Source organism: Propithecus coquereli, unplaced genomic scaffold (genome assembly GCF_000956105.1).
Source record: "Propithecus coquereli isolate 6110/MARCELLA unplaced genomic scaffold, Pcoq_1.0 Scaffold12, whole genome shotgun sequence".
In the NCBI taxonomy this organism is placed as follows: Eukaryota; Metazoa; Chordata; class Mammalia; order Primates; family Indriidae; genus Propithecus; species Propithecus coquereli.
The window spans coordinates 15702922-15764393 of record NW_012136080.1 but is presented as its reverse complement, the minus strand read 5'-3'; the positions used below and the strand labels follow the sequence as shown (position 1 = coordinate 15764393).

Sequence of the window (61472 nt, the reverse complement as noted above, 5' to 3'; positions counted from 1 at the left end):
GCTAAATAAATATTTCATAAAATAATGTCTGACTAAGCACCTGAGTAGTACTGAGAAGCCCGTGATAAACAACCCTGTTTAACTTTGTGTAAACCAGTGTTTTTGAAGCATGTTTGCACACTGAATCCCTTTTTATACACACACTTAATAATATGTGGAACACAGTACTCGGAGGAGCAGTTTAGGAAGTTCTTATCTAAATTTTTTTCCTAGCCTTTTGCTGCCACAAACAATGCCGCAATAGACACCCTTCTGCATAAACCCTTACGAGCCAGCGCTTTTGTAGGATGAATTCCCGGGAGTGGTGTTGATGGGTCAAATGGTGTGTGTACTTTTTATTCTAAAAGATGTTACCAGATTGTAGACACTAGATTTTTTTTAAGTTGAATTTTTTTCAAAAAGCAGAATCACATAGAGCTGCTAAAATTCTCATTTCCTTATTCTTTTTCAGAGAATCACCTTCATTATCTTTGGTACGAGCCAAAGCAAAATCCATTTCTTCATTTCAGTAGAAAATCTGTGATGAAGAATTTCAGGAACTCATTTGCCATGGAGAAACATACCAATTCATGGGCAAAAGCATGGTGCTTTCTGGGTGCCTTAGTCAAGGATTATTTTTTCTTTTTGGCAAAAAGGAACACTTAAACTAGCCTAAATAATGGAGGTGGGAGCATCAGATGTCACAAGAATGTCAGGAATGAGAAGGAACCAAGGACAGGACATGTGTATATGTTGCAGGAGAAACTGGAAAAAAAGAAGAAATTGATGTTTCCTCTTCTCTCCCTTCTTTCTCACTCCTCTTCCTCTTCTTCCTCTCTCTCTCCTTCTTCTCTCTCCCTCCTCTCTCTCTCTCCCTTCTCTCTCTCTCTCTGTTTCTTTCTCTCTCTCTCTTTCTCTCTCCCCTCCTTCTCTCTCCCTTTTTCTCTCTCCCTCCTCCTCCTCTCTCTCCTCTGTCTCCCTCTAGACTGGCTTCTCTGCTCCTCAACTCACTACCCAGCAGCCTTAGCACCTGTGCCCAGGTGAACGTCCCCCCATCTCAGTGTCACAATTCCAGATTCCCAGAGACACACACTGGCCCCGAGTGGACTTGTCCATGTGGCCATGGGCGGCAGGTCAAGGTCACATGTTTCTTGTTCAAACTATGGCAGTGATGTTTTTGTAAGGGGGAGGGATGGGCGGGAAGGAAGGAAATGACAGACATTTCCGACACTTGAGTAAGTGCCCATAAAATCACAAAGTAGCCCAAGTAACCTGGCATTTTGTGTATACGCCCCCTTGCTCCCGCTTCCTTGGAGGTGGTGCCCTAGGAGAGATATGGTGGCCAAAGCACACCCCTGAAGGGAGAAAGGGAAGCTTGGAGGTGATGGCATCGGGTGTCAGTCACTCCTCTCCTCCATGTGGGCAGCAGGGACCCAGGCCAGGGCAGGTGGGCAGAAGCTGGAGGGAGCGCCCCTCGGCCCCAGGCACTGTAGCGTGTGCTTGAGTGAATGTGGGCCTTTGGGAGCCTGACCTACATGGGGAGGGCAGAGTAAAGGGACTGCAGCTGGCTGGTGAGCCATCACCTTCAGCCCTGTTCTGCAGAGAAGCCAGGTCTTCCTGCCCAAGAGGTGTGTTGAGCACAGGGCTTGGAGCACTGAGCCAGGTGCAGGGTCTCCATGCTCTGCAGCAGCCCCAAAGCCTTATCTTGTCCCTCACAACCTTGCTGGAGCCCTGATTTGCCCAAAACTCAACTGGCTTCTTGGCAGAAAGACGGCAAATTTGTACAAATGGATGTTTGTGAGGTGGGGATTTCCCTCTTGTCTCACCATGCCCATGTCATCTTATCCAGAGACCTGGCTTCCCTGACACTGCCCCGCCTCCCTCCCACCAAAGCTGGAGGAGAGCCCTCCTCTGTGTTCCTGCAGCCCTACATGTCTCCTGTCTCAGCCCAGTCACCCTGGTGCCCTGTTTCCGTGGCTATCTCCCTGTGGTGACTGTGTACCCGGTGAGGGCAGGGGCTGCGTTGGAATCGGCTCGGCGTCTCACGGTGTCCAGACCAAGCGCCCCATGGAGTGGGCTTCCGGAGAGTCTGGTGCGGGGCTGGCATCCACTTCCCCTCCTGACAGCATCCTGACTTCCTTTTAAGGGCTTCTCTTCCTCATCTGGTGGTGTGTTTCCAGATGCTCACTCCCAGAGTTGAAATCTGGAACACGGCAACAGACAAAAAGACGGAGTTGTCCTGGTGGCTGTGTCCTAACCAGTTTCTAATATGAGGTCATACTTGTTTTTCCTATTTCTGTCCCCAAAACTCTGTTGAGTCCTTGATAATCTTTCCAGTAAAATTTCTTATTTCTTCAGTTCTCCAGAATCTGTTTCCGTTGTTTGCAACTTAAATAGGAGGGAGGAGGGGAGGGAAATTAACCGGAACCCTCGGTGAGTGAATGAATGAAACAAGACCACAATCTAGCTAGCAGGCCACCGTCGGCAGGGCAGAAGTGGACAATGGTGAGTGACCATGCCCATGATGGGCAATACCGTCTTTCTGGAATAGCCAGGCCAAGCCCAGATGTGACATCTATGTTAATGCTGGGCCAGCCATGGAAATAATCTCAGAAAACTCTCCTGGCTCTCACAAGTGTCATCAGGCCTATGGTGTCCTCTGCCATGGGAGTAACGACTAATGGACACCTACCGAGCTCCTGCTTTAGAGAGGGGAAGGCCACGGCCCCAGCCCTCGGATTGCTCCCAGGCTGTTGGGAAAGCTCTCTAGATGGAGTGTACACCCAGCAATTCTCTAGTGCCAGGGTCAGAGTGTAAGGAAGGAGCCAGGGCAACGGAGCTGTACAGATGTCAGGGCTCAGGCCCCCAAATGCAGGGAGCGTAAGAATCATCCGGAGAGGTTGGTAAAGATGACACTTGCTGGGCCCATCTAGGCTGTGATTCTGTGAGCTGGAGTAGCCCTGGAATCTGAGTTGTAACAACTCCCCAGGACTCTGAAGCCAGTGGTCTCTCTTTGGGAGACACTGAGAGTTGAGAGAAGGAAGAAGAATACAGGTGGGAGTGTCCTGGAGCAGCAGGAAGCTTGGCCTCTGAATGACCCTCTGCAGAGCTCTTAGAGGAGGGAGCACATCTGCCCTTTACCCCCTCCCAGGATAATTCCTCCTGAAATGTCTTCATCTGGTGCTGCTGTCACTCTGGTGTCCAAACATTCAATAGCTTCCCATCATGTCGAGAAAAAGGCCTGGCTTCTCAGTCAACATTTGAGCCTCTGAGCCTTGTCACCCCTTTCTGCTCCTGTCTGTTCTCCAGTTGTTTATCCATGAACTGTCTCCCCGGAGCAGCATGAGAGCTTCTCTGTTGCTGTGACGAACGAAGGGTTTCCCACCTTCCAACCTTTGCCTATACCCTTTCTCTGACCCAGAATGTCCTCCCCTCTCCTCTTAGCCTCTCTTAATACAGCCCTGTCCTTGGGACCTCTCGGGTTCCACGTCTTCCATAAAGCTCCCCTCCCCACTGTGGTTCCCCTCCTCTGACCTCACAGCTCACGGTGCTGTCACTTTGTCTGAGATGACTGAGGCTGACATGGTGTTCTCTGTCCCTGAATCTGGGAATGTCAGAGAGTTGATGAGGAGAAATCCTTTCAAAATGCCTGACTGTATCGGACTTGGGAGTGGAGGTGGAGGTAGGGTGGGCAGATTTCCAGACACTTTTTTTTCCTTTTAGAGATTTGCTATATTGCCTAGGCTAGTCTCAAACTCCTGGGCTCAAGCGATCCTCCCACCTCAGCCCCCCAGGTAGCTGGGACTACAGGCTGGACTCACTCTGCTGATTTCCAGAACAACTCTGAGTAGACTCTCAAGGTCTCTGGCCCACCGCATCAATTCTCAGCAGCTCACGGGGCATCTTGACCCAACCCTAAGTCCAAAGTTGACCAATTGTATTTTCGTTTGACAACCCCGGTCCCCCCTGAACACCTTTCTTTGCTCCTGTCTTCTCTCTGCTGCAGGCTGCGTTGTGCCCACCTGCCCTACACCCAGTGTGGCCGCCAGGCAGCCAGAGCCCCAAACAAAAAGGTTTCCTCGGTTCCTCAGGTGGACCCCACACTGATGGAAATAAAACTGAAAGCCATGAATTCAACAAAGATCACGCCTTATCCCATACCTCCAAGGAGGCAACCCAAATAAATGACTCTGCATTATAGCAACAACAGAAAAGGGCGTGGATTCAGAACCACATAGAACTGAGTGAGAATCATGTTTTTACTTAAAGCTATCTGTGTGGCATTGAGCCAATGACTTACTCTCTTCAAATTTTATTGTTTATATCTGTAAAGGAATGATAAGAATACCTACCCCATGGTATGTTCAAGGATTAAATTAGCTAATAGATGCAACATGTTTGACCACCCCAAAAGTGACTGGGATCATCCTCATCATCATCTTCATCAGGCTTTATGGATGGACAATTTTTGAGCTGTTCTTTGATGGTACAATTCTTTGTATCTCAAGGAGGTTGTTTATATGGATGGTGGATTATGGGTGGGTGGGCAGATGACGTTCACACCCTGCTCTCTTCCCTATAGCCCAGGAGCAGGTAGCACAGGAACAAGACCCTGTGCTTGCCGTTGTCCAGACCTGGCCATCTCTGGGCAAGCAGAACATTCCCCTCCCTGCCCGCTGCACCCCCACGGTGTGCTCTGCTCCTCCCGGGCAGGCTGCCTTGCCACAGCAGCTCACTCACACAGCTCTGTTACCATGACTGCATTTCTCTCCTTTTCTCCTTAAAACTTTTCTGGCTCCCCATTTCCTACGGGATGGAGTGCAAGCAGCTTGTTACCACCTGCAAGGCCCTCCTTGGCCTGGCCCTACTCGTCCCTCCAACACTTGTTCCCAGTGTGTCAGACCAGCCCATCCCTCCTGCCCCCTGCTGCTCCCCACCTCCCAGTAGACATGCTGAGGCAATCTGATTGTTTCACTTTCCCTGAGGAGGCCAGCTTTCCTACAGCCCTGCTTTTGTACGTGCTGTTCCCTCTCGGGGATACCACTCCACCCTCAGTCAGGCAAACTCCTACTCATCCTTCAAACTGTGTTCCTTGCTCCACCACCACCTGGACCTTGAAGCACAGTGTACAGTCCTCTACTTGTTACATCCTGTCTCCCACTGCACTTTGACTTCCTTAGGATGGTGCCTCACTCATGGCACTGCTCTCAGCACCTAGCCCAGCTCCAAGCACCTGGAAGGTGCTCAGTAGGTGTTCCCTGGAAGGATCCACAAGCTTGCAGCTTTAACGCCTCCCCCAGTTCTCTCAATGAATGTCCATTTTGAGTTCATGTTACTGTGTGTGCAGCTCTTGGCCAGGTGCTGTGAAGAATAGAAGGAATTTAAGACACAGTCACTGACCACAAAGCATTGACAGTCTTGTTGAAGAAGCTGAAGCAGGTGCGGACAGGTACACACGTGAGAAATAGCTCTGTCCACCCAAGGCAGAGCAAGCAACGTGACTGGGAGAGCGCAGGGCTCTCAGAATTCAGACAAGAAGTTGTGGTGAAACTGGAACATGAGGACCGATGGGTGGAGAAGAAGGACAGAAGGGAGAGTATTTGGGCCAGGGGATTTGCAGGAGTAAGACTTGGCTATAAGGGCCCAGAAGACAAAGCCACTAGCACGAGATGTTGGCTGAAGGGGAATCCAGTATAGGGCTGGGAAAAGATGTTGGGGCCAGATAGCGGAGGGCCTCTGGTGACAAGGAAGAGAAGGAAACTAGAATTTAGTGAGGACGCATGGTTCACACTCCTCGAATGGCTCACAGACGTTACATGACTTACACAAGATCACACAACCAGGAAATGGTGGGCCTTGACTCAAAACCAGTCTGACTCTAAAACCCAGCCCTGCTCATTCCACTGGACTCTATCACTCCAGAGGCAGTGGGCAGGGTGGAGCAGGAAGGAGGGTCACAGATAAGAGGGGTCTTAATAAATATTGTTATAATGCTGTTTGGAATGTGCTCTCTGTTCCCAAATAAATGAGTTTCTGGCTTATTTCTTATCTTCAGATGCACAGATTCTTTGCAAGCTGTCTAAAAAAGCGTGTTTACCCTCTACTGCTTCTGAGGACAGAGGACATATACTGAGGCCTTGAGGCGAGCCCCAAATGGGTGACCTTGGCCCACCCTCTGAAACCATCCCCCCAGTCTTGGGTCAGCATGACCCCGGATCTGGATTCACTCCCAGGGAAGGCCTTAGAGGATGCAGCCACGTGCTTTCTGGAAATCAATATGTGTTTGACCAGCTGCTTCCCTTTCATCTCTTCATTGTATAATTCTGCCCCCAAAACGCAAAAACATTGCTCTGGCAAGATTTGTTCTTTTTAAATCTGGCCAGAGCCTCACTAAGGTGCATTAATCTTTAACTGTTTATAGATGTTTCTGCTTAGAGTATATGCCCTGTGCTTTCATTTCACGTGGGGATTCAAGTTCTACTTCCATATTGATGATGATTTGGGAGACGTATTTTCTCAGTGGGATTCCTTCTGCAGGCATATTCATCAGATCCAGCAGGCCAGATCCCCCGGACCTTTGCCGCATTCAGGAGACAATAAGTGGTTAAGACCTTGGGCTTTGGGATTGAGTCCCCAGCCCTGCCATGTCACCCATGTGACCTCGAGCAAGGTATAACACCCCTCTAAACCTCATTCTCTTCTGAAAATAAAGACCCATTGAAGTCCTATCTTACCCAGGATTCTATAATCAGCACAAACCCTATATATAGTCATAACAATTACTTTTGCAAAGTTTAACTCTGTGTAAGAACTTCTGTCTCATCCCACCCCGCTATCCCTCACCCTTTCTCTGTCTCCCCTCTTCTTCCCAGGGAAGCTGCCTGCTCTTTCTCCGTCCACCTCACAGGGCTACCTACCATCCTCACCTCCGCCGAGCACCCCTGATTAGCTCAGTAAGAAGGTACAGAGTGAAATACACAGAACCATGATCTTCCTTAAAAAGCAGGGGCTAGGGGCAGGGAGCTCAATATATATAATTCAAATTTTTCAAATTTGTTATGCCCAAAACTACATATCGAGAGTATCATCAAAAGGAAAACACAAAATTTATAAATCTTCTGCTAAGTCTCAAGCCCTCAAGGCCAAGTACACCTGGTGCTAGAGAAAGACTGCTCAAGATAAGAGATCAGAAAAACAAAAAGCAAAAACACATTGGACTCCTCTACCCAGCCTGGCCCAATGGGCCTGTGGAAAACCAAACAAGCAGCCATGTGGGTCAACAACCCGCCTACACCCACCTTCTATCTAAAACTAGTGTGGCAATGGCTGTTCCTGGTGCCCGCTGCTCGGACAGCTTGCCCCGCCTCCCGCTTTAGTCCCTTCATGGGCATGTCCCAGGGGAGAGGGGCTGGCTGGCCACCAGTAGGCAGGTAAATTATATTGACCCTTTTCCCGCCTTTAAGTGACTCTGGTATAACCTCATTGTCACTAACATCTCTTTTAAAAACTTCCTTTAGTAATTGCTTCTGACAAAATAAAAGTTCCCACCGTCATGACACAGTAAGGCATGGAATCACGACATCCTCTAGTCTTCCAGCTCCCAAGTATCTCACAGGTTGAAACGGTCACTTAGAGACTGAAGTAAAACAAACTCAAAGGCTGACTTTCCTGATTTCCTACAAGCTGCGCCACTGTGTGAGATGCTGTCTCTCGGCTGAACAAATACCCTGGGCAACCATCCTGTTAGGCATCCATACCTCCACCAAATCCTCCGATCACTGTCTGGATTGGAGGGCCTCTGAGACTCCACAGGTCTCCGCCCCAGGATGGGGCTGTCAGGACATGAGACACGCCTTCCCTGCACAGCCTTGGAACTCATGTGTGTGGGCTTCCCCCAGCTGATGGATAACCCCAACCCCACACCTGTGCTTGCCCCACAGACCCCACAGGCTTCCCCAGGACCCTTGCTTCATCCTCCAGGAGCCATTTCTCTTGAAAATGGATAGTTGTCTGTGAGGCCATAGGATTGAAGACTTGGGACCCAGGTATCTTTGCAGAAGGATATTGGGCTGACGAGGTAGGCTGGGGGAGGCAAAGTAGAAGGTGTTCTGTCCTTCAAAAAACTGGATCTTCCACTGAACCATGTTGTCATAACTGTGGGCAAGGTCCTAGCCAACCTCCACCTGCTGTACTGCCCTTTCCAAAGTGCTCCTTGTGTGGGAGTCTACCACACAAGCCTGTGGCTGAATAGTAGGAAGGCATGTGAAAAATGACCCTCCATCCCTAAAACTGGGCCCCAGCATTGCTTGGTGGGAAGCCTACCAAGATGGTGGGCAGATATGGCTGCCCATGGGGCCACCTCCTATGAGAGACTACATCCTGAGAGACCTCATTTTCCTCAGAGCCCTGAGCCTACGACATTCAGCGCTTCTGGTAGCATGTCATTCACATGACATAACATCCAGGAATAAAGACAGAGGGAATCAACTGAGGCTTTCTATAATCCTGGCTAAATAAGAAAATGACTACTCACATCTCATTATCAAAACCCTGCCCCAGTGCAAATGCAAACTACCCCAACATACCCTTTTTTCACCAGCAAAAATCCAAGAATTTGACAACATAATCTGCAAAGCTGTGAGGAAACAGATGCTTCACTCATTGCTGTTGGGAAGACAAAATGATACAATCCCATGGAGGGAAATTCAGCAACATCTAGCAAATGTGCACTAAGTATTTGCCCTTTGACACAGCAATCCCACTTCTAGGAATCCATCCCAAAGATACACTGGCAAAAATATAAAAATACTTAACCTGCTCATTGTAGCACTATCCATTACAACAAAGGCAGGAAATAACCCATGTGTCCATCAGTAGGGTACTCGTTCTGTAACCTATAGTACACACAGTGAAGCACTATGCAGCCGTAGATGGAAAGGAGGAAGCTCTCTGTATATTACAGTGGAGTAATCTCTAGGATATTTTTAGTAAACATGTTTCAATAGTTTAAAAAAAACTATATGGTTTGCTACCATTTAGCTAGGAAAGGGGAGGTATGGACGTGCAATATATTTAAATTTATATTTTGTAATGGAAGGATAAACAATAAAATAGAAAATATATATCAACCAGTGGCAATGTATGAAACTTGGTTGGAATCCAATTCAAAAAAACACACTGAAAGAAAGTAAGATAATTAAGCACTTTCTGGATATTTGATGACATAAGGAATTCATATTGTTTTTTAGATGTGATAATGATGCTGTGGTTATGTTTCTTAAAAATGGAATCCTTCTCAGAAGGAGTCATCCAAAGAATTGCATTGTTCATGTGCTATTATGCAACTGCGTGTTCTCAGCAAGCTATCACAGAGGGGCCCACAAAAGAGCTCCAGGAGAAGGAACTATCTTTGAATACCCACCAAGCCAGAGAGCCAGAGCATATTATTAAAGTGGAAGTCAGGTAAGAACTTCCCAATCCAATATCACTACCCTCTCTCCCTGTTTGGTATAGGAGGAATAAAAAATTAAAAATTAAATTTAAAAAGGCCCAGCTTTCTAGGTAACAGAAGAGGACCAAAACATAGAGAAATGATTTCCTGCAGGTTTTCAACCCAAAGTCATAAACTGAGGGAGAAAGAATTTGGGGATCACATTACGGTCTTGCTTATTATCTTGACTGACATATTTTTATTACTGGAATGAGATTTTTCTTGTTCCTTGATGTGGAATAATGACCCTGTGTCCATGTCCTAATCTCAAACCCTATGAATATGTTACCTTTTATGGAAAAGGGGGTTTTGCAGGTATGATTATATTAAAGATCTATAGATGGGGAGATTATCCCGGATTATCTGAGTGGGCCAATGCAATCACATGGGTCCTTATATAATACAAAAGGCAAGAGAGTCAGAGAAGATTTAAGAAGGAAACAATAGGCCAGGCATGGTGGTTCACACCTGTAATCCTACCACTCTGGAAGGCCAAGGCAGGAGGATTGCTTGAGCTCAGGAGTTTGAGACCAGCCTGGGCAAGATAGAGACCCTATCTCTACTAAAAATAGAAAAATTAGCAGGGCATTGTGGCACCCACCTGTAGTCCCAGCTACCTGGGAGGCTGAGGCAGGAGGATCACTTGAGCCAGAAGTTGGAGGTTGCAGTGAGCTACGATCATGCCACTGCACTCTACCTGGGGCAACAGAGTGACACTCTTTGTCTCAAACAAGAAAAGAAGGAAGCAATAGTCAGAATGGTGTGGCCATGAGCCAGGGAATGTGGGTGGCATCTAGAAGCTGGAAAAGGCAAGGAATGAATTTTTCCATAGAGTCTCCAGAGGGAACACAATTCTGCCAACACCTTTACTGTCGTCCATGAGACCCATTATGAGAATTCTGACCTTCAGAATTGTAGATAATAAATTCATGTTGTTTGAAGCTTTAAAAATAAGAGTCCTTATCTTTTATAGATATTTTTCAAAATGTCCCCAAATGAAATAATATGGTATCTGGTATTTGCCTCAAAATAATTTTGGAAATTGTAGGGTAGGCAGAAATATAGATGAAACAAGATTGGCTGTGGGTTAATACTGATAATTGTTGAAGCTGGAGAATGAAGCCATGGTGGTCAATATACTATTCTCTCTAAATTGATACAGGTTTAAAATTTTGCATAATAAAATAATCGAAAGAGAAAGAAGAGGGGGAGAAAGAGAGAAAGTAAAAGAAAGAAACCCTTCCCTTGCAGGGTATGTCAGAATCTGTAGGAATAATTGTCAAGTAATGGATTAGGGAGTCAGATGGAAGGTAGCTGACCACTCTGCAGAACCATTTTCTGCACAGAAATAAATCCCCAGGCCACCCTCCAAAGTGGGCTTAAGATTCTGGGGCTGGTAGACATGGTGTGTCATTTGCATGTTTGAATATTCATGAGCCCATCAAAGAAGAGTGTCCTCAGTAGACCTCAGTGCCCCTCAGCCCCTGTGGCCTCTTGACAAGCCTTCTCACTCCTCAACACAGTAGGGCATTTGGGCCTACATTGTTGGGCCATTCTCACCCTTTCAGACATTAACCTCACAGATGGCATGGCAATAGCTCAAAGACTGGAGTGGGGTTATTCTCCATAGCAGAACTCCAGAGACACAATGGAGTACAGGACAAGAGATCTTACAAGTCTCCAAGATAAAATGAGCCCTTGAGAAGAGAAGCAGGGACACGGTGTCAGAGCTAGTGCAGCAGGATGAGGAAGGTTCTCTTATGAGGCAGAAGCACCAGGCCACCTGTCCCCTACTAGGAGTGAGTGGTGTGGCAGACCTGGTAGAGAGAGCAGGAGGAGGCTGGAAGTCACTCCCTGCCTCAGTGTCTTGAGAGGAGCATCTTCTGGTAAGGGACCAAGCTGCAGGGTCTGTCCTAGGGCTCCCTGCAACAACCCCATTGCCCACAGGAAGCTCTGCTACCCCAGCAACTGGGGGCCCTGGCAAGCTGCTTGATCTGCAGTGACGCAGGCGTAGTGCTGCCCACCTCACAAGCAGGCAATCGAGGAATCATTCATGGACATATGGCCTTGAGCTCTAATTTATTCCTGTGGAGTCCACAGATCAGCTAAAGACTGAAAAGGCACATTTCCTCCCTAACCTCCAAGGAAGCTCCTGGAGTGTCACTGAGCACCCCCTGACCCAAGAGCCCACCCTTGGCTCTGTCCTCTTCTTCCTCCCCTCCCCAACCCAAGATTGCTCATCCTACCTGTCTGACCCACTATGCACACACACACAGAATAGTTCCCCCACTGGCCTGGCAGTTCTTTGTGGTCTTGGTGGCTCTTTGGGCTTCCAAGAATTGGTCATGGATGTCCACTGCCCTTCTTTAAAGCTAGTGAATGGAACAAGGCCCATTAGGGGTGTCCTAGTGTATTTACCTCTCTCCCTCTCAGTCATTAACAAGTCTGCCCCTTCCTTTTGTGTTTCTTTGTTCACCTATCTCCTCCTTCCTCTGCACTATCCCCGCCTCCTCCTTACCTCTGTGATTCCAGCTGTCCTCAAGATCCAGCTACAGCCTCACCCACTCCAGGGAGCCCTCACTGATTGCCAGCCTCACACAGACCCCTCCCTCTTCTTTACATACTGTCCTCGGTTGCTCTTTCTTTGCTTTACACATTCCACATTCCAACTAATATCATCCCACACAGCAAGGAGCTCCAAAAAATACTTACTGATTAATGAATCAAATCGAGCATAACAGAGTGGGCTGAGGAAGGACAGCCATGATATACCCGAGGCTTCCTCAGAGCACTTTCCTTTCCAACTCATCAGATTGGTCTTAAAGCCCCAGAAGGGGCACAGACCAGCGACATTCTCTCCCTTGCCTTTTCTCTCACTTCTAAAGCTCCCCCAGCTCAAACAGCAGTAGATCTGGAGCAGTACTCTGTGCCACATTCCATAGATTCCTTATTTCCTTTGCTTCTCACCACCCTGAAAGGTAGGTAGTGAGACTGTCCCCATGTTACAGATGTGGTAACTGAGGCACAAAAGGCTAAATAACTTTCCCAAGATCACTCAGCTCTTCAGTGACACAGCCGGTGTCAGACCAGGCATTCTGCCTCTACAGCCTACACATGGAACCCACCCCCAGCTGGAAGAAATAGCACAGCCACCAGGGCTGCACCTGGGAGACCCTTCCTGGGTGCAGGCCCAGAAGGGCAGGAGTACACTGACCCATTTGGGGGACTAGACAAAGAGGCAGACAGAAACTCAGCAAAACCAGCTGAATTAAGTGCTATGTACTCAGCCAACCAGCTCAGGAGAGCGAGGTCACGTGAGCAGGAGATGTCCAAAGTGGTCAGAAGAGGGAGGAATGGCCAGATGGAGAGGTGGGAGGAGGGGCAGGCCTCTGCCTGGAGCATAAAGAGCCACTCTGGGCAGGGCAGAGGGCCGGACTGTGCCCTGCTGTGTGCCAGGCACGGTGCTGGGCATTTGGCATAAACTATCTCAGGAGACTCAGCACAAAGGGAGAAGATTGAGGAGGGTAAGAAATCCTGTTGGCTGAGCCGAATGGCACCAGAGAGCAGGGAGAAGAATTTAGACTAGTTAGGGGTGACCAAAGAGTGGCCAGTTCACTGTTTAAGGCTTTGGCTGATGTTCCATTCTGGTGAGTCAGGATAACAAGGAAGCCCAGGCCAGGCCAGGCTCCATCCATCCCTCTGACTGAAACTCAGAGGTGTCTTGTTGCACCTTCAGGTTGGGGAGGACTGATACGGGCTGCACTGGCTGCCCCACCAAGATGAGGCCTGGACTGGCTAGAGAGGGACACAGAGCCAGTGCCTGTGTGAACAACTGACGGCCTGAGCACCCCAGAGCCAGACGAAGGAGCAGAGGGAAATGGGCCTGCTGCCAGGTATGGCCGTCTAGAGCAGAGCCTCTCAAACAGGGGTGATTCCCCTCCCCACCACGTGGGGCATTTCACAATGTCTGGAGACATCTTTGTGGGGTGCCACTGGGATCTAGTGGGTAGAGGCCAGGAATGCCACTAAACATCCTACAATACATTGGACAGCCCCCCCCATAACAAAGAATTATCTAGCGCAAAACATCAATAGCAGCAAGACAAGAAACCCTGGTGAAGATACAAGGGAGTGAGAGAGGCTAAAATCCAAGCCACTTCTTGGGAGGAAGCCGCCTCTACCCTGAGGAAAAGGCATCTTTTCCTAATTCAGCCAAATGCACTGTGAACACTAACCTGAGCCCCAGGGAGGTGGAGAGGGGGAGGGCGTGCTGGGGAAGGTAGCGCTAGAGAGGAAGAACATGTACCTGCTGTCACCTAGGCTGTGATTTGCGCAAAAAGCAATTTAAGAGATAGTCTTTAATAGAGGGTCAAAAAGTCAACCCACGTAATTATGTCATCTCCTTGGTGGCAAAGACAGCCATTTGAAAGCTCTATGACATAACCACACAGGTGGCAAATGAGATGTGATCAGAGATCTTCATGGCAGTACTGTTTCTAATGGTGAAGGATCAGAAACCACACAAACGGCCATCGGTAGGGGACAAGCTGGACAAATAATGGAATACCTTGCAAAAGAATGGGGATACTCTCCATATACAGATGTAGAAAGGTCTGCAGAATACCTTGAGTGAAAAAGCAAAGTGCAGAACACTGCGGAGTACTGTGCTGCCGTTAGGTGAAAGGGGAGGCATAATTAATAAGCAGTATATTAGTAATTGCTCACATTTGCATAAAGCAGTGGGTCTCTAACTCGATTGTGCATCAGAGTCACGCAGAGGGCTTGTTTAGTCATATGCACTTCAAGCCGGAGCTGAGCCCGGCTTTAGACAAAGGCCCATAAGTGGCCTCTTTCCCTAATCACTCCAGCACACCCGAGAAGACTCTTCCCAAGCCTCAAGTGGCCGCGGAGTGTGAGAAGTTCATGGCATTCGAAGGAATTCCTCAGGAACCGAAGAGCTGGGGTCCCACAAAGCAACTCCCTAACTCCCATCATCTCCTCTTCCTTTATAGAGGAAGCGAACTCCAGATCTGACAGAAGGTGGCCGCCGGCCAAGGACAAACCTGGCCTTCTAACATCCCCGCCCCCGCCCCGCCCCTCGCAGGGGGGAGGAGCGACGGCTACAATGGATCCTCCCGCGGGCTTTGTGCGCGCTCGGAATCCAGCTGTCGCCGCCCCGCGGAGCCCCCAGTCCCGGGAGGGCGCGCGTTTTCGGGCCGCCCACCACCCGGATCGCAGCCGCAGCCGCTTCCCCTGCAGAGCCCAGAGCCGCTCCTTCCCGCTCCGTGGCGGACTGGCACGGGTCACTGCCCAAAATGCCCGTCGACTTCACCGGGTACTGGAAGATGCTGGCCAACGAGAATTTCGAGGAGTACCTGCGCGCGCTCGGTAAGCGCTGCCCGCCGCGCCGGGCTCGGGGCTCCGGCTAGGGGCGCCCCTCCCCGGCGCCCGCCCGAGCCGCCTCCTGCCGCGCCTGCTGCGCTCGGGCGCCAAAGGGCGTCCTCGACCACCGCTCCGAGGGTGGCCGGCAGGCTGCGCATTGGGCGATCCGGGGTTTTTTGGGTTAATTAGTGGCCAATATCTGCTAGTTGGCTCTGGACGAGGGTAATTTCATTAGTAAAGCTGGGCTTGCTTTGCTAGTTTTAAGTTTTGAAAAGATTAACATAAGGGCAGAAAACTTTGTTACAAAAAAAATTTTTTTAAAAAAGCACAGGCTGCGCGCAGAGACGGCGCAAAGCCAGCGGAAACCCCAGCAGTGTTGGGCGGAGCGGGCTTCTGGGGCCCCGCTGTCTTGGGAACAGTTCTCTGAGTTTTCCTGTCAACTCTCTGCCCCTCTCTGGCCCCGCACCCCGTGCAGATGTCAATGTGGCCTTGCGCAAGATCGCCAACTTGCTGAAGCCAGACAAAGAGATCTTGCAGGACGGCGACCATATGATCATCCGCACGCTGAGCACGTTTAGGAACTACATCATGGACTTCCAGGTCGGGAAGGAGTTTGAGGAGGATCTGACCGGCATAGATGACCGCAAGTGCATGGTGAGGATTCCCGTGCCCCCGGTGTCTCCTGCCCAGGGGGCGTGACCAAGGGCTGGACTAGTTCCTCTGTGAGGGAGCAAGGGCCCTTGTGTTGGTGGGGAGGGGGTGCCTGGAAAAGTCTCACTCCCGGCCCCCACGGTAGGCAGCACGGACTCATCAAGCACCCTGCTCCGTCCAAACCGGATGGTAATAGTTATGAAGGCTGCGATTGGTTGATTCTCCACTATGCCCAGGCACTCTGCCAGGCACGTCATACACATGACTTCACTTAAGCCTCACACAACCTTTGAGGAAGATATGAGCACGCCCATTTTACAGATGAAGAAACAGTCTCAAAGAGATGAATTAATGTCCAGAGTAGCACAGCTAGGGAGGGGCTGGGCTGGAATTCCAAGCAAGTCTGTAGACTCTACTCTCCTCTGGCTGACTGTGAGCTGGTGGGGGAAAAAGGAAGAAAGAAAGAAACAATGAAGAAACACAGGGAGTCCCATTGAAGTGTAAACCTCCTATATGACCTAGTGTGACCTAGTCACTCTAGGAAGCTGGGAGCCCTTTGGTCTCTGCTGGAAGCACTCTGGCCCGCCCATCCTTGCCCCAAAGCTGGGATTTGGCTCCTGGCCATTCCCTGGCCCACCCTGTCATCCACTCTCCCCTGAGCTTCCTTTGAACCTCACCGCCAACACCCACTCAGTAGGTCAGTGCCCCTGCAGCCCAGGCCAGAGGAAGCAGCAGTGGGGGAGGGAAGCAGCATAAGCCTCCCCTCCCCCAAGGGTGGGAAGCTGGTGACCGGGGACACCCCAATTAGTGCTACCACAGCAGACTCCCGAAGGTCAGCCCCAGGCCTCCATCCACATTCTCGGGTTGCTGGGAGGTCAGGGCACTCCCGTTCTCCTTTCTGTGGACTTGGATCCAGACCTGGCTTATGCTCAGCCCAGAGCAGCCTTGCTTATTGACAGGTCCTTGCCAGCCCGTCCCTTCTTCACCAAGGCTCTTTACACTGATCTGCAGTGTGCCCTGCACTGTGCCGGTCCTTTTACACCGCAGCCCAGTGAGGCAGGGATAAGTAACCCCACATTATGTGGTGACTGAGGCTCAGGGGAAGGAAGAGACTTGCAAGAGATGGAACTTGAACCCGAGGCCTTCTGACATTGAGGCACACACTGCCACTCCCTGCCACACTCCCCTGCTGGTAGCCTTTGTAGAAACCAGTTAGCTGAGGTTTGTCAGAACTGTGGTTGAAGGGGTGCCAGGGTCTGTGAATGAGGAGCCCGGGCCTGGGTGACTCATCCCCCACCTTGTTTATCCATCTGAAGGCAGTCAGGACTGGTATGTGAGTCTGCTGTCTGGAATGATGGGAAGGAGGGGGAGTCAGCAGGGAGTGCCTTAGAGGGACCACTGGTGGGAGAGCATGCTATTGTTGTAGGGAAATGTCAGGTTGGGCCTTTAAAAGTCTCAAGGCCTCTTAATCTGCAGGAGAGGCTCATGATGGGAACAGAGACCTTCAGACAGGGTCTGCCTTTCTCATTACTGCCCAGGACCTGTCCCCCAGCCCACTACAGGGAACACTGCTCCATGAGAACAGCCCTCAGCCCCAGCTCACTCTTGGGGAACTCACAGAACACATCAAACATCTCTTCATTTTGGGTCACTGCGATCCTGGAATGTGCTAGCTTGTACTTGGCTAATTATCTTCACTCTTTCATTCCTTCCCTCATCCATTAACACATGTAACATTTATTGATCACCCAATAATACTAGCGAATACTGTGCTCACCCAGTGCTTACTATGTACCAGGTACTGTTCAAATTTTACATTAACTCAATCTTCACAACACCCTTTCCAACCCCATTTTACAGGTAAGAAAATCGAGGCAAGATTTCTTACTGTGTGACCTTGGGGAGGTTCAGTATGTGGCAGAGGGAGGATTTGAATTAACCAGTGCTCCGCACGCGCTGCGTCCCTCACGCGCTGGTCACCACACCAGGCACAGTACAGTAACGCAAGTCACAGTCCCCGATGTCCAGGAACTCAGTCTTTCTGGCAGAGACAGACACAGGAACAGCAACAACACAGCACAACAAAGGAAAGCACGGGGTGGGGGATGGGGAATTGTGAGCACCCAGAGGAGGGGATCCCAGGATTTCTGGGGGAGATGACTTTTGTACTTAATTGTAAATGAAAAGAGCAAAGAGCAGTGGGGGTATGGGGCAGGGAGCGGGGGAGGTGGAGGAGAGGATTTGGGATACAAAGGAAGGGTCAATGGCCACCTTCTCTTCTCAAGGTCAGCATCGGGTCCATGGTAGGTGAGCAGACAATGCAGCCTAGCAGCTGGACAAACTAGTTGAAACTGGGCCGGGACTCATAGTCACTGTCACTCTCCAGGACTCAGGGAGGCCCCAAGTACACAGCCACTTACTCACCTGTCACGGCCTATTGGGTGGTGGGACGACACCACTGCTCCTCTCCCACCTTCCCCTGGTCCCCTGCAGTGCAGAGAAGCCCTTCTCCGTGCTGCCCACTGGGTGGTGTGCAGCTTTGGACCACCTTGAAGAGCGCGGCTGGATGAGTGCAGGATGATAGAATTATAGCAACTTTGGGGCCTGATGCTATGAATGGAGGGGAGCTTCTGCCCCACACTAGCCGGGAGCAATGGCCCAGAAGGGTTTGTTCCCAGCACATCACAGGGGTCTCATTCTCACTTGGGATCATTCAATCATCTGTTTTGTTCTTTCCTCTCTGGGCATCTCATGGTGCTTACTCTGTCTTTGCAGCCCCTGTGTTAGTCAGACGAATCGCACACGGTTCCTGCCGTCACGGAGTTTGGTGTGGGGAGAGGCAGATCAAAGCAGCCCACAGCACTGTAGTAGACAGTGTGCGGATGGGGGCAGAGAAGCACTCCCTCCCTGGTCTGGGAGGTCAGGGAAGGTTCACCCAGGAAGTGGAGTCTGAGCTGTTGCCTGAAGGAGAGACAGGAAGTAGCCAGGCAAACAGAAAGGGGCCAAGAGGAAGGCCAAGGCCAAGAGAACAGCATTTGGTAAATATTATTTCAGAGCTATCCCACAGCAGGCCCTGGGCTTGGCCCCAGGGTCACAGAGGAAGCAAGGCCTCCTGGATGCCCAAGCCAGAGGAGGAGACAGATGCATGTTCAGGCCATTACAGCCCAGCTCATGATGGGAGCACAGCGGGCTGAGGAGCAGAGCTGGGACTGGGGCAGCAGTGGTCAGGGAAGGTCCTGGAGGGGGTGACAGCTAGGGGAGACCTTGAAGGACAAGTAAAAAGTAGACCAGATGTGAAGAAAGGGATAAAAGCCTTCCAGACAGAGAGAACCACACGCACAAAGGCCCAGAGGTCAGAGAAGCCTGGTTGGGAGGGGGTTTCGGAGGAGAGAGAGGCACAGACCGCAAGGGCGTCTGCATGGCTGGTGTGTAGGGCATGGCTGGGGGAGAGGACAGCCAGGAGGGCCTGACGGGGAGCCTAGATGTGCCCGACAGATCTCTGGGAGCCCTTGCTGGGAGAGGCGTGGCCAGGCTGGCATCGCTCCCCAAAGAGCGAGAGGCTCACTGGCTAGAGGTCTCTGGTCCTGCCTCTTTCCCGTGGAACCTTATCTGTATTCTAGAACAGCAGCCAGAGGATGAAATCCAGCCTACAGATGTATTTTGTTTGGCTTGAACAATGTTTGAAAAACTTCAGAGTCAGTTACCAATGATTGCCAAAGATTGTAAGATTTCATAAAAAATCTATATTTCTGGCTGTTCTTCCTCCCAAAAAAAAAATCAAGAGAGCTGAAAACACTGGACGCCCTTTTATCCCGGCACCGTGTGGGTTTCTGGAATACTGCTTCCTTTAGACGGGACCTTCTCCAGTACCACTCTTCAGGTAACAGTCCTCACCCCACCGTCACCTGAAGTTGAGGATCGAATGGCCATTTGTCACTGCTTGCGCTGTGTGTTCCCTTTAAAGCTGTGGGTCCCAAAGCACAGACAGCACCAGTGTCATGGGGAACCTCTTAGAAATACAAATTTTCTGGCCACACCCTTGGCCTACTGAATCAAAACTCTGGGAGCGGGGCCAGCGCCTGTTTCAGTAAGCCCTCCAGGTGGTTCTGATGCAACCAAAGATTGGGAACCACTGCTTTGGAGTGCAGAAACATCTCTCTGTACCTGTCTGTGTCTCTATGAAAGGTGGAAAAACCATAAAATTAGCTATAGTTTTACTGGCTGGTTTGGCCCCCACGAACGTTGCCCAGAACCACCTGCAATGGCCCTGTGGCCTCTCCCTGGGCTGAGGGTTGGAGGGATTCAGATCAGTGTTGCTGTCTGCCCTTTCACGCAGCTCACATTTCCAGTCTGGTCGATTCAGATTTATATGCCCCCCACACAGTAGGGGCTGTCATTTTGGTGGAAATGCATAGAGGTTGGGCTCGGCTGCACAGACACAGGTTTTTCTCCATCGCTTCCGACATGCCTTTGTCCATTGAAGTGGGGTATCAGGCCCAGCGATAAACCCAAGCTCATTTGCTGACTATAGCACATGTGGGCATCGGCAGGTGGAGTCTTAAGAAAAGAAGGTGCTCTTCAACTTCAAATAGTGTTCACTACCCCTGGGCAAGGGAGTCCCTCGGAACACTTCTGTTCTTTGTCTCCAAGTCGCCCCCAGCATGAGCAGCTTTTGTGGGAGAAGACAGCCTGGACCAGGAATCACAGCCGTGAGCCTGGCTCTGCGTGGTGATGGCAGGAGGGCCATTTGTCACCCCGCCATGGACACCGGGTCAGTGTTCCCTGGAGGAGGCAGCTTTGTTCACTCAGCGGCCTGGCGCCTCCTTGCCTGGCTGAGACCTCGCCTTCATGACCAGCATTGAACTGAGGATGACCCCTCCACAGGGCCCGCCTCCCACTTCCACCCTCCTCCCCACTGTCGCTTTCTTTGTTTTATTTTAAAAAGAAAAAATTCAAATAGCACAAGAGAGTGCGGACTGAAAAGGAAAAGACCCCTTCCCCTACTTGGCTCTATTCCCACTCCCCAGAGGTTGTCTCTGTTACCGTTTTTGGTGAACTGTACAGAAATCTTCCTCAAACATATAAGATATCTATGGATTGTTCAATTGATAGATTATCTGAAGCCGAAAGGAAGGAAGAAACAAAGAGAGGGAGGGAAGGAAAAGAATCCACTTCTCTGCATGTTTTTCACTCAATGATATTTCTTAGGCATCCTTCCGTATCAGCACTTAGAGATTTTCTGAGTTCTTTTTTTAACTATGTTTCCTTCCTTTCTGCCCCTGACTGCCTTACTTACATCCATCTGTCTATCCATCCATCCATTCATCTAATTATATATGGTAATAAATGAAATCCACCAAACCACATTAACACTTTGGTTTAAACTCTTGCCAGCTTTCTGATCCTGTTCTTGACCCATTAAAGAGATTTTTTTAGTTGTTATTTTAAAAACACAATGCCACTGGCAAAGTTAACTCCCGGGGCCGCTGAGCTGAGAATGCAGTTGAACTTGGGAGGCTCTGCGAGCCACCCCTGCCCAGATCAGGCACCCAGCATTCAGCTGGGTCCTTTCCAGGATAGAAACACAGGATCTCTTTCATGTCTTAGCTGAAGTTCTCTGACCTTTGAAATCAGTGTCAGCAGCATGCTTTTGAGGATTACAAAAAGAAGAATTAAAGCAACCCAAATAAAATTCACAAAGTAGCTTTCAAAAATCACACTGGTTTGTTAGATTTGGGTTTTTATTAGACAGGAACAAAGGAAAATAACGTGTACTAAATCTCTACTAAGTGCCATGCCTACACCAAGTGCTTTTAGTACTTTTTCTCCTTTGGTCTCCACAACAATACAGTTCTATAAGTATCACTATACTCATTTCACAGATGAGAATCTGAGGCTGAGAGGGATGAAGTACCTTTTCAGCCCAAGGTCACCCAGCTGGCAGGTGGCAGAGGAAAGATTCTAGCCAGTCTGTTTATAAAGCTCCCTACCACAGGGTCTGCCATGGAGCGTTGCTGTGGGCCAGCACCCCACCCCTTATGGCAGCACAATGTAGAGGTAGGCGGCCACTTCTGACAAGGCCAAGGATGAGTAGAAGGAGCACTGGAGTTAAGGTCAGGACATCTGGTTTTGAATTCTCCTCTGTTGCCTAAGTGACAGAGTAACCTTAAACAATTAGACACAACACTTTTGTTTTCACGTCTGTGAGACGGGCATCATGACTGCTGCTCAGCCTACCATGCAAGGCAAATTCTGAGGACGGTAGAGATACCACAGGGGGCAGGGCCTTGTGAAGCCACAATACCATGTGCAGAACAGGGCCAGGGCCCATGCTACCCCAGAGTGAGGGACAAGGCACAGTCGCTTATGATGGCCAGGAGTTTACTGAGTGAGTTTCAGCTGTTTGTTTTTATGACCAACATCACTCCCTGGCCTCCCACCCAGAGAAGCACCTCCTCTGTATGGTGAGAATTTCCCCTACTCGCCTTGCGGGGCCTGGCAGGGCTGCAAGTCACAGGACGCTGTCTCTTCTGGGACAAGCACCTTCTACCAGGGTGATCACCGAGTCCCATGGCCCGTGATTGTGCACATGACCCAAACTGAGCCAATCACACCCTTTCCTGGGATTTAATTTAGAGACCCCGAGAGAGAGGTGAGTTCTATTCCTTTAAAAGTTGATAAGCTGGTATGATGTAAGCTTGGAGCTCTCTGAGGCCAGTCCCTCTCCCACCCTCTGCGGCTGCATGGAAAAACCTAATAGAAGGAAAATATAAGATAAGATGAGGCAGAGAGAGAGAGAGAGAGAGAATGCAACACTGCAGGGTTACTGGAGTTCCTGACACTAACATCATCCCTAGACTTCCGGTGCACTTGAACCAATACATTCCCCTTCTTTCCCCTTAAGCTATTTGGGCTGGTTTCCTGTCACTTGTGTCAGTAAAAAAATATCTCTCTAACAATGTGCAATGAGTCAGAAAATCATCTTACTCTTTGACTCAGGTATCCCACTTATGGGATTATATTTCAGGAAAATTATTCTATTTGTCCAAGGGTATTTGTCACTCTGATAATAATCCTTAACAATCCGTATAAGTGTAACCACTGTCTGAAGGACTACTAGGCAGCAGGTCCTGCTCTATCACTCTATGTGTATCTATTTAATCCTCCAATAATCCTGGAGAGGAGGTGCTACTCTCCCATTTTACAGACAGGGAACCACAAGTCCTGCCCAGGGTCACACTGCTGGCTAACCATAGAGTTGCGATTTGACTTTGGATGTCTCTGATTCCTGATTTTGTGGAATAGAATGTCTTCTGCTGGCATTCCTAAATATCAAATAACTGTGGGTGGTTAGAAAGACTGTGGCTTTTTAATTCCTTAGACCACTACGTAGCCATGTAAATGATCACTATGAAGATAAATGAAAAGTGTTTATGAATAATCAGCCAACAAGTTCCACAGATTCTACTTTTTAACATCTCTCTTTTCACCATCCCCACTGCTCTGAATATCTCTTGCCTATAATAATAATAACAATTAACATTTCTTGTGCTTACTACGTGCGGGACTCAGCACTTTCCATGGGTTATTTCATTTAATTACTGCAGTATCTTCACATTGATCTCTCTTCTACCATGCTCAACACTTCCACCCATCCTTCACATTCTAACAAGGGAACTTGATCATGCTACTCCCCAGCTCGAAACCCCCAGGGGCTCCCCAGTGCTGGGAGGTAAAGGCCAGAGGGCACTCGGGCTCTTGGGTCATGGCCCCGCCTAAGTCTCCAGCCCATCCCCTCCCTCACCTCTGTGCTTGGCCCCTTCCTTCCATATGTTATGGTGGTTTCACTTGCCATCCTCTTGACAGCCTCTCTTCCTGGTCACTTCCCTGGGGTGTCTCCTTGCCTCTTCCCCTGAGAGGATAATTACCCATTGGTCAAGACCCAGCCCAGGCTTAACGGCTCCACCCCATCCTGATGCCCCATCCCACCACCATTCCCTCCTTTTGCCTTCTGGACCCTCTCGGCAGATGCTGCTCTGAAGGTACCTGTGAGGCCAGTTTGAGATCCTTGATAGCAGGGGCCACACCTCCATATCTGCAGTGCCTAGCACAGTGGGCTCCAACGTGTTCATTAAATGAATAAGTGGAAATAACAGAACCTCAAATGTATAAATGGTAGTCATTGGCTATCACTGCAAGGTCCACTTGCCATTTAATGATAGCTAATGTTTGTTGGGTATTTCCCATGTGCCAGGAATCCCTCTAATCCCTTTCCATGCATTCATTCTTTTAATCCTCACAATAATTCTATGATGAAGATGCCAAAACTCTTCCTATGCTATAGATGAAGAAAATGAAATGCAGAGCAGTGCTACAACTTGTCTGAGCTCAGGTAGCTGGTGGAGCTAGGATTTGAAATAGACAGTGTGACTCCAGACTGTTACCAGGGAGAGATGGACCAGTTGTTATTTTAAGGAATCAGAGCTCTGGATTAGTTTCTCTGTGAGGCTTTTGAAGTCAAAGATGAGTGTCCCCTAATGAAGCAGCGACGTCGCGGGGTGGAGTCTTGGCTGCAGGGGAGGAAGGTCTGGTTTGCATCCTGTTCTCCCTGCAGTTGAGGCCACATTGCTGGCCAAGCACCCCAGCTTCAAGGGCCGGAGGCAGCTGTTCCTGACCCTCCTTTAAGCTCTTGCTGGTCCACAGCCCGACTCCCTGTGATGCAGGAGCCTGGCGGTCTGAGTCGTAGCTGGTTCAGCTCTGAAGCCTGATCAGCCAGAACAGCCGGACCATCATCCTTGGAAACTCCGACCCTTACAAACTGGGTGGCTTTGGGCGGTTACTTCACCCCTCTGTGCCTTTACTTGTCTGTGAAATGGGGATAATTACAAAGTAGGGTATGCCCACTTCATGGGGAGGGTTAGATGAATGGTGTATGGGAAAACCTGAAGGGCAACTGTGCCATCAATATGAGCTGTTATAATGAATCCTCTCATCCCATGAACTGTGACCTCCAGAAGACAAATGCTGGGGGTGGTCACACGTGCGTAGGGACTCCTGGCCACCTGGAGAAGAGCTAGCAGAGTTATGAGAGCGGAGGCTGGCCTGCAAGGGCACGTGCCTCTCCACACCCAGAGAGAACAGACTGGGCAAGGCCAGGAGCAGACAGAAACTACTGTTTGCTGTGTATTATATATGTCCTGCACTGAAATAGGCCCTTGCACCTCCTTGTTTCATTTCATTCTGATGGCTGTGCTCTGCGGCAGAGCTTACTAACCCCATTTTGCAGATGGAGAAATGGAAGCTCAGAGGTGGAGTATATTACTCAGGGTCACCCAGTGAGAAAGAGGTGGGGCTGGGCTGGAGCTCAGGCCTATCCAAGGCTGCCATTGGGTCCCTTCTCAGTGCCCAGCTTGGGCAGGTGAGCCGCTGGGCTATAGCCTGCCAGGTGCTAGTCAATGGCCACAGTACCCGTGGCAGCAGGAGGTTTGTGTGGGAACAGCGTGCAGGCCATGGGCTCAGAGTTGCGCATAAGGGAGTTTAAACCATGTCTCATACTCTTCCTAGCTGTGTGGCTCTGGGTATGGTGCCTAAGCTCTCCGAGCCTCAGAGATTCAGGGCCAGATCACTCCAATGGCTAAACCATTTCTATAAGGCTCATCTATGGAAGAATAAATAGCCACATTGCTTGGAAAAAAAGAAAGAAAGGGGGGCGTTCGTTGCCTGAAAAATTACAAAAGTACCACTAAGAATGTTTTCTGCCATTCATTCATTCAACAAATGGTAATGCATATTTTCTCTGCCATGGATTCCAAGATGAGGGCTGCTACCCTGCAGTGAATAAAAGCACCCCAGAGCCCAGGGAGCTCTCAGTCGAGAGACCCTGACCTTCTCACTCTCCCTTGGTTACCAAACTAGTACCTCTTATCTTCTGGGAGCTGTTTATTTCTATTTGCCTTGAAAGATATTTAAAAAAAAAATAGAGGCCAGAGCCTCCCATGGAAGAGAAGAGGTCTCCAGTGACCCTCTAGCACTCTCTGGCAGGACGTCCCCTCCCTTATTCCTACATTCTCCCCTACTCCCCCTGGACCCCCGCCCCACCAGTGCTGGTGGAACTGATAACAGATTGATTCCTTGCCCTGGCCCCTGGTAGCAGAGCCCGCTCTGCCCAGCAGATAAGCAAGAATCCAGAGCCAGAGCATGAAGACATGATGTGAGGAAGAAGCGAGGCTGTGAGCAGTCAGTTCCTGCCAGGCTTCATGAGGAGGGTCAAACAGGAGAGTCCAGCTGGGCAAAGACCGTTTGGAGCCTCCCTCACGCAACCCTTGCTGCTCCTGACTTTTCTGCAACTGTCCATGATGTTCCCCTTGCCTGGGATTCCCTTGTTACTCTTCCTCTTTCTGCTTTTTAACCGAGCTCCTGGGGTGTTTTCTGGCATCAGTTCCAGCATTACTTGTAGCCTTACCTCCTCCAGAAAGCCTTCCCTGATGGACCTCTCCCCAGCTTGGAAGCTGATAAGGTGCCTTCCCACTTCCAGAACCTCCAGCACCTGTCTGCTAGCACTTAGTGTTCTGCTAGAATTCTCTGTCTTCTTGTCTTCTTCTCTAGCAGTCTGTGAGCCCTTGAAAGCAGGGTCCTTGCCTTACCTCCCGCTCTCCAGCACCCGCAGCCGACGTGCGGGAGCTGCGGAACCCACACCCGGTCGCTGAATGCTGTTCCCTTGCAAAATCCTACTGCTCATTCCAGAGTCAGCTTGGGTCAGGAAACTGCAGAGCACAGTAGCCAAGAGCACAAGCTCTAGAGTCAAATCTCATCTCCCCACTTCATAGCTGGTGACGTTAGGCCTCAGTCTCCACATTTGTGAAATGAGGAGAAATATACTTGCTCCACGAGGTCATAAGGAATCAAACTGATATGACACACACTTTGCTTAATGCCATGCCTGGCACATAATGAGTACTCAGTACATGTTCTTATGGTTACGATGGTGACAATGGTAATGACAGCAATGCTATCACTCCTACCAGGAAGCCTTCCTTGAACCCCCAGACTGGGGTGAGTGCCATCGCCCATCCAGCACGGAGCACGGTGGTGCACTGCCAGTATACACACCTGCCTTCCCTCCAGGCTGGGCTGCCCCATGGCAGAACTTGGGTCCAGCCCAGCATTCGGGCCACCCTCAGTACTAGGCCCTGGAATGAATGAGTGCAGTTCCACAGAGCCCCGCCACCTTCTCAAAATCCGTTTCCCACCCCCCATCTGGATCCTTGGCCTCTGTGGGGCCTTGAGCACACCAACTGTTTAAACTGAAGCTAGGCACTGTCTGAAATATTAATATTAATATTTAAGGGAAAAACTGTAACATGTCCAGATTATTAGTCTTAACATTTTCTCATTTTGTTTGTCCTAAGAAATGTGTTATCATTTGCAATTTGTGTCTTCATGGTATTAGAATTGCATTCTTTTGTACCCACAAAGGCCTTATTGTGGCTTTACTGGTTCGTATTAGTTGGTTTTAACAGCTTTTATGTCTCTAATTACTCGTTCACATTTTAAGGCCTTATTAATTTAGCTTTAATCTGCTTTTAGAGTGAAACTGGCATTTCCTCTTGAATGTGCTGATTTTAGATAATGCCAGCCCCCCAGGAATGCACCAGAGAAGAGGAGCCACTGCCCACTCACTCACCCAGCCTGGCCTTGCAGGCAGCTCACAGACTTCCAGGTTCAAGTTAGGGCTCAACCCCTACCCCTAGGTGATAGGCTGGTTACTTACAAAAGCCTAATGTTTATCAGCTCTAAAGCTTGAAGATTACGTGAAACATTGGAAAGCTCCCAGCACAGTACCCGGCGCTGGGCAGGTTCTCTGTTACCTTCCCTGCCCTTCCCTCCCGATTGCTTATTTAACGCAAGCAGCAGGTGCTGAAAACCTTCTGTTTGCCCCAGGAACACACATACCCTCAAAGAGAGAAGCACACTTTAAAATCAGACTCCAGGAGGAAAGGCCAATTTGCATCTTTTAGCAATTTGCATTATGTGTAGAAAGTATCTACTCACTGTCTAGTTTTTAAATTTTACCCTCAAATCTAGAGAGTCCTGGCTCTGGCCTTTGCAAGCAGTAAGCATCACCCTGAGCAAAGTCACGCCTCTTACAACCTGGCTCTGGAACCACAGAGCCATTGGGATTGAGTCGCAGCTCTCCAGGGGTGGGTCCATTACCAGAGGGACTGCTAGGGCCAGGGGGATGAAGACAGAGGGATATGAGTGACCCATCCCTCTGCTCTTGGGAGTGGGTGTTTTGGGGCATGTGGGAGCTTTAACAAATGTCCCAGGTTTCTTGACAGCCACGTTGAGTCCCACCATTTGTAGGTCATGCCAGGTCACTGCCAAGAGGGATGGTTCCATTTAGTGGGAATTGCCTGTCAACCCCAGCACTGGTCACCTGAGCAGGGCAAGTGGGCCTTGCAGCATCCCTGGGATATGCTCGCTCATGCTGCCCGTGGGAGGTGGGCTTTCTGTGTCATTGGTACCATGCAGCAGTGTCAGTTGGGGTTTCTAAATGGTCAGAGGAGCTGGATAATGGCTTTTGAAGTGACAGTCCCTTGCCATTGTGGTGCAAAGCTGTCTTCATTCATCTGTTGACACATATCTCTCTGGGAAAACTGCTGACGAGGACAAAGCGATGAGAGTTATTATTAGTTTTTAATAGAAAAGTGAGACTGCTTCAGTTTACAGCCAGCTTCCCTGGGTTCCAGCCCATTTGCAGACTTTCAGGTGGTCTGCGGGGTGAGAATTACTGGTGAGAAGGTGAGTTGAAGATGGCCATTCCTTCCCCTGATTTGGGATTTGTTTGGGCTTCATTTCTAAGGTGGGGCCCCGGAGCCCATGGTGGGGTTGGGGCAGCAGCACTGCCCAGCGCCTTTGGTTGGTGCCCCTGTTCACCCCATCCCCACAGGCGCCTGCCTTATCTGTGGGACTTGAAAAGCATCAGGAACGTCCTCCTACTTGAAATTCCCCCACTAGACCCTGATTAATAATTGGATTAATCTAGGAAACTAGATTGAATGACCTCTCAAAGACCCTTTCAGATCTGGCATTCAGGTATGGCCGGATCCTTGTCCCAGACTGAAGGTGGCCGGCTGCTGACTTCAGAGGGAGGGCATGGAGTAAGTGCTCGGGTCCTGGGGAAGGCTCTTACCAGAAGTTACCTTGTGTTACAAGAAAATGAGTCACCATGGTTTGTTACCCATCCCCCTTCCAACATTACTTGTTTCCTTTTGCCTCTCATTAACTTTTAAGTGACTGCCCTCCTCCCCCACCCCCACCCCTCTTTTCTGTTCTATGACAAATCCGATCCTCTGGGAAATGGCTGGTTTATTCCCTCAAGACAAAAAGCTTAAAAAGAAAAATCCAGTCCTACCAAAAGCAAACATGGGATACTGAGTGGGAGAACTAAATCACACTGTCAGCCGTCACGGCTATCAGTGGGGAGTCTCCAAATAGATCTTCTGCTTAAACAAAAACTAGTTAAGATTTAGGGGAGGCAGGTGTGGCCGTGTCCATCAGGCAGCCTCTGAAAGCCCGCCTCTTGGATCCAAGTCTCCTAGAAGGAGAAGGAGCTTCCCAAAACTTCAGCCATGATGAATAACATGTCCATCACTGCTTTAAAAATCTCCAATTCTCTAAAAAAAAAAAAAAAAAGACGTTAGTTATTATTCATCTTCAACAAGCAAACCCCTTCCTTATCCAAGCTCTGGGCGTTACCATTACCTAGTGCCTCCTATGTGCCAGCCCCATGCGTTTTCTGTGTAATTTCTCTAATCCTCAGAACAACCTGGTAAAGTGGGTGTTTTATCTAATGCCATGTAACAAACCACCCCAAATCTTAATATGTTAAGGCAGCAACTGTATATGCTCATGATTCTGGGGTTAACTGGGCAGTTCTCAGCTCCGTGTGGCAGTGCCCAGCTGGGAGATCAGCTGGGGTGCCTTAGCTCTTCTCTGAGGGGCCCCTCCTCTCAACCTCCATGGCTTCTCCACGGGGCCTTTCTTTTCAGCAGAACGGCCTGGGCTGCCCTAAAGCTTGGCAGCTGGATTTCAAGAGGGGGGGCTTCCAAGAGGACAAGCCCCCAGTGTACAAGTGCTTGCGAAGGCACTGCTTACATCACGCTTGCTAATGTCCCGCTGCCTAAAGCAAGTCACATAGCCAAGCCGAGCCAATGTGGGAAGGGACTTCTCAAGGGTGTGAATATCACGTGATCCACCGGGGGCCAGCAATGGATAAACTGTCTAGCACAGTTTATCATTTAGCCCTCGTTTGCAGCTGAGGGCACTGAGGCTCAGAGAGGTTAATCTAGTTACCCAAAGTCATCCCACGTAGCCGAGAACAGAGGACCCAGCTCTCTCTGATGCCAAGGATCATGTTCTTTGCTGCCATTACCGGGTCAAACTGAGTGGCACAGGCAGCAAGGACAGGCATTGAAAACATGCTCCAGGCCATAGTCCAAGTTTCTCAGTCTGGCATTGTGGCCCTGTCTACCCACCATCCCCAACAGCCTCGTTCCTCCCTCTCCTTAAGGCCAGGATAGGCTTCTGCAGCACTGGCTTGTCATTTCTTCCTCACGGCCACGCCCCCGGCCAACATGCGTCCTTATTCACTCTGCCCCAAATGCCCCTCCCACTTTTTAAAGCCCCTTTGAGAATCAGGAGCCCCCAGTGGCCACCCCAGCCCCTGTGCTTCCCTGATCACAGGACCTACCACATCAGGCAGTCACAGCTAGGTGCTACTCTGTCTGCACTTTCTGTGGCGATCTCTTTACAGGCAAGAGCCTTTAAGACCCGCTTCTGACTCCCAGCACACACACCCCGCAGTGGGTGGAGTGAACTGGAGACTGTTCCTCCAGGAGGCTGCTCAGAGTCTTAGCACAATGCCCATGTTTTTTCTGCAGCCCCCAAAGACTTTAGCAGGCATCTGCTGGGTGCCTGGTGGGTGCCCTGCTTCAGGCGGGGAAACAAGCGGGCACCAAGTCATGTGAGACCCATATTTCAGCCCAAATTCTTTTTCTCATTAACTGGATGACACTGAGAAAGTCACATAACCTCTCTGAGCTCAGCCACCCCTCTGCATCCAATACAGTCAAGAATAATCTCTGCTCTGTCCAACTCACCCAGGATCAGAGTCAACGTAAACTTGGGGTTTAAAAAGTGCTTCCTTGGAAACATGTATTAATAGTATTCATGTGATAGGGATCCTTCTTTTTCAGAGATCGGATTTGTAGGGCTCTAAGAAAGGTTTCTCTGCACTGAAATAGGCTTCTGCTCCCTGTATCCCTAGATCTGCCTGAAATTCTGCCGTCTGTCTTTTTCTGGGCTAAGGTATGATTGTTATTGGTATCCAGCTAGCCCTTGTTAAACAATGCCAAGTGATCTGGGAAGGGTGACGCGGTGTCACGGGAGCACAAGTCTGCTTTACCATTAACGAACATTTCTGTCCTGGTCCTTCTGTGACACTGGTGTTAAACACATATGAGCTTTCTAGAGATCAAGTTGGCAATACTTATCAAAAGCTTTAAAGATATGCATAGTCTTTGATGCAACCATTCCTCCTCTGGAAATTTATTCCAAGGAAACAATGTGTTCAAAACTATGTATACAAGAAAGTCATATTTACAGTAGTACAGAATTATAAATGATTTAAATGTACATGAATAGGTAATCAGCTAAATAATAATATGTATGTATAATGAAATACCAGGGCCAGCGTCATGGGCCTGTGACCAATGTAGTCCCCTCAGGGGCTCACACTCAGAAGGGACCCTCACTTGGTTTAACGCTCTGCTGTCGTTACCTTAAAATTCTTAATCATTTTTGAAGAAGGGATTTCTCATTTTCATTTTGTGCTGTGCCCTACAAATTATGTAGCCATTTCCTGAATATTATATAACAATTAAAATAATGCTATGGAGAATATTGTTGAAAGGAAAAATTGCTTCTGTTAAATGAAGAAATGAGGAAACAAAACCATAAATGATGCAATCCTAATTTTATAAAAACAGAAATATAGATAGATAAAAGACTGGATGGAATGCATCATACATTGTAACATACATAATGTCAGAACAATTATCTCGGAAGAAACAAGATTACATGTATCCTTTTTATTACTATTTTCTTCTTTGAGCATTTTTTTTCATTTTCCAATACAAACTGTGGAAATATGCTCACTGACTAATGTTTCCAGAAGAGGCAGAAGTGTGTGTGTCATAGCTGAAAACAAGCAGTTCTCTCCTGCACCTCTAACTGAACCAGGAGCCTTTCGCATGAGCGGTAGACTTCTGGATAAACCCAGGAAGAGAAGATCAGTTGATGAGGACAGCAAGTGTTCTTGCTAGCTCCTTGATGTCAAGGACTGATTTCTCGGTCCCCGCTTCCCTTTACAGGCCTGGCGCAAATGAAGCAGGGATGAAGTGAAGGGGCCTCTGGCCTTATTTCTGGCACTACATCGTTAGCAGTCTTTGCCCGTGACATGTCTTACCGGACATAAACCATCAGATGTTCTGACTTAGAGGTGGGACTTTCTCTCTAGCTTGGGGCTACACATGTGCCCCGAGTGAATCTCTGGACCAGTTGGGGAGATCTGCCCCCCATCTGCCCCCCAACTCCGCTTGTGCCCCATGTCCCTCTGGAACAGGGTCCAGAGGCAAAGGTCAGACTTACTCCTCTGCAAAGCTGGGGGAACAAACCGGGCTCTACCTCCCTGTGCTGTCTCACTGGAGGTGTCATCCCCACAGCAGAGGGCAGTAGTGATCAGCAAGCCCAGAAGGGAGGCCTTGGGGGTTGGGGAACCCTTCTATGGGAGGTGGCCCCACTTACGCCACATCCATTTCCCAGATTTCTCCTCTCCCAAATCCTCATCAGGCTGTCGCAGACTGTCCTGACTCTCAGCTGAGCATGGCAAAGAACATAAGAATCCTAGAACCTTGGCTCTCTAAAGACGAGGCCTCTGAGTTCATGGCCTCAGGTGGCAGATGGGAACACAGGGGCCCAGAGAGGGGATGGATTTGCTCAGAGCCACACAGTGAGCATGGGGCAAACAAAGTTCTGACCACTACCGTGGGAGGCAGGGCTCATAACATGGAAGTGCCCAGATGGAAAAACTATCCAAAAGGAGGTGGACAGCCACAAATATGAGAGATGCCCGCTGTGCCTTCTGTGTGCCCAGCTCTGGGACATACATCCCAATCTAGACCACACTCATGGCTACACTGGGGAGACAAGACTGCCTTGCCTCTGAATGCTAACACTAAGCACTGTGTTCCTGGGGAGCCCTTTCTGTTCCAACAAACAAGAGTGAAACCTCCCAAGGACACGGGCTGGGCCTCCACCTCCTGCCTGTCCTCCCTTCAGCTGCCCAGCACCTGGCAGGACACTCAGTGCTCAGGGCGGATGTAAGTGCTCAAAGGTGAGGAGGTGTTGGCAGAGCTCACCTATGCTCTGCCGAGCCCGGGCAGGGCAGCGGGACCTTCCTCCTCCTTCCACCACGGTCCCCTGGTGCCCGCCTGATGAGCTCCTGCTGTCCTACCTCTGTGCCTTCATCTCATGATGGTCACCAAGAACTCCCTCCCCCAGCACCCCCTTTCCTCTCCTCCAGTTCCATTCTCCTCCTCAGGGCCTCAGGGCCAGCCCTGGTGCCTCCTCTTCCCAGACCCTCCCCTTCCTGGACTCTCACCTGGGCTCCCACAGCCCCTGACCTGTAACTCTGCTGACACTGGGCACTTAAAGAAGCAGTGCGGTACGGTGGGGAGGGACACTGCAGAGCCCCACAGATCTGTGCTCTGACCTGGCTCTTCCACCTGGGTGAGCGTGGCAAGTCCCTTAACCTGATCAGTGAAAGAAAGATGCTCACTCATGCTCCAGATGGACAGTCGTGAGGATTTAGAGACAGCACACGGAGAGGAGGCAGGCAGCTAATGGCTGCCATTCATACCCACAGCTGGTTATTTCTGTCTAAGGTCATTGCTCCCATGAGATGAAGAGCAGTTTGAGGGCAGGGGTGGGGCCCAGGACCCAGCAAAGGTTGAAACAATGAGCGAATGGATGACATGTCTGGGGATGGGCAGGGTACTCTGAGAAGTCTGCCCCTCAGCGGCAAGATGCAGGAACAGAGCCCACACCCTGCCCACACCTGGGCTGCGCTGGGCCCTCAGAAGCCTCTCCCACCCCCGTCCAGCCCCCTTCTCAGCTCTCGCAATGACAGCCCCACCCCAGTGACTTTTTCCCTCCTAATTATGCTTTTAAACAAAATTTATAAAGGTTTTCATAAATTTTAAAACTGATTTACACACTTTAGTAAAGGCATGTGGTGGACGGAGTTTCAGGCTGCAAATTTTCTGTAATGAAATTGATATGGGCACATGCTGGATTATCAAGGTTGGGAGCTGTCCCCTCCCCAGCCCCCAGGGGCTGCCTGCTTGCTCAGGGCTGACAACTGTGCTTCTTGCTTGGCAGACCACGGTGAGCTGGGACGGGGACAAGCTCCAGTGTGTGCAGAAGGGTGAGAAGGAGGGGCGTGGCTGGACCCAGTGGATCGAGGGTGATGAGCTGCACCTGGTAGGTTTCTGGGCTGGGCCAGGCTGGGCCTCAAGAGGCCCTCACTACTGTTAAGGTCCAAAGGCCTGGAGAAGATGGCTTGAGTGACTTTAAAAACCAAGCAATGTGTTTTGAAGGTCTAGGCTGACCCAGTGGTCTAATCCAAGGGATGGGGGGAAGAGGTACATCTACTAAGCATCAGTGAGGAGCTAAGCCCTTTGCATCCCATATCTCTTTCTAGTCTCTCAAAACAGGAATATGGTTCCTATTTTAGAGATGCAGATGTGGGGGCTCAGAAAGCTTAGATTACATGTCCAAATTGCACATCTAGAAAGTGGCAGAAGCAAATTTACTCCCAAACGATGTATATACTCACCATGCCAAAGTGTATACTCACCATGCCAAATTGTGCAGGCCAGAGACGAGAATTCTCTAAGCTTCCCTGACCCATGATCTCAGTCTAGGTCGGGGGCCGGGGGGCACAGGGGTCCTGCTGGTCAGCTGTGAGCCACATCTGTTCCTCCCAGCCAGCTCTGTCTCCAGGGTGCTGCAGAGGCAGATCTCCACTATCCAGTTTAGCTAACTTTCCAAAGAATTGGTTAGTTAAACCAACTCTTGAGGGAAGACAGCAACCAGTGAGTATTTTCAAAGTTCCTGTCCCTAGATGCAGTGAGCCCCGTGTATGACTTTGCTCTGGCCAATGACCAGCATCTGCTTTTGTTTCAGGAGATGCGAGTGCAGGGTGTTGTCTGCAAGCAAGTATTCAAGAAGGTGCACTGAGACCCAGGCAGACCACTGGTGTCAAGGCATGAGTGGTGTGGGTGTGTGGGCCCGGATCCCCCCTTTGCACAGCAGGGGGCAGAAATGTCCAGCCACCCCCAGGCATCTGTTAGAAGAGTCTGTCTCTTGGCTTTGTCTTTTTTCCTTTGCTTAAAATAAAGCCATACCAATAAAGTGATCTCTGTTCAAGATGTTTGTTTTAGGGAAGTTTCACACCCCACCATGCTCACTTTTCCCCAGGGCTTTGGAGGCCAGCTCCTGATGCCACACATGAGCAGAAGGGAGAAATTTAGCCACACATCTGCAAATTTAGTCCTAAGGTTGCACCCGTGCATGTTTTTCTCCAGGGGTACAGGTTTGGGTCTGTGGGGTGAGTGTGACCTGACATTCAATCACCTGCGTATTAAAAACCTACCATGTAATATGTCTAATTGGGGCTGAAGTATAGTTAGTGACACAGAAGCAGGAGAAGATACCTTCCACCCTGGGAACTTAGACCTAGTTAGGGAGATCCAAACAACAGAGAATAGCTTCGTAATTGCACTGTACATAAAAGAGATGCTCTATAATTATTTGTGAATGAAATGGAATTGCAATGAAATGGAATTGAACTTTAAGCCCAAATCTAGAATGAGGTAAACCTTAATCAAAGGTAATTACCTGCTGGATTTGATTTCAGAGATACCACGAACACACAGTTTACCACCCCAAGACCATCCCCACCCTGTCAATGGGCTGATGTAAAGCCTTTCTTTTCGCTGTTACAGATGAGGCATGACTTGCAAATCCCCCTAGAAGATAGAGAACAGCCTCCTGTTCACACCAGAGTGTAGATGGTTGCTAGCTGTGCCTTTGCATAGAGAAACACAGGGAAACCAAAGGGGGAATGAGGAGTGGGAGGTCATGGATAGGGAAAACAATCAGAAAAGGGAGACTCACAGCGAAGACCCCCTTGGTCAACCTGACAACCTGCCCAGGCTGTGCTCTACTCCTTGAACAGAGCACGGAGTTAGGAGTCAGATGAGCTGAGTAGAAAGCCCAACTTCACCCCTCATAGGGCAACTCCACACCTCTCTGGACTTTGCTTCCCCAGCCAGAAAACCACAATAATAACCCACTTCACCTCCAGCACAGATGGGTTGTGTAGCTTGAAAACATACGAAGCTTATAGACTGTGAAGCACTAGACCAGTGGTTCTCAGACCTGACTAAATGTTAGGACCACCTGGGAAGCTTTCAAAATTCCCTATACATGGCCCACTCCCCAGAACCAGTTACATCTGAACGTCTCAAAATACCAGGCATTACTGTTTGTCTCCCCAGGTGATTCAAATATGCAACTGGAGTTGAGAGCTATTGCCCTGGACCAGTGGTTCTCAACTGGGGGTCATTCGGTGCGCTCCCCACCCTCAGCTCCAGGGGCATTTGGCAGTGTCTGGAGACATATTTGACTTCACAACTTGGGTGCAGGACACAAGGCATCTACTGGTTAGAGGCCAGCGATGCTGCTGAACATCCTGTGTTGCACAGGACAGACAGCTACCCACAACAAATATCTGGCCCAAAATGTCAGTAGTCACAAGGTTGAGAAACCCTGCCTTACACAACGTAAGACATGTTTGTTTGTTTGTTATTATAGAGATCATTTCCCTAGCCTAGACCAAGGAAATGAAAACCCAGAATTGCCTGAGATCTTGGAGACCCCTGCACCTTTGTGGCCTGGTCTCTGTCCCTGAGGTTAGAAAACTCTGTAAAGACCATTCATTCATCACACAAATATTTAATGAAGGCCTATTATGTGCCAGGCACTGATCTAGTGCCATACATTTTGGGCATCTGGAAATGTTTGGAACACCAAGAGTTCCCATCCATGCCAAGTATTGAGACTCCCCCATCAGACCTCCACCCACAATACATAAATGCCTCCCCCAACAGTTAGACCCTGGTGCAGGTTCAGAGTTATGGTGCTGTTAGCATGAGTGTGCATGGAAGGAGCAATTGTGGCCCCACCCTCAGGAGCCTCTGGTCCCAAAGGAAGATTCAGCACCACTGTGATTGAATAGCTTGAAAATTGGGATCAATCTTAGTGGGCAGTGGGAGCCACAGGAGGTTTTTGAGCAGGAGAGTGACATGATCAGCCTTTGAGGAGAATTAATCTGGCAGCCATTCTCTCTCTTTCTGAAAACAGAAACAGTGAGAAATACCAGTTAGGAATACCAATTATCATTAAGATAGTCGTATTTAATTCAAACTTCACTTCATATGAAACTAATCTTCCCAAAGAAATACATATAAAGTGAGAGTAGCATTTCTTATTTTCCATAAATCTATAATCACAGAAACATGCTTTGGCTTTAATGCTGCTTTTCATTTTCTCATTGCTACCCAAAATTTTGCAGAGGGCTTGCTCCTGAATTGGCAGCATCGTGGTGGTTGTTTGGCCTTCTTGGTGGCATTTTCACGCCTCTCAACCTCCGGTCCAAAGCTGCTGGTGGTAGCTCCATTTTTGGAGCACTACTGCGAGCTCCACCACTTAACCAACACTTGGATGCCATTGTTATGAGATATAAAAAAAGAGTTTCAATTCTAACAGTGCCTGATAACATAACCAGGCACTACTAATGGAATCACTCACTGACCTTCCAAAGCACGGCAACAATACCGTGATGCCCACAGCAGCTGACAGAGGATAAGGTTGCGTATTTATCAGCTCACCTATCACTGCTAGGCTGTGGAAATCGTTACCATATCTCACAACTCCCTGGGTCTGCCAACTTGGAAAGTATGGGATTTTTGACATTTTGAACTGAAGCTCACAATATTTCACAATATGCTCTAAGAGAGAACTTATTAATATATTTACATCACATAATTTCAAATTTTCAAAAAACAGGACTGCCATGTGGAGCAACTCGGGCAGGAAGCACTGGGACCCCAAGGTCCTTCAAATGTCATTCTCTGGGCAGCCTCCAAAACCATCCCACAAGAAAATCCTAGCAAGGTGAACCCCAAGAACCTCTCTGGAAGCCCTAATTTATAATCTCTGTTTCAATTAACTAGGACACTTCTACTATTACTTTCAGGAGCAAATTAAACAGCTCAACACTGCGCGGCAGTTAAATTCTGCTTAACTCTGCTAGGTGTCCCTTATCCACACCAATACTGATGGGAGCAATGCCCCCATGCCACCTCACCCCCACCTGCAGATCTGGAGCTCTCAGAACCCTGAGTTCCCAGGGGCTTCTCCACCTCCTCAGCCCAGCCCCACATCCCACACTGAACTGGGGACTTGCAGAGCTGAGGCAACATAGGTGGTGGGGACCTGCGAATTATCCACATCGCAGGAATGGGCTTTCTGCTCAGAGGGAGTTGGGACAAGGATTGGGATGGCTGTCCCTTTGTAAAAAAAGGGATTGGTTGGCTCTGAGAGGGACACTTAACAATGATGACATTCCCCATCCTCCCTCCAATTATCAAAACAAACCCACCAGTCCTTCAGAGACATGTTTGGGGTCCTCCTTTCCCCTCGCCAATAGCCCGCAAGATCCTCCCTTCTGAAAAAAAAAAGGGAATATAAATGTATTTATTATCACTAATCTGTATACTTAAAAATGATAAAGATGGTAAATCATATATGCATATTTTACCTCAATAAAGCATTTTTTAAGAAGACTAAAAAATAAAAGATCCCCTCTTCTTTGAACTCCAAGCCTCTCAAGAGTGATCCTGGCCATCTCCCCTTTTTGAGACAGACTCCCCAATAAAGAAATTCTAGTTCAGATAGTTCAGAATTACAAACGTTGTGGATTATTTAAATGGCTACATATAACAAGTTAAATACTTTAGCACACAAAAATATAACGTATTATAATTAGGCGGTGCTAGTTCCAAGATACTTATAAGGTTTATAAAATTTATGAATTCCTAGTGTATCTGATGCAGTCTGGTCCAATTATGGTGCACAAGTTTAAAGGTGGAGAATGAACTTAATACTGTCTCATCACTGTCTCTTTGCAACCTTCATGTGTAAGTCCATTTGGAGATAATGTCAAGGGTTGAAAAACCCTTCACGAATGTGATGTCTGGGCCAAATGGTTCTTCTTCCCCAGCACTGCACGCCCCCATTGGAGGCCCTGTTTGAAATCCTAACACTTAACTCTAATTCTTACCACTGTCTTAGACACCCCTCGTGGACATCAGTCACATCTGTGGCTGCCCACCGTCTTGTGAACAACCTTCCCACGTCTCGGGAATTTCCTTCATTAGGAATTCCATCCCTCCCGGGCATCAGTAGGAGAAAGAACTCGCTTTCCCAGCCTACCTCGCAACCACACTCCAGGCATGAGGCCGAGCTCCCCTCAGTTAGATGCAGCCCAGTGAAGAGATTTAGAAAGAGAACTCTGTGAAGAAGGTGGATTGTGCAGATTTGATCCTTTGGAAATGGTGGCAGCAGAGGGATTGGCTCTGGAATGGCAGCAGTGGTGAAGCTTCTGGCTCCTGGTGTCCAGTTTCATGGACACTATCTACACTGGCAGAGGACAGTAAGTGGCACTGCAGGGTAGATTGTACATTGCTTCATGGTGCATCACTTCCAAGCTCGATTCTAGAGATTGTGGGATACCTATTCTTTTTCCACTTAAACTGGAGTAGGTTCTGTTTGTAATAAAGAACAATGACTGCCACACCATTTGGCGTGTATCTGCCCATCTCATAACCCTCCCCTGTTCTCTGAGACCAGTCCCTCACGCAGGTGCTGAAGGAGGAGACTGACAGGCTGCACAGCTGTGCTTCCCAGCCCAGCCGCAGCCATAGCTGATTGGACCAAGGGTAGATGGACACCTGACTCATCAGGGCCAATCAGATCTGTCCTGGGAATCGGATCTGAAATTCAGGGATGCCGGTCAGTCTCTGCTGTTGCTCAAATTGAGGACCCAGAGCCTGGGGCGAGGACAGTGAGAGGAGCGATTTTTGTGTCCTGTGTATGGAAAGGCAGAGACAGCATTTCTGCAAAGAGAAAAACAAAGCAAATGAGCAGAGAGAGCCTGGGAAGTCAGCTGCTATGTTCCCGGTGGCTTTTCGGATCTTGAATGTGACAATCCTTTGTCAGACCGAGTGACACTTCCCAAGAGTTATTCCTGTAACCTCACATCACATTTCTCTTTCAGGCTTAAGCCAGCAGGGTTTTGTTACTTTAAACTAAAAAGGAATCTTTTCTAAAATAGTCACTCATTCTGTGCTTCTTGAGATTTCCTTAGGTGGTTGTCTTGTATTGCTATTGTCTTCTATAATGTTTACATAAATATAACACCATATATAATATATATTTATATACTTTTTTATTTTATACATATAATAGATGTTTTATACACAGTCATTTGGGGTCGTGTGTGAGTACCACACTTACCATACCTCCACAATACATACCCACTCATTTTCCTGAAGTAATTATATCAAATTTTTTTTAATTACTGCAAACGCATGGTAACTTGTAAACACGGTTACCTCTAAAGAGTGACACTTAGAGGGCTAGAAAAAAAGCATGGCATGTGAATTTACTTTTCACCTTATATCATGTTATATCATTTAAGTCATTTAAAATGAGAATATATCCTTTTCATAATTAAGAAAAGTTAACTCCTAATGAATTAATGGGCTGAGGCAATGATCCTCAATGGCGTTAGTTTCACAAAATAGAGAATCAACCAGATGGTGTTTGTGCCTCCTATACAACGCCACCTGTGAAGTGGTCCTGCCAAGAGATCAACTCCGAGCCTCATCCAGTCTTTGGATCCAGCTACAAATTTACAGAAAATACAAGGACAGAGGGACATGTTAAAGGATGTTATGGGGATGCAATCAGTAAAATGTTGACTGAGAACCCCTACAAGACAAACAAAACAATATTTTTCTTCAAAAAATAAATTTCAAGGAACAAAAAAAAGGTACTGAGAGGGAACCTACTGTCTTAAGGGAGGCTCAGGAGACATATCGACTATTTTACTGCATAGCTTTTATTTAAATCCCAGTTCAAACAAATGAATGGTAAAAACAAAATAAACTAAAACAAACAAAAGTATGAGATAATTAGGGAAATTTGTTAAATGACCAATATTTTATATTACTGGAAATACTGTACTGCTAAATTTTTAGTGTGATAATGGCATTATGGTCATGTATTTTAGGAGTTCTTATCTTTTAGAGATATACTCTAAAATATTTATGGATAAAAGGGTATAATGTCTGAGATTTGTTTCAATATAATTGGGGAGGGAAGAAGTAGCAGGAATGGAGATAAAATAAGACTGGCCGCAAGTTGATAAATGTTGAAGCTGAGTGATGGGTATATGGCATTCATTCAACTATCCTGTCTGCTTGTGTAGATGTTTGAAATATTCGATAATAAAGACTTTTTAAGCTAGTTAAAATAAATAAAATTTAAAATAAATAAATGAGCCTGCACAAAATCAAACTCCATCTGGCTTCACTATGAATATCCTTGCAGAGCTGGCCAGCAGGGTTAGCCAGGCACTTTTTATTGTAGATCAAACCACAGAAAGTGCTGCTTCTCCTCTGGGGGAGATGGAAGGTGGAGCTACTTGGACGTGGAGGCTGAGAAGCTCTAGTGCGCTCTAGTCATCTGGTCTCCCTCAGCTCACGGATGCTTTGGTCTCCAGGGCTGCACTGGGAACCATGGAGCCAGCATCATGGCTACCATACATCTCCACTCCATCCCAGCCAGCTTGCTCTACTACCCACCTGCAGCCAGCTTTCTCTGGCATAAACCATCCACGTGGACCTCTATAGACAAGGGGATGTTGGAAAGAGTATGGAGATGATGGATCATCCAGAGCCAACTTCAGATTCAGGTACTCTGAGAAAATGAGAGTGAAGTCAATGGCGTGGCTCTCCAATAGTCCAGCAGCAGCAGTGAGGGGCCATAGCAAGGCAGCATGATGGAGAGGAGGAGCAGTTGCAAACAGCAATGCTAAGGGAGAATGCAAAGGACTTACCGAATGATCAAATATGGAGGGAGAGGAAAGGAGAAGAATCCAGAAAAAAATTTCTCATCAAGTACCAGCCAGTGTATATCCTTAATCTCCTTCTGTCTTCACCATCAGTGCAGCGGACCACTGCCAATTTGCTTGTCGCACATCTGTTCCCCTTCTAGTATTAACACTTGGTCCATGAAGTTCAGATAGGATCGACTTCCCTTGCTTCCAGCCATTTCCACACAGCACACAGCACAGACCTGGCCAATCCAATTTAAGGTCCCTGGACTGGGACAAGTATATAATCTTGGGGTTTTAGTTTAACTACTGGGAAAGAGATATTCTTTATCATTTGGGAATACCAAAGGGGTAGAGTGTCAGCCTGGAGCTGCTGAGAGCCATCACATGGATGGGGCCTGGCTGAAATGATGCCTCCATGGAGGAAAGCAGAGGCAAGAGATGAAGAAGTGCTTCATCATTTGAGCATCAGGATCCAGCCCTTCCTGAAGCCACCCTAACCCTGGACCTTTTACTTGTGAGCCAACTTGATTCTTTGTTTTTCCTTAACTAGCATGAGTTGGGGTTCTATTACTTGCAACTAAAATAGTCCTAATATAACAATATTATGAGATAAATATTATTACCCTCAAGGTCCTGATAAATTGAATCTCTGAGTATTTAGCGAAATTGCTTAAAATTATGCACTTACATATGTCAAAATAGGATATTCTTTCTTCCTAACTCCTTTCTTTCTTACCTCACTCATCTCTTATTGCAAGAGGTTCTTTGGAATACTGAATAAGAAGAGATTTTTGAGAGCACTGAGGTTATATAAAAAGATGCAGGCTCAGTATTAACCAGAGAAAGAGTTTTCTTGAGGACACTTAAGTTTTAAAATTGAAAGGAACTAAAGCCCCCTCCAGTCATGCCAAAGGCTTGTAGGATTGAATCTGACACCCACCACACCCACTGCCACACACAAACTCACCACTTTGATGTAGATCCTGGACCCTAGGGATGAGGGTTAAGAGGTGAGGGGAGCAGAGTATTAATAAGACCAAGTAGGTGAAGCCAGTGGAGACCTGGTGGAGAAGGGAGCTGGGGTGGTTTTAAAATATTTTGGCAAATTCTTTGACACACCTTACTTCAAAAGGTAGAAACTAATTCCCTTCCTCTTGAATGTGGACTGGTGGCCAAAGTGATGGCATGTGACTTCGAAGGGTAGGTCATGAAAGGATACAGCTTCCTCTTTGCTCTCTCTCCTGGACCACTTGATCTGAGGGAAGCCAGCCACTAGGTCATGAGGACACCTGAGCAGCCCTGTGGAGAGGCCCATGTGGAGAGCAACTGAGGCCTCTCACCAACAGCCTGTGAGCCACCATTTAAAGAAGATTCTCTAGTCCAGCTAAGCTACTCTCAAATTCTTGACCCATAGAACTGTGATATAGTAAATGTTTGTGTTATTTCAAGCTACTAAGTTTGGGGGTAATTTATCCCACAGCAATGGATAACTAATACAGGAACTCTCAGATACACAATCAGGATGGCCTCCGTGTGGACTGACAGGGTCTTGATGGGAACCAGGAAAGACCACTGTGCCCAGTCTTCTGGACTCCATGTGGCTGGCATATCTGCTCGGATTGCAAGACTTCCTTTCCACTCCGTAGGGATTTACAGGCAGAACCAAGAGGTAGCAGCATTGGAATTGGCACCTGGGTCTTAATGATGCCAAAGATTATGCCCTTCCCATGAGGCCACATTTCACAGCCTGAATGCCAAAAAGCTAGAAAAAGGGGGCACTGTAGCAGAGGTGGGGGGAAGAGCTAACAAACCTCAGCCTATTCTGAATCCTAGAGAAGCCAGGAATTAGAAAATACAATAAAATGATGGTTCTCTTAGAAATCTAATTACTTAAAACCCAGTGAAGATGCGATTAAAGTAGGGCTTGAGATGGGATCGTACTGGATTAAGGTGAGCCCTGAATCCAATAAGATTATCCTTATAAAAGACAGAAAGAGACACACACAGAAGGTGGCTATTTAAATATGGAGGCAAAAATTAGAGTGACATGTTTACAAGACAAAGAATGCCAGAGATTGCTGGCAACCACTAAAAACTAGGAGACAGGCACTGAACAAATCCTCCCTCAGAACTCCAGAAGGAACCAACCCTGTCTTCACCTGAATTTTTTGACTTCTGGCCTCTTGAACTGAAAGAATAAATTTCTGTTGTTATAAGCCAAAATACAAAAAGCACCAAGACAAACAAGAACAACAGCAACAAAAAAAACCCCAATGAAATAAAATAAATAGATGGGAGCAATGTCAGATAACAATTTCAAAATGGCCTTAAGGGATTGAGATGTCCCCCTGGTGTCTTTTGTTCCTCCGTAAGTGTGTATTGGTCACTGCTCATCTCTGGGGCCGTGGCTGGGCCATTCACAAAGGAAATGTTACATCAAGGCCAGGGGCCAAATGATTACCCTAGACAGTGCCCCAGGAGCTCACTGGCATATAGAGGGCAGTGTGGGATGCAGCAGTCTAGAAAGACCCCTCGAAAGTTGGCTGGATATTTGGAAAGGTAAAGGGGGAAATTTCTAGCAAGCACAGATATGCAGTCCCAGGCGGAGTACATTGGGCTGGTCCACTGTGTGGGGAGATTATCAGGGGAAAGAAATATCTTCAGACTTTTTGCTTATAGAAGAGGAACCTGAAGGGACCAATGAGCCTTAACGCAAAGAAATGCTCTTAGATGTTGCATGACATCTCAGACACCATGACAAGTGGTTGGGGAGAGAGTTTAGGGAAGTGCCTGTGCCCATGGTGGCACTTTAACTCCTGTCATATAGCATGTGCCCTCCTCATTTGGGTGTTTAAGGTCCCTAAGTCCCTTCTCTGAAGATCCTGGACACGCCCTTTCTGTTTGAGCCAGACTTGTCTACTAAAGTGAATGTGATGGTTTCTGAACTACACTATTTTTCTTCCCATTTTCCCCTGAAAAATGCCTGGTCCTTCCCTTTCTAGCAAATTCTTATGAACTTCCTCAAGAAGTCCCTCCTCCAGGAAGCTTTCCTTGACCCATGCTTTCCTAACTAATTTCACTCAATTGCAATTGGTTTGGTGCTGCTGTAATCTTGGCACAAGGGCCAAGGCAGGTCGCATGCCAAGGAGCTCCTTCTTATTGACCCATTTGATCACCACAGGGCCTCCATCAGACTTCCTCCAGCCAGGTAGGACCTGGTCTCATGCTGTTCTCCTCTCCCTCCCCACCCCTTCCTGTGCTTTCTGAGTTACTGGGTACTAGACTGCACAAATAAGTTAATTAATAGCCCAAACTTCACACACTGTGATTATCAGCCCAACCTTGACCATGCTTTCATTTGTGGCCCTTCTATGAAGACCTCCAGACCATGTTAAGAAATCTTCCTGCCACGTAGACATAGGTGGGGACCTTTGTCCCGCAGAAGAGATCACCTCTGAGAGGGTCTCTTCTCTAGATAACGTTGGCATTGTATCACCTAATCTAGGGTATTAAGATAATGCCTGGCAATTTCTTAAGGAAATCTCTGCTATTTTGTACTTTGGGACTCTCACCATTTTATAGCCCCTGATTTATAACCCTCAAGGTTGCTGTAATCAACCACAGATTTTTTCCCCCAAGCCCTACCTATTCTTCAAGATTCAGCTAAAATCCCCACCTAAGCAAGATGCCTTTCCATCAGACCTGGATAACCTCTCCTGACTGACACTGTGTCATTAATAAATTCTGTTCTTTTTGTGGTCCATTGACGCTCTTTAAAAAAACTTTTGGATCAAACTATAAATCAAACTTAAATGGCAAAATGGTTAGAAATTGATGATAATTTTTAAAACTATATGGGAGAAAATATTTACAAATCACATATTCAACAAAGGATTCATATCCAAAATAAATGAAGGACTCTCTAAACTCAACAGTAAGAAAACAAATGAAATTAGAAAATGGGCAAAAAACTTGAGCAAACACTTCACCAATGAAGATACTAAGATAGCAAATAAACACACTGAAAGATGTTCAACATCATTAGACATTAAGAAAATGCAAATTAAACCACAATGATATACTGTCAAATACTTGTTAGAATGGCTAAACTTTAAAATACTGATAATACTGATGATACTGAATGCTAGCAAAGATGCAGAAGTACTGGATCACTCATGCGTTGCTGATGGGAATATGAAATGGTAGGGCAACTCTGAAGATGAGTCTGTCAGTTACTTAAAAAATAAAACATACACTTACCATACAATCCAGCAATCACACTCTTGAGTATTTTTCCCAGATAAATGAAACTTTATATTCACACAAAAACCTGTGCATGAATGTTAATAGCCATTTTATTTGTAATAGCCAAAAAGTAAAGACAATTCCAAAGGTTCTTTAGCAGGTGAAAGGTTAAAAAAACTGTGGTACATCCATGCACTATATGGATGCAATGCAAAAGGAACAAACTGTTGATATTTACAATTTGAATGGATCTTAAGGCATAATGCAAAGTGAAAAAAGCCAATCTCAAAAGTTACATAATGTACAATTCCATTTATATGACATTATCTAAATGACAAAATTATAGAGATGGAGAACGAACATATCAGTGTGTACCAGGGGTTAGGGAAGAGGTGGAAGGAGGTGAGCCTAAGGGGCAGTTACAGGGGCAGCATGAGAAAGCTCCTTTGTGGGGACAGAGAAGTTCTGTATCAGGACAGTGTTGATGGTTATACAAGTCTACACATGCGACTAAATATCATAAAATTGTACACAAAGTTATACAAGAATTAAAACATACAAAAACTTCCAAAATCTGAGTAAAATCTGGACTATTTTTGCAACTCTTGTGAATCTATAACTATTTCAAAATAAAAGGCTTTTAAAATAATACTACATATAAAATCTTAAGGAGTATAGTTAAAACAAGGCTCAGAGGAAATATTCATGCCCTTAAATACTTAATATTACTCAACAAAGAAAGTATGGACATAATTAAATTAAGAACTTAAAAGTTAGAAAAAGAATAACAAAATAAGCACAAGGATAATAGGAAGAAGAAATTGCTAAGGCAAAAAGCAGAAATTAATGACACTGAAAATAGAAAAATAGAGCAAACTCAAGGGTTATATCTTTAAAAATAGGGGACCACTAGCTAACCAAATTAAGAAAAAGTAAATCATAAATAAACAAAATTAAAGATAGAATGCGGAAATAACCACTGATACTATTTCTTCAAGAAATAGAAGATTATCAAGTAAAATAAGAAAGACCAGGCCAGGCATGGTGGCTCACACCTGTAATTCTAGCACTTTGGGAGGCCAAGGCAGGAGAATCACTTGAGCCCAGGAGTTTGAGGTTGCAGTGAGCTGTGATCATACCACTGTATCCCAGCCTGAGCAAGAGAGTGAGACCCTGTCTCAAGTATCACAAGAATGGAAAAACAAGCACCACATGTACTCACCATCAAATTGGTATTAACTGATCAACACTGAAGTGCACATTTACTAGTAACATTCATTGAGTGTTGGGCAGATGGGAGGGGGGAGGAGGGGATGGGTATGTTCACCCTAATGGGTGTGGTGTGCGCCATCTGGGGGATGGACACGCTTGAAGCTCTGACTTGGGTGGGACAAAGACAATATATGTAAACTAAACATTCATACCCTGTAATATGCTGAAATAAAAAAAATTAATAAAATAAAATAAGACCAAACTAGATCCCAGAATAGACAGAAAATCTAAAGAGATCAAATACTTTAGATGAAATTGAGAAAGTTGTCAAAGAATTACCCTTTTTCACAAAAGCAATAGGCCCAGATGGTTTCATAGGCAAATTTTTATAAAATCTTTAAGGAACAAATAATATCATTGCATTTTTTCTTTCAAGGTTTCCTCTTTTTTTTTTTGATGTCAATAACTTTCTTTTTTCTGTTGTTCTCTCATTCCCTCCTTCTCCATGAGGAACCATATAAATAGGTTTAGTGTCAACATATTTTTACAAGATACGCATTGTTTTGTGGTACTGTAGCTTTAATCTATGTAAATGGCATTGTGTTATATATTTCACTGTGTTTCTTACTTTTTTATTTTTTTGCTCCATTCGTGGGGGGGTTCTTCATGTTGCTCTGTATACATTTAATAAATTGCTTCTAATTGCTTCATAATATTCTGTGATGTACATCCATCACATTTCACCACTCCACCTTCCCAGTAATGGATACACAGGTTTCCTACCATGTCCCTAGCCAATCCCCACAAGGATCTATGTGAGAATTGCCTCAGCGTGTACACTCAGGAACAGAAATGGAAAGACGTAGGCAATGTGTAGACTTAATGTGTTTCACTGAGTAGGGCCAGATTGTGCTCAAGGATGGCTGCATCATCTACACATCCTCAAGCTGCCATATCCCTGTGTGCCCTAATTCCCACCACAGGTGGCATCACCCAGCTGTCTACCTCTGGCTGGTTTAACGGCTATAAAGTGATATCTCATTACTGTCTAACTTACATTTCTCTGAGTCCTGATGAGTTTGCACACCAATTTATTTTTTTGTTATTATATAATTTTGAGCTTTCTTTTCTGTGCTAGTACTAGTGCTAGTATGTGTCCTTTGCCCATTTTTAAAATTAGGATTGTTATCTCTTTCTCATTTATTTGCAGGGATTTCTTGTATATTCTAGATATTATTCACTTGATTTTAGATATTGCAACTGTCTTCTCCCTTTCTGTTATAAATTAATCTTGTCAATGATATCCTTTGTTGAACAGAAATCCTTAATTTGGGGGGAGGAATGTTAGAAATTTATTTTTTTAAATGTTAGAAATTTCTCTATTATTTTCCAAAACTTTTAATTTATATGTAATAAATGTAATAATTTTTTTGCCTTATGGTTTGAGCTTCTGAAGTTTTGTTTAAGAAGTCTTCCTTTCTTAGGTCCAAAAATGTCTCCCACAATTTCATCCAAAATTATATATTTTTACCAGTAACACTTAGATCTTTAGTTTACCTAGAATGCACCTTTGTATGGGGTGTTCGGGAGATATCTTGTTTTATTTTTCTCTGTTTAATAAACTGGTTTGCTCATTCTCCATCCTTTTCCCATTGATTTGTGGTGCCACTTCCATTGTACATTAATTTTCCATATACACAGGTGTCTGTCTCTGAGCTCTCTGTTCTGCTCCATTGGTCTATTTGTCTGAACTTGTGTTAATATCACTGTGTATTTATTACTTTGACTTTGTAGTGTATCTTAATATCTGGGAAGACAAATCCCCATCTGTCACTCTTCTTTATAAAAACTTAGCTATTCATGGGCCTTTATCCTTCAACATAAATTTTAGAGCAATTTTATCATATTCGAAAAATCTACCTGGAATTTTATTTGCGAGTATATTGAATTTATAGGTAAATTTATGGGGAATAGAAACCTTTACAACGTTAAATTACCCAATCCAAGAGCATGGAATGTCTCCCCTTTTATTCAATCATCTTCTGTGTCCTTTAACGAGGTTTTGAGATTTCTCCTTAGAGATCTTGTGTGTTTTTGCTTCTGTTAATTCCTGGGTTCTTTGTAGATTTCTTGCCCTTGTGAACAATTTCTTCTTTTTTTATTATATTTTTTCAGTAAGTTATGATTGGCATAGGGCAATGCTATTGATTTTTGTAGGTTGCTCTTATATGTGGCAAACTCTTAACAGTTCTAACAGATTGGGTGTTTTTTCTGATTTTTTCCTAGGTAAATGATTTTATAACCTCAAATAAGGACAGTTTTAAGTCTTCACTTCCAATCCTTACACCTCTTATATAAAACAATCTAGAACAAAGAGAAAAAGAAGAAAAGCTTCCAAATTCATTTTACAAACCAGTGCAGTATTTATACTCAAATCAGACAAGATATTCCAAATAAATAAAAAGATGTATTAATCTTATTCATAAATATACATGTAAATATTCTAAATAAATATAGTCAAATATAATCAGGAAGCACATTAAGAAATATACCATAAACAATGGTGTTAATTCCTAGAATATAAGAAAGATTCAATGTGATTTCTTATATTAATATGTCAAAGGAGAATGTCATATGATGCTGAACATCTACTACTGATACTAACTTAAAAATAAAAGCTTAATAAAATAGATATGAATGGCTAACTTCTTAACAAGCTATATTAGACTAAAAACTAATTGGTATTATTGGCAAAACATTAAAAGCATTTTCACTAAAATCAAGAATAAAAAAAGGACATCCACTATCATCACTGTTATTTAATATTTTTCTGGAAGGATTAGCCACTGTAGTTAGACAATTGAAAGCAATAAAGTATAAAAATTGAAAATAAGGAGGCAAAACTATCATTATTTATAGATGATACAAATATATACATGGATAGTAGTCTCGTGAGGCCACCTGTTTCTCAACTAAAAAAGAGTTCTAGAAATCCTGGCTCCATTTACTGATATGATCTGAAAGTTGCCTAAGTGATTCCAGCTCAGATACCTCTACCTAAGAGTCAGTTCTTGGAAAGGTCAGTATTTGAATTATCTTTTTCTATAAGGTTCTGAGCCTGTCTTTCTTTGTTGAAGACACAAACTCTGGCCTATAGCTAATAGGAGAGACTTCACCAAACATTAGAGTAAAACAAAAACTACTTATAAATGACAGACCTGTGGTTATTTTATTAATTAAAATTTCCAAATGTAAAAGGACTGACGAGAATCCATAATAAGAATAATTCAAGAATAACACAAGGAATGTTGGTTGGTTGGTGGCATGCAAAACAAAGATAATAAACCCATCCACCAAAAAAAGTTAAACATTTCCTAGGGTAATGATTGAGTCTACTTTCTAAGAAGTCAGTGAATGTTTATTTTATAAACTATATGAATATATTTTCACAGAGAAAAAATTCTTAAGATATAAAATATCTAATAATCCTTAGATACAGCATTTATGTTAATATAATATATCAAGAATATCAAGTAAAGAGGTTCAGTAAGTCTGGAGAGTAAGACTTAGACATCTGTATTTGTACAAAACCTCATGAGTAGGTCTGACATGTGTTGAGAACCACTGACCTAAAAATTACTTGATTCGAGCTTTTTTAAAAAAGAAAAATCCTGTTGGCCAATCAACATCTTAAAGAACAATTGAAATATATTGTTGCTCAATATCATCAGGTAAAACACTAAGATTCAGATAAATACAGGAAAATTCAACAGAACTATTGTATGAGGTGCTCACTTCAGCAGCATATATACTAAAGTTGGAACGATACGGAGATCAGCAGGGCCCCTGCACAAGGACGACACGCAAATTCGTGAAGGGTTCCATATTTTTAAATTCATAGCTAGTGGGTGTGGAGCACACTGTCTGGGGGATGGGCACATTGTAGCTCTGGCTTGGGCGATGCAAAGGCAATATATGTAACCACAATGTTTGTACCCTCGTAATATTCTGAAATTTAAAATTAATCAATTAATTTTTAAAAAGAAATACCCAGACAAAAAGCAAGCTCTAGTCTTTGGACTCAGAAGCATCTCTTCTCCCCCATCAGAGGATGTGCATTAAGATGTCCTAAGAACTCTACTCCTCTCTGGAAAGCAATACCAGAGCAAGACTGAGATTGTGCAGCTCAGTAAGCCTCCGTCCAAGGGGTGAGATGGTAGCTTTCCCTCTTGTGGGCACCTCTGATCTCTGCAAGTGATTCTCCTGGAGCCTTCTCTTCATCCATTGGTACTAGGTGATGTGGTGGTTGTAGGTAGTTGTCCATTAAAATTTGTGCTCTCCTACCCCTTCCCATGTCTCTCAGAAAGAGCCTTCCAACCAGGGATTACCATTCCCAGCCCCCTTTGCCTGTAATGTGCCCATGTGACTGGTTCTCGCGGGTGAACTGTGAGCAGAAGCGATATGGCATACTTCCAGGTCAAAGCATTTAAGAAGCAGATGTGCCCACTCCAGGCACTCTTTCCTTTCCCAGGGGCTGATTGCAGGAAATGATGGCAAAACCCAGGACGAAGAAAGCCAGGATCCCCGAATCACTCACTGACAGAGGAAAGCTCTTGGCTGAACAGGAACATCTGCTCTGAACTGTTACGTGAGAAATAAACCGTTGCACTTGAGCCATTAAAAAAAAAGAAAAACTATTTTATAAGACTTTTGATCAGTGTTTTCCTTAAAATTAAAACATATACAGAAATCAAAGCATTGACAAACATCTCATAAGGCATAAAGTTTCTGAAATATTTATATTAATAGCATCTTACCTATACAAATTTAACCTAGGAATGACTGAATTTCTCTCCTGATTTGACAACTCTTCCCATGCAACCCACCAAACCTAATTACTCCTAGTACCTCTTTTTATAAGGTAAAAGAACAAATCTTTATGATTTTCCAGGAAGCTTCTGAGAAATCTCAAAGACCGTTTTAGCTGTAAAAGATGTCCTGCAAGTTTTATTTTATTTTCGTATATTTTATTTTATTTTTATTTTTATTTTAATATTTTATTTTTATTTTATATTTCAGATCTTATTTTTGAAAGGCAAAAATCAAAAAACGGTTTAGAGAAGATTTGGACACTTGATTAAGATAGGATTGTGGGTGCCTGAGAAACAGTACTCAGTTTCCTACTGAATCAAAGTGACAATAAAACATTTAAAAATAAATATAGAGGGTAACTGGATTGTAAATAACCTTAGCACTTTCATAAGTGAGGAACATTTGTCCTTGTCTTTTTCATCCTCCTCCTCCTCCTTCTCTTTCTTTTTCTTCTTCTTTTTCATAACTAAGGGCACAAAGTCAACATATATACAGGACGTAAAATTCTTCAGGTAAGTCACAGAATCTTTGCTTTCTAGGCAGATTACACAGCAAGTAAGTAGGGCAACCAGCTATCCTGTTTTCTCCAGGACTGTCCTGCTTCCAGCACAGAAAGTTCTACATCCAGGAAACCCTCCAGTCCCTGGCAAATCAGGAAGGTTGTTTACCCTAGAAAGAATAGCCATCCACATTGTAGGTGAAGACATTAATCAGTAAATCAAGGAAGCAAGCCCATCAAAATTGAGTGAATGTTGCAAAAATTTTTAACACATTTGCTAGCTTAAATACTAAGCTTTTCAGACTTAATATGATAAATCAGGCAAGTAAAATTCATTTATTATGGTCTTTAATACTCTGGTGATACTTTTATCCTAATACAAATCTCAGGGGATTCACAAGTTCAAAACTAATTTTATAATAATATTAAGGTGTTACGATAGCATGCTATACATTTATCATTGCCATCTTCACATAAATGAATAAATGAGTATTTTAAATATTTCTCAGTTTTGATTTTAATATAGTAAACACAAATAGTTGTAACCACATCAACAAAAGCTCTTTGAGGTCCTCAGTAAGGTGAAGTGGTATGGAAATAAAAAAATCTCAAGAACTGCTGCTTTTAAGGAGAAGCAAAAGCATATCTCAGTTGCATTTCTCTGTCACTATTGTTCCAGGTGCAGTTGAAACCACTCACATTAATTATAACTTTTAATTGAAGTAATTAGCTTCTATTTCACAGAGAAAACTAGAGACTGGATAATTAAGAACTCTCTGTCATACTGAAGCATTTTAGCAGATTAACAAAGCTCATCGCACAAGTTTTTACAGTCACATGCATCCCTGTGTGGCACAAATGAGCACATCCATTAACATGAACCCGTGGCTATAGCTTCCCTGATATCATAAAAACAGGCAAAATTATGCTTAGTAATCAATGTGTCAGTGTTCTATCCTACTTAGAAAGTACCTAGATATCTATTGATTACATACCAATTAATTTATTTTGATATCAGTTCAAGGTTTTAAGTTACCTATAGATCTTGGAAATTATTTTCAATATGACATACTACAAAACATAATTACTATTGAAATAAAAAGTTTGTCAGAATAATGATTCAATGTAGTTGAACATAAATTTACATTTTTCATAATCTTAAACATTATGTAGAAGTAATGTTAGCTTATTTGATCAGTAAAAAAGTACTTAGGAAAAGCGTACCCAAGTAGAATAAACTATTTTCTTGTATTATACTTAATAGTGATAAATCAGAGAAAACAAAGATGTTTTTATGAACCTACATTGGTAAACTAGTCTTGTTTGCCAAACATTTATTTTAGTTATGTGAATTCAGATTCTGAAAAGGTTTTTGAGTTAGCTTTAGGAAGAACCATTTTTAGTACATTTTTATAGCATATTAAAGTAGTAGAAATTTAATTACCTTATGTTTTAGGGATTTTATGTAGGCACTTATTTATTCTATAAACCAATAAGAGCAAAGCTTCTTTAATTTAAAAGACTTTGTAATCTAATTTATTTACACCCTCCAGAAATAGGAAAATATACACACACATTGAGAGGTGAAGGCTTTTCCAAATTACAGGCCGTTAGAGTGTTTATAGCTTCAATTCTACAATTTGAGCCACAAGTCAAGTGACACAAGAGACACAGAAATTAAACAAAAAAATCTCACTATTCCAGACAGCAAAGAAATATCCTTTTTAGTAGGCATGAAATTCTTAATTGATTTGCATTCAAAATAGACAAACATGGAAGCAAACAAACCAGATTCCCCGTCATCTCTTACCTAACAGAGAATAGATACCTATCACCTATATACAGAGATCACCAAATGGTCAGACCTTAAAGCCAAATTCCCAGTCATTGCTACTACCAATGAAGTATAACCTATTGGCCATAAATGAATCTAAAACAAAAACAAAACACAAAATTAATTGAGAGGGGGAAAAAAATCCCAATAATATAGAGTTGGCAATATTAAAGTTCTATTGCCACTTGGTATTTACCTTCAGAAGCCAGGAATAAAATGTGTCTTGGCTTAAGCTGCCCATGAAGTGCACTTCTCGAGGAACATAGTTTACCTGGCTCTGCCAGGTGAATTTATTGTGTATCTTAGCAGGAACTCCAAAATTGTTAAAAGACCATTTTTTTCAAAAGATAATATCACAACTCACATAAATATAAAATAAACACTTGGCAAAGATTTTAAATTAACTTATTAATTAATGAGGGAAACAGAAAGATGTTACTACTGATTCAAATGAGGATTTGACTTACAGAGATTTACATTTCCTACTGGACAAAACCTATTTGCACTGCTGTGGTCAGGAATAACCTACATAGGTATAGACTAGAAATACTTGCAGTATGTTCAGTTCTACAAGTTAACTTTTCTTTAGTTGTAAAATAGCCAGAGGCAGAGATAACCTGAATGGGTGGGCTAGACAGAACATTAACTAATATTTTTTTACCTATTTCAAAATTTTTGGCAGTTTTTCATAAAACAATAAAGATGGTATAAATTCACAAAAGCAAAGAAAGTGAAAGAGGTGAAAGCAGATGAGTGATGGGAAAAATTATAAAAGTGGTTAGATGAGTAGTAACTGACTTAGCTGAGCAAGAAAATGGAAACCCAAGAGTCACAAAGGCAAAAGCCAATGAGAAGCAATCCAATTTATCCACAGAACCCCTGAGGGGCTCAGAAGCCAGAAGCACCAAATGTCCCAGAAGGCGGGGATGAAGACTGAAAGCAGAAGGATCAATTAAATGTTTATAAGAAAAAAAACTGGGATCTCATATTTTTACCTCTATCCCATCCAAAAAAATTGCCTATGCCTACCTAACCCTAAACAGCAGATTTACTGTCTAAGAAATTATCCCAGTGGGCTTCTGGACTCAAGGACACAAGGCATAGCACACCAGACACAGCAACCCTCCTTCTTAGGTTGTATCTTGCAACCTAAGCACGAGGACTACTGTAAGAGAATGAAGGGCTCCAGGATGGTATCTTCAAGAAAAAATATCTTATTCAATGTGCTTGATTCTAGTGAGAATGATTTTATGATATGTTTGAGCACTTGGAAAGAATTAGTGAAAGATGTGTATTAGATTGGAATATATGAAATTGAAAATATTCAACTATGTTGGACCTACAAAAACCAACAATTTCAAGTGAATAAACAAAAATCTGAGGCTATTGCCAATTCCAAGAAAAACAAAGAGTTGATAGGAATGGAAATGTAATCACAGTAAATTATTTAGTTTGAATACAAATAATATTTAAATAGTCAAAATAATATAAGCACTGTATATTGACCTAACTGAAAATTAAATGGTACATATATAGAGAGAGCCAACAGAGGGTATGGATGTATATGTGGGAGGGGAAAGAGAAGCCAGTATAAAAGTGATAAGTTTTCAAAATCCATTGACAAAAGTCAATAGAAAATGTCTAAAATTGATATAATAAAGAAATGTGGTACAAGTTTATTATTATTTAGAAGTTGAAGCTAAGTGCCAGAGAAACCACTAAAAGAGGTGAGAACAGTTGCTTCTGGGAATCAGCAACTTAGTGAGTAGGGGTGGGACAAGAGACTACTACTTTATTATAAGCCTTATAGTACTTTTACTTTTGTAATAACCACATGCGTAATTTGGGGGGAAAATAGAAAATATTTTTAAAATGTAATAAAGAAAGCTAAAAAGCAAACAAGAAACTGGGGAAAATATTTTTAACTAACATATAATATCTATTATATATGAAAAGCTCTTTAAATCAGCTAATATATAAAAAGCTTTAATATATAAAAAAAGCTCATTTAATCAATTTAAAAAAGACTAACATCCCCATTAAAATCAACAAAGGACATGAAAAAGCAGCTCACAAAAAAGAAAGATAGTTCACAACTATTTGAAAATATACTCAATCATACATATAAATCAAAGAAATTCACATTAAAACAAAATACATTTTTACAAACCTATCTGATTGGCAGATAGATTTAAATCATTTTAATAATACTCGTGGTTGCCAAGAATGTGAAAAAAATAAGAACTCTCAGATACTGGGACAACCTACATGAAAACCTCTTTGACATCCATGTAATATGCACAAAAATATATGGTCAAGACAAATCAGAGTAACACTGTTTGTTATTACAAGTAATAGAAAAACAGCCCAAATGACCTATGACCAGGAACTGGGCGGCTAAGTGAAGTATGGTGCTTGTAAACAGTGGGGTATTATGCAGTAGTTAGAATGAGGACGCTGTCTCTGCATGGACATGGAAAGTTAGCCAAGATTTATTAAGTAAATAAAAAATGTGGACACAAGTTTGTTGTATTCTACTTTTTGGATAAAAAGGCAAGAAGGACAATATATCTTCATATTTGATTTTATGTGTATAAAGAAATTCTAGAAAGATACATAAAAAATTAATACAAATAGTTTCCTGTTTGGCAATAACAGTGGTGGGAATCAATTCACATAGGTGACCCAGACTTTTCATTGTATATCTTTCATATTGCTTGCATTTTGAACCATGTGAGTGCTACCTATTCAAAACATCAATAAAATATGAACAAGAATGAAATAGATCATGTGTGCTGATTTGGAAAGATTTCCACGATATGTCAAATGAAAATGTCAGACATTCCTTAGGTCTAGTGGAAGGAAGGTTCTTCCACTAGAAGTCAGGGAATCAGTTTGCACTGGGTGGGATTGCCAAGGGCATTCTGAGAATCCTTGGAGGAGAAGCAGGAACAGCCCCCTTAGGAAGAGGTGGTTTGGATCGTCCACTTCTGCTCACGACCTACTCCTGACTGTTGTAAGAGGGTAGCGTGAGGGTGGGGAAGACAAGGGGATTGCAAAGGGCCCCTTCTTGGGCCGGAGCAAGTTGATCCCTGTGGCTCTGGGAGAGACGAGGGTTTGTGACCTCTCTGCTCTCCTGCCCTGACCTCTGGGAGCAAAAGTAAAGACGGGGCACAATTTACATGAAAAACGAAGATGAGGGCCAGTGCCGCCCGACAGCATCAATGTGACCTGAAGGAACTCCTAGACCCTTTCCTCCTGGGGCCTCCAGGTGAAGATAAATCTGATGACTCATACCCAGCCTGACTAGCTCTGAAGATTTACTCAGGGTCCCACCTCTTGTCAGCAGTAGGGACAGATTTGCCTGACTCCAAAAACCTCATGGGGGTGTTGGGTTGGGAAACACTCAGTCTTACGTCCATGGCAAGGGCGTGCAACCTGCCTGGCGAAGGGCAGCATGACCAGGTGCTTCTCACCAGCAGGCCCATGTCGGCCCAAACACAGGGACACGCTCCCCAGTGGCTGCCCTGAGGCTGCTGTGGGCACGAGGGCAGTCATGGCTATGGCTGTCACTAATACTTGTTCCAGAGGCCTGGCTCTCCCAAGTCCAGGGGGCAGCACCTGCAGAATGTGGGGCACTGAGGGGATGGTACGATACTGGCACTTTCTCTGGCCCCTTGTCTTTGGCCACCGCTGCTCCCTCTTCACCCCTGAGACCCGTGGGAATTTTGTATCGGCTTGTTTGTTTTCTAGCTCCCCCATGTTTTAGTGTATATAAGGTATTGCATCAATGGTTCTCCCACTGCAGTGGGTATCAGAGTCACCTGGGGAGATAAAAGGCACACAGCCCCAGGACCCTTGAAGTCACAGAGCCCCAGGACCCTTGAAGTAGCACAGGCCCTGGCCTTTGTGCTTTTTCCAAGTTCACCAGGTGATTCTGACAGGACCAAAGTTGGAGAACCATTGCAATAAACTCTTTTCAGACATTATCTAAATTAATCCTCAGCACTGCCTTAAAAGATAAATATTATTTTCCTCCATGAGAAAACAAGGCCTAATAGGCCATATAGAAGAACTTCTGGGTTCAAATCCACCATCCTTTTACTAGCTGTGTGACCTTTGGGAAGGCTCCTAACCCCTCTGAACCTTGTCCTCATCATCCTCAGTGTGGGAATTCGGTGACACCCCTCCCTTGAAGGGTTACTAAGAAAGTTAAATGAAACAAGCCAGGACAAGTGCTCTGATAGAGGTCATGATTCTTATTCTAATCATGGGTCAAAACATTTATTGGAAACAAAATACTATATAATAAAAGCCTTTGAATGAGCACATCTATATTGATTTTAATGCATTTGATAAATGGTGGGAGAGTCTATGGACCAATATCTTATTGATTAACTCACCAATGTTTTCATTTAATATGAAGTCTTGAAAAGAAGCACTGCTAGTAGGTCATAGTCCTCTGCCTTCTCACCCCTGGCATATGCAGAAAATTGGGACTTTCGGTGGAGGAAAGACCCTCCCCCACTCACACTCAAGACAGGCAGTCTTCATTCCACAAACATTCATGTATTCCTCATCCATACTTTGTTAGGCACCGGGGGTATGGGATAAACAAAACAGAAAATGGTCCCTAATCTCAAGGAGAGAGAGAGTAAATATATAGACTTTGTCTAATCTGGAAAATGTCAGACATTCCTTGGGTCTGGTGGAAGGAAGGCTCAGGGAATCACAGTTTCCACTGGGTGGGATTGCCATGGGCATTCCAAGGATCCTTGGAGGAGAGTCAGGGACAGCCCCCTTGGGAAGAGGTGGTTTGGATTGACCCCTGCTGCTCATTACCTACTCCTGTTGTAAGAGGGTTGGGGGAAGGTGGGGAGGACAAGGGGATTGCAAAGGGCCCCCACTTGGGCCAGAGCAATTTGATCTCCGTGGCTCTCAGAGGGATGAGGATCTGTGACCTCCATGTTCTCCTTCCCTGCAAAGTGAAGAAGGAGCACAATTTACATGAAAAACTAAGATTAGGCCCAGCACTACCTGGTGGCTGAAGAAACCCTTAGGCCTCCAGGTGAAGACAAATCTGATAGAGCATCTAGTTCTAGCTCTACCGAGCACATCCAGTTTGGCTAATTGTGCGTGTCGCAGAGGCATTGTCTAAGGCGAGGAGAAGAAAAGAAACCCTGCTTACAAACTAAGCAATCATCCAGCTGGCCCTTTGCCTGCTGAGGAAACTCTTACTCACTCTAAGAGGAAGAAGAAAGCGAGACAGAGCTGGGCGAGCCTGGACAGGTGTGGGCCAGGAGAAGCTGCCTGGTTATAGGGAGCCAGCCCCGGAGTCCAGCTGCTGGGAGTCAGATGCTCCTGAGGACTGCAGGTAAATTCCTGGGGGGCTGTGCTGTGCTCACTCTTAGCTGACTGATTTGTCTCAGACCCAGGCTTCTAAGGAGACCCATAACTGCACTTGTTCATGTGGTCTCCGGAAAGGTTCTTACAACCTAGAAAGATTGGTCTTGGCTAATGATTTTTCCCAGTCTTAAGAGTCACCTGAGGTATTCCACAAAGACTTATGTAAGTAAGTTCAGAAGTGGAGTTGCCCAGGCAACTGAAAAACTGGAACATCCAGGCATGTGGTTTGTTAGCATGGGTGGACAGAGTTGGGCGGCCCTAGGACAGAACTTTTGAAACTGGGACTTTGCTGCCAATTCTAAGATAGTGATCTTCCTTAAATGCAAGTTGTAGGGGACAATACTAGCTGAGTTGTTGAGTGGAAATTACTTTTTCTCATCCAGTATCCCTCCCTTCTCCCCAGCCCCCAGATCTGGGATGGAAAGCATGCCGGGGTCCCACTGTTAGGAAGTGGTGAAACCTAGATTCAAAACTTAGCATGGCTGACTCCAAAGTTTTAAGATTTTATTTTTCCTCCCTATTCATTTCCTCTTCCGTTTCTGATATTCTAAAACAGTAGTTCTCAAATTGTGGGCCTGGAGCAGCAGCAGCAACAGCATCTAGAAATTTGTTAGAAATGTAAATTCTTGGGCCAGACCCCAGACCCATTAAATTAGAAACTCCAGAGGTGGAGCCCAGCAATCCGTGTTCTAATAAGCCCTTCGGATGATTCTAATGCTTGCTAGAGTTTGAGAATCTCTGCTCTAGAGGTTACTCTTAATTTTTTAAAAAATACGAAAACTTATATTTCTCACAAACATCCAGTGGATCAGTAATTACAGCCTCCTTAGCACAGATTTACTTCACATCATTCAGCTAACTTCTCTTGTGCGTATCATACAGGATTTTAGTTCAAATTGTTATTAAATCTTTTTCAGATAAACAATTAGCACTTATTTTATTCAATTTCATTAAGGTAAATTTACATATAATACATTCTGAATTTATTATATGTAAATTTGAAATTGGGGATCTGCTACCAATTCTAGGATAATGGTCTTCCTTAGATGCAAGGTGTAGGGGACAATACTAGCTGAGTTGTTGAGTGGAAATTGTTTTTTCTCATCCAGTATCCCTCCCTTCTCCCCAGCCCCCAGGTCTGGGATGGAAAGCATCTAAAGCTGTGTTCTGTTGAAGGCTTACAAGTGTAGAGTTTGGATTTTGTCAATTGTCATATAATTACCACCCCAATCAAACTATAGAACATTTCCACCCCCACTCAATAAATTTTCCTCGTGCTCTTTCCTGATACACCTCCACCTGCTCTCCCCATACCTACCAAGCACTGATCTGTTTTATATCAGTATAGATTAAATTTGTTCTTCTCTAGAGCTTTATTTATGTAAAATCATATTCTCTTTTGTGTCAAGCTTCTTTACCTCAGCATAATGTTTATGAGATTCATCTATGTTGTTGCATATATCATCAGGAGAGTGTTCCTTTTTACTGTTGGGTAATATTCCATTGTGTGACTATAACAAATTTGTTTAAC

General features: G+C 45.3%; 1 protein-coding gene across 1 annotated transcript; it reads left to right on the top strand.

Moving 5' to 3' along the window:
• The first annotated feature begins 14484 nt into the window (after window positions 1–14484).
• Window positions 14485–35058, top strand: RBP1 (retinol binding protein 1, cellular). The gene is made up of 4 exons (XM_012664559.1): window positions 14485–14857; window positions 15327–15505; window positions 34004–34105; window positions 34811–35058. The coding sequence occupies exons 1-4, from the start codon at window positions 14785–14787 to the stop codon at window positions 34862–34864; spliced, it is 408 nt and encodes a 135-aa protein (XP_012520013.1). The 5' UTR covers window positions 14485–14784; the 3' UTR covers window positions 34865–35058.
• Window positions 35059–61472: the final 26414 nt, after the last annotated feature.

Bases quoted from the DNA above. Each gene is read 5' to 3' on its own strand.
- RBP1 (XM_012664559.1), top strand. From the start codon at position 14,785: ATGCCCGTCGACTTCACCGGGTACTGGAAGATGCTGGCCAACGAGAAT. The intron at 15,506-34,003 runs GTGAGGATTCCC...CTTGCTTGGCAG, and splicing joins TAGATGACCGCAAGTGCATG to ACCACGGTGAGCTGGGACGG. The intron at 34,106-34,810 runs GTAGGTTTCTGG...CTTTTGTTTCAG, and splicing joins AGGGTGATGAGCTGCACCTG to GAGATGCGAGTGCAGGGTGT.